The sequence below is a fragment of the Polyodon spathula genome, chromosome 18 (genome assembly GCF_017654505.1).
Source record: "Polyodon spathula isolate WHYD16114869_AA chromosome 18, ASM1765450v1, whole genome shotgun sequence".
In the NCBI taxonomy this organism is placed as follows: Eukaryota; Metazoa; Chordata; class Actinopteri; order Acipenseriformes; family Polyodontidae; genus Polyodon; species Polyodon spathula.
The window spans coordinates 35,643,004-35,703,951 of NC_054551.1; the positions used below are offsets into that span (position 1 = coordinate 35,643,004).

A 60,948-nucleotide genomic window follows, 5' to 3' on the forward strand; every position below is an offset into this window, starting at 1 on the left:
GACCAGTGTAGCCCGGCCCCTGTAAACATGACCAGTGGAGCCCGGCCCCTGTAAACATGACCAGTGGAGACCGGCCCCTGTAAACATGACCAGTGGATCCCGGCCCCTATAAACATGACCAGTGGAGCCCGGCCCCTGTAAACATGACCAGTGGAGCCAGGCCCCTGTAAACATTTACCATGGAGTGCAGATGCTGATGAAGCTGCAGTCCTGTGATGATGTGAATTACAGAGAGGCATGCCACTGCAGATAGCAATCTAGAGCCTCCTGATACAACACAGAAACAGAAGATGGGATCTAATGAGGAGTCCCAGCTCAGGCTACTGATGAGCTCCATGTAGCGGGGAGCCAAGCCCAAGCAGAGCGAGTCTGAGAGGAGATGAGAGCTGCACGCAGGGAGGGAGTGATGGGACTAGAGCGGGAACGACAGGTTCTCTGCTCACTGATAGTGTGAGGGGTGCACACCCTGCAGCCTGCAATGATGGGACTAGCCCAGGAACGACAGGCTCTCTGCACACTGATAGTGTGAGGTGTGCACACCATGCAGCCTGCAATGATGGGACTAGCCCAGGAATGACAGGCTCTCTGAGCACTGATAGTGTGAGGTGTGTACACCCTGCAGCCTGCAATGATGGGACTAGCCCAGGAATGACAGGCTCTCTGAGCACTGATAGTGTGAGGTGTGTACACCCTGCAGCCTGCAATGGAAAGGAAGATGAAAGGGAGGAAACACCAGCAGTCCAATATGTTTTTCTGACTTTGATTCAGTTTAGTATTCGGGGGGGGAAATTCAAGGGATATACAAGGTATCAGCAGCTTATAATAAGACAGCTTATTGTAAGTTAAATAAAGGCATGTTTTTCTTTTCTTTTTTTGTTGCATTTTTATAATCACGGAAAAGTAAAAGACCATTTATCTTCTCGTAACTGATAAAAATCTAAATGGATTCAAAATAATAAACATTTTTAATTAGAAATAAGGAAATCATTTGAAATAACGATGATTACAAAAGAATCAAAGGTGATTGGAGCAATGAGTTACTTTATAACCAATGCGCATCCAATCCTTGTATGCATGACATCTTGCCCTGTACACATGATGTGATGAAACCTCTACAGTATATTTACACAGCATGGTTATCGTACTCTGACATGCAAACCGCGGGTTGACAGCTGAGGTTGCCTAGCTAGCCTGCCTTTTTCTTTTTTAATTCTGTTTACAAATTGTTTTTCCAAGATAAACCTGCCAAACAAAAGAGTTTGTCCTGACTGTTGGTCCTCCTGACACCCCTGGTGGTGCTGCACATGCAAGCCATTAATAACCAGATTAACATGCAGCCCTGGCACGGAGCTCAGCTGCTGCACTTCTGTGGGGCGTTGTGGGCTTACAAGGGTCTGGGTGTCTGTCACCCTCCCCTAACCTTGTCTTTGTCAGAGGGCTACAAAAGGCTGTGCCCTGGGAGCCTCGTGATGCTGATTAGTGTGAGTGACAAAGTGGAGCAGTGAGTCCACTCAGGCTTTCAGAATAAATCTATCAGAGAGTAATAGAATTCCATCAATCCTCCTCCCTCCCAGAGGGTCGCTGTGCTGGGATGAAGAGCCTGTTCCTCTGGGACTGTACAACTGTTATTATTCAATTACGCTCTTTTCTTCCCAGTTAAAGACCATGATATCATTATCACTTAATGAATAGATATAATTGGATCTGGACTCTCAGTGTGGCTGATGAATCCTATTCACTATTCATTGAGCCTCAGCTCATCTTCTGGGCATTTATTATAGACTTTTAGCTGGAAATGATGATGACAGAGGGAATTTAGAATTAGCTCAGTGTTCATTCAATGCTTAGTTAAACACAAAGGATAATAAAAATGAAATTCTGGGAGAAGGCTCGAGGCTGTGTGTTACCTTCAGCTTGAAAAGTCTGCTGATATTTTAGGAAAACACACAGACGCACAAAAGCTCACACACACACACACACACACACAAACGCAGAGAGGCACACACACATACACACCAGACCCACACGCATACACATACAGAGAGACACACAATCACACACACGCATGCACAGAGAGAGAGAGAGATCACACACATGCAAACACACAAAGAAAGAGATTGGGGGACACACAAAGAGACACACGCACACACATTCACGCACACATACCGTGTGGCAGCTCATTTTGTAATTGAGCAATAGATTTTTTTGCTAATAAACAAGAGTGAAGATGTTAGACTCTACTGTCTTCCTGAAACAAACCCTATCCAATAGCCTTCTATGGAACCACAGGTTTTTTTCTCTTACAGGACATTAAACCTTTTGTGCTATAACTTTAAAATGACACTACTTTTATTTTTTAATTTTCCATTGAAAAGAAAAACAAAAACTTTCTTTTTTTAAACTAACATTGATTTTGTGTTCACAAGCTGACCGGTTCCCCTCAAGTTAAAGAGGTGGACAGAAGCAAAGGGAGTTGATTTTTTGCCTCTTAAATTCAAATTGTGTTGTCCCACTGGCAAGAAAAGGATAGTGACCCCCCCCCCCATCACATTGTTGGTAGTAAATGGAGCATGCCAACCTTTCGATGAGCGCTGAGCAGAGCATGTCATTAATCCTAGTTAGACGCTGCTGCTGGGCATGGTGGAAGGCCCATTCCAGATGCTACCCACAGAGACACTGCAGGCTGTGCAGGGCTCTCACACGGTAGCACCTCCAGCCCTCCATACATCACTCCAAATTAAATTTACATTAAGTGCTACTCCATCAGAGCCCTGGAGAAGCTGACATCATTAGAAAACGCAGGGCGATAATCCATTCAATCCTATTATACACATGTCTCTGGATTTTACTAAAGTTCATGCATACCTAAGTGCGAGTTTATGTTAAAAATTAAAGACTCTTTTACTAGAACAAAAGACTTTATGGACTGTTGACTTTGAGAGGGTTTCATTCCACCATGCCACCATTCAGTCAAGGCAGACAGCTTAGTCTCCCTTTTTAGTCTTGCCGTTTTGGGGAGGTTAATGTTTCTTTTTTATGTCATTGTTTTAGGGTGAGGAAAACTGATATTTGTCTAGCCACAAGTCTTTCTACTCCCTCTCTCCATCTCTCTCTCTCTCTCTCTCTCTCTCTCTCTCTCTCTCTCTCTCTCTCTCTCTCTCTCTCTCTCTCTCTCTCTCTCTCTCTCTCTCTCTCTCTCTCTCTCTCTCTCTTCGGGTTAATCAAACAGTTATCCAACAAACTGTTGTGGCACATATTGTCTCCTTTAACAATTAAGAAAATATTTACAAACAGCATCCAGAAGCTGTCTGAGTGAACAGGCTGTGTGAAATCATCAGAGTGAGCGGCTCTGGTTTAATTGCTTCATTATCAAACTCCCTGCTCCTCGCTGGACTCCCTGCTCCTCGCTGAACTCCCTGCTCCTCCTCGCTGGACTCCCTGCTCATCGCTGCACTCCCTGCTCCTCCTTGCCGGACTCCCTATTCCTCATCGTTGTACTCCCTGCTCCTCCTCGCTGGACTCCCTGCTCATCGCTGGACTCCCTGCTCCTCCTCGCTGGTCTCCCTGATCCTCCTCGCTGGACTCCCTATTCCTCATCGCTGGACTCCCTGCTCCTCCTCGCTGGACTCCCTGCTCATCGCTGGATTCCCTGCTCCTCCTTGCCGGACTCCCTATTCCTCATCGCTGTACTCCCTGCTCCTCCTCTCTGGACTCCCTGCTCATCGCTGGACTCCCTGCTCCTCCTCGCTGGACTCCCTATTCCTCATCGCTGGACTCCCTGCTCCTCCTCGCTGGACTCCCTGTTCCTCGCTGGACTCCCTGCTCATCGCTGGACTCCCTGCTCCTCCTTGCCAGACTCCCTATTCCTCATCGCTGTACTCCCTGCTTCTCCTCGCTGGACTCCCTGCTCATCACTGGGCTCCCTGCTCCTCCTCGCTGGACTCCCTATTCCTCATCGCTGGACTCCCTGCTCCTCCTCGCTGGACTCCCTGTTCCTCACTGGACTCCCTGCTCATCGCTGGACTCCCTGCTCCTCCTTGCCGGACTCTCTATTCCTCATGGCTGTACTTCCTGCTCCTCCTCGCTGGACTCCCTGCTCATCGCTGGACTCCCTGCTCCTCCTCGCTGGACTCCCTATTCCTCATTGCTGGACTCCCTGCTCCTCCTCGCTGGACTCCCTGCTCCTCGCTGGACTCCCTGCTCATCGCTGGACTCCCTGCTCCTTCTCGCTGGACTCCCTATTCCTCTTTGCTGTACTCCCTGTTCCTCGCTGGACTCCCTACTCCTCCTCACTGGATTCCCTGCTCCTTGCTAGTCTCCCTGCTCCTCGCTGGACTCCCTGCTCCTTGCTGGATTCCATGCTCATTGTTAGACATCTTGTAAACTAGAGCTATTTGACTGCTGTTCTGAATTAAGTTTTAAGAGAACTAGAATTTAAATTTCAGAGCGTTCTCCTCAATCTACTGTGAAGTCAATCTAGTACTTTGGTACAGTGCAGGTCTGCTGCCCACTGAGCTGTCTCCCCAGCAAACAAAACTGTATGAGCTCAGATCCTTAAAAGACCCATGCCAGACCCATTGATCAAGTTCCACAATGCCACCAACTGCTGGTGCCAATTGTGTGGCATTAAAAATTATGTTTTTGTTTGTTTCTTTGCACAGTGTAAGTTTGTACAAGCTTGTGGTTGTGTTGGTCCAAAGTCCTAGCATCTCTTTGGGGCTAAATCGAGTGAATTTGGGAACTGATACTTCTTGGTGGGATTATGGCTGGGGACCTTGGGGCAACCCCCCGGCTATTTGTGTCCTCAAAGCCCATGGACTTCACAGAACGGCCCCTCTCACAGCGTGCATTCCCAGGCACCATGCTGGGGTCCTGGGGGATGGAGCGCCTGCATGCTATACCCGCTCAGGGTTTAAGCTTTAAGCCTCAACCCCCCCTGTGACCTCCTGGGCTTGACTGAGGGCACTGTGTCCTGAGCTTGACAACACACTGCTGGTGTAAATACTGATCCATTTACACTGCAGCTGCTTTTATGAGGAAATTGGTTTTCATAATCATTGCGTTCTCCTTCATCAAAGTTTCCTGTGGTATTTTTGCACAGTGTCTTTACAGTTTAACCATGCTTTCCCCATGGTTATACTTTGCATTTACAAGAGATTGCCCTGGTTTTCCATGTTAATGAATCTGCTTTACCTTACCCCCCTATGCTTTCACTGTGCTTTGTTGCACTGCTGTGCTTTTACTGTGGGCACCTTTTCTAAGGGCTGCTGTCCTCACGGGTCCTGATTTGGAGTGGACTCTTAGTTTGAAGATTGACTTTATTCAAGCATTGTAGGAGTTTCATCTTCACTCTAGTAAATACTTGAATTAACAGGCTTAGATAAGGAAGTAGCCAACAGTGAACCAGCAGGACTAGTTCTTTACCTGTGTAATGAAGTGTGTAATGAAGACACATCTGTGTAGAAAATGGATTGCAGAAAGTAACGCTATATTCTGTTCAAACATGTTTATGACTAGAAAACAAAAAAAAAGGTGTATTAGATTAAAACATACATGTTATCGCAGGGGTGTCAGAATTACCTTTTTGCAGTACACGCTGCATTTAAATAAAGATATTGGTAGATCCATCTTTTTTTTTTCTCAGTAGCACAAAGTACACCTACTTTTTTATGAGTGATTCTCTGCAAGGACCTTGAATTGCATTTGAATAAACCGTTTGCCAGGACTGGGGAATACGAATCCTGACCACAGCCACAACATACTGCAAACAGTGCAAGGGAACCCATTCTGCACCAACAACCTGGCCCAGCCTTGCTCTGGGGGAAACAAAGGGGCAGGTTAGTCTTCACAAGACAGTCAGTAAAAGCACCGAGCAGACTCTGGACTCAGAGCTGACCCAGCTCACCCCCCCCCCCCCCCCCCCCCCGATCCCATCTGAGGGAGAGTCTCTACCTTTCAATCCCTACCAGGGAGAGAGCCGGAGGTGAAAGGCTTCATATCCAATTGCCATTCCATCGAGCCCCCTGTGCCCTTTGTTTTGCTTTTTCAATTTTCTGCTAATGCATTTTACTGCTTTAGCCATCATGTCTGCAATCCCCATTCAGCTTGGAAAATCTCATTGGGGTTGTATTGAAATGGCCATGCTCTGAAATCTTTATCAGACTTGATTTCAGATGGTGAATAAGAACAGGTCTGAATACAGTTGTTTAGCTCACAGCATTGTTAGAAAATAGATAGAAATATGTATATACAGTATATGTGTGTGTGTGTGTGTGTGTGTGTGTGTGTGTATATAACAGCAATACTGAGAGTGAGCATGGATGGAAACAGTGTGCCTTACCTTTGATTCTGAGTTTTAATCAAACTGTCAGACATTAGTTGCACTGTTTAAATGACAGCAGTTCTTTATGTTATCTGGTATACAGGAAACAGATAGCCTGGTATGTCACGTGCACCTTGTATGACTTGTGGTATATGTGGAATACATTTCACTGAAACAATTTGCACTTAAACTCTAAAAAGCTAGATGAGTTCTTGAAACAAGCACTTCAGCGTCTGACTCTTCCACAATTTATTTTGATCTTTTTAGGAACACTGTAAAAGCGGTTCCTTGGGACATATTGAAAGCGTGGATCAATATCTATCTGGTGACCTAACCTCTGTCCGAAGCAGCAGGTTATCTCCAGAGTGTGAGGAGCGCTCTCCCCTGCTGACCTTGCCCTTTGACTTGGTGACTGTGATCCAGCTGCTCCTCAGGGCATTGGGTTTGCGCAGCATACAGGACACTGTGAAGTTGTTCCCCACTTGTCAAAATATTGATGGCAATAGACCCTCCAGACACAGCTGTGCGAGTCTATGTTTAAACTGACTTTTTAAATCTGTCACAAACATCATCACCGACCTTGCTGCACCTATTACAGAATGTTCAGTCCTAGAAAAACAACAAACAAACTGGTTTGGTGCACTGTGGATGTTGCTGGTCAACATTCTGACATGCACAGCCTCTTCAGAGAGTGCAGCTCCACTCTGACATGCACAGCCTCTTCAGAGAGTGCAGCTCCACTCTGACATGCACAGCCTCTTCAGAGAGTGCAGCTCCACTCTGACATGCACAGCCTCTTCAGAGAGTGCAGCTCCACTCTGACATGCACAGCCTCTTCAGAGAGTGCAGCTCCACTCTGACATGCACAGCCTCTTCAGAGAGTGCAGCTCCACTCTGACATGCACAGCCTCTTCAGAGAGTGCAGCTCCACTCTGACATGCACAGCCTCTTCAGAGAGTGCAGCTCCACTCTGACATGCACAGCCTCTTCAGAGAGTGCAGCTCCACTCTGACATGACACATGCACAGCCTCTTCAGAGAGTGCAGCTCCACTCTGACATGCACAGCCTCTTCAGAGAGTGCAGCTCCACTCTGACATGCACAGCCTCTTCAGAGAGTGCAGCTCCACTCTGACATGCACAGCCTCTTCAGAGAGTGCAGCTCCACTCTGACATGCACAGCCTCTTCAGAGAGTGCAGCTCCACTCTGACATGCACAGCCTCTTCAGAGAGTGCAGCTCCACTCTGACATGCACAGCCTCTTCAGAGAGTGCAGCTCCACTCTGACATGCACAGCCTCTTCAGAGAGTGCAGCTCCACTCTGACATGCACAGCCTCTTCAGAGAGTGCAGCTCCACTCTGACATGCACAGCCTCTTCAGAGAGTGCAGCTCCACTCTGACATGCACAGCCTCTTCAGAGAGTGCAGCTCCACTCTGACATGCACAGCCTCTTCAGAGAGTGCAGCTCCACTCTGACATGCACAGCCTCTTCAGAGAGTGCAGCTCCACTCTGACATGCACAGCCTCTTCAGAGAGTGCAGCTCCACTCTGACATGCACAGCCTCTTCAGAGAGTGCAGCTCCACTCTGACATGCACAGCCTCTTCAGAGAGTGCAGCTCCATTCTGACATGCACAGCCTCTTCAGAGAGTGCAGCTCCACTCTGACATGCACAGCCTCTTCAGAGAGTGCAGCTCCACTCTGACATGCACAGCCTCTTCAGAGAGTGCAGCTCCACTCTGACATGCACAGCCTCTTCAGAGAGTGCAGCTCCACTCTGACATGCACAGCCTCTTCAGAGAGTGCAGCTCCATTCTGACATGCACAGCCTGTCAGAGAGTATAGAAACGAGTACCATGTGCAGCGTGTCCTGTGAGTGCAGAGTGTAACCAGCAGCTGACAGCGTGGAGGGCACTGTGGACGAATGTTCTGTAGCATTACCAGGGGCCACAGAATTGGAATTGCTTTACATTTTAAATACTGCTGATGTTTAAAGCACTATTCCTGCACAGCCTCGGAATGCTGGTGAATAATGTATCCCCATCCGTCTGAGCAACGAGACAATGCCCCAGTCAGCAAACATGACAGAACGTTATTCAATTACACGCATTCCCCTTCACTTAATCTAGTTCATCTTTTTCGTATATATTATTCTATTTCTGGTGCTAATTTTAGAACAATATAAAGTTATGATGTAAATTAATATCACAGATATAGCTCCAAGGACGCTCCATCTGACATGCACGGCCTCTTCAGAACAGCTCCACTCTGACAAACCGGCCTCTTCAGAGAGTGCAGCTCCACTTTGACTTCTTCAGAGAGTGCAGCTCCAAGATGACAGTGCACAGCCTCTTCAGAGAGTGCAGCTCCACTACATGAGAGAGAGTGCAGCTACACTCTGACAGGCAGAGAGATGTATTACTCTGACAGGACAGCCTCTTCAGAGAGTGCAGCTATTGACATGCACAGCCTCTTCAGAGAGTGCAGCTCCACTCTGACATGCACAGCCTCTTCAGAGAGTGCAGCTCCATTCTGACATGAGAGAGAGTGTATTCTGACATGCAGAGCCTCTTCATTAGTGCAGCTCCACATTGACATGTTTAACTTGAGGAGAGAGGAGTACTACAGGAGAGAGGTGTACAGTAAGCCTGGTAAAATGTACAGTATAGAAACGAGTACCATGTGCAGCGTGTCCTGTGAGTGCAGAGTGTAACCAGCAGCTGACAGCGTGGAGGGCACTGTGGACGAATGTTCTGTAGCATTACCAGGGGCCACAGAATTGGAATTGCTTTACATTTTAAATACTGCTGATGTTTAAAGCACTATTCCTGCACAGCCTCGGAATGCTGGTGAATAATGTATCCCCATCCGTCTGAGCAACGAGACAATGCCCCAGTCAGCAAACATGACAGAACGTTATTCAATTACACGCATTCCCCTTCACTTAATCTAGTTCATCTTTTTCGTATATATTATTCTATTTCTGGTGCTAATTTTAGAACAATATAAAGTTATGATGTAAGATTAATATCACAGATATAGCTCCAAGGACGATAAATCTGCAGATCTTAAAACAGACTGGCAAACCGGCTCTTAATTTAGTCAAACTTTACTTATTCACTGAGTGAAAACACACAGAGATAAAAGGAGAGAATAGTACTACAGGAGAGAGGGGTATTACTACAGGAGAGAGGTGTATTACTAGGAGAGAGGTGTATTACTGCAGGAGAGAGGTGTATTACTACAGGAGAGAGGTGTATTACTGCAGGAGAGAGGTGTATTACTACAGGAGAGAGGTGTATTACTACAGGAGAGAGGTGTATTACTAGGAGAGAGGTGTATTACTAGGAGAGAGGTGTACTACAGGAGAGAGGTGTATTACACAGTATTACTACAGGAGAGAGGTGTATTACTACAGGAGAGAGGTGTATTACTACAGGAGAGAGGTGTATTACAGGAGAGAGGGGTATTACTACAGGAGAGAGGTGTATTACAGGAGAGAGGTGTATTACAGGAGAGAGGTGTATTACTAGGAGAGAGGTGTATTACTACAGGAGAGAGGTGTATTACAGGAGAGAGGTGTATTACTACAGGAGAGAGGTGTATTACAGGAGAGAGGTGTATTACTACAGGAGAGAGGTGTACTACAGGAGAGAGGTGTATTACAGGAGAGAGGTGTATTACTACAGGAGAGAGGTGTATTACTACAGGAGAGAGGTGTACTACAGGAGAGAGGTGTACTACAGGAGAGAGGTGTATTACAGGAGAGAGGTGTATTACTACAGGAGAGAGGTGTACTACAGGAGAGAGGTGTATTACTACAGGAGAGAGGTGTATTACAGGAGAGAGGTGTATTACTACAGGAGAGAGGTGTATTACAGGAGAGAGGGGTATTACTACAGGAGAGAGGTGTATTACTACAGGAGAGAGGTGTACTACAGGAGAGAGGTGTATTACTACAGGAGAGAGGTGTACTACAGGAGAGAGGTGTACTACAGGAGAGAGGTGTATTACTACAGGAGAGAGGTGTACTACAGGAGAGAGGTGTACTACAGGAGAGAGGTGTATTACAGGAGAGAGGTGTATTACTACAGGAGAGAGGTGTATTACTAGGAGAGAGGTGTACTACAGGAGAGAGGTGTATTACTACAGGAGAGAGGTGTATTACTACAGGAGAGAGGTGTATTACAGGAGAGAGGTGTACTACAGGAGAGAGGTGTATTACTACAGGAGAGAGGTGTACTACAGGAGAGAGGTGTACTACAGGAGAGAGGTGTACTACAGGAGAGAGGTGTATTACTACAGGAGAGAGGTGTACTACAGGAGAGAGGTGTATTACTACAGGAGAGAGGTGTACTACAGGAGAGAGGTGTACTACAGGAGAGAGGTGTATTACTACAGGAGAGAGGTGTACTACAGGAGAGAGGGTATACTACAGGAGAGAGGTGTATTACTACAGGAGAGAGGTGTATTACAGGAGAGAGGGGTATTACTACAGGAGAGAGGTGTATTACAGGAGAGAGGGGTATTACTACAGGAGAGAGGTGTATTACTACAGGAGAGAGGTGTATTACAGGAGAGAGGTGTATTACTACAGGAGAGAGGTGTATTACTACAGGAGAGAGGTGTATTACTACAGGAGAGAGGTGTCTTATTGGGCACTTGCAATGCAGCCCACTCGATATTTACTTAATTAACCATTGTTATACCAATGTTTTCACCTCTTCAGATGTAGCATCCAGGAGTTATATTATTTAATGATGTTATTGGTGTGTTAACACAGGGGTCTTCCAGCTGTACCCTAAATTAATTAACAGGACTAATTAAGCTTCTGATTAACACTTAATTTGTCTGATTATGTAATTTAGGGTACAGTTGGAACAAAAACCAGGAGGGACACCAGCCCTCCAGGACCAGGATTGGAGACCCCTGTTTCAACACATGGCTAATTACCGCCATTATTGGCATTGATACCTTTCACAAATATATTGGCGAGCGAGGAAGCGATGAGAAAATCGACACGCATTCTCTAACGTTTTACTCACAAGTGATCTCAAACAGCTTTACCTTCACTCCCTGTTAAAGCTTCACTCCACCGCTGATTCGAGACGATCAAAGCTGTTTTGGTATCACTGGCCTAACAAACAAAAACACAACGATGTTCAGCTGCAGAGGAGCAGCATTACATCTTAAAATCACCGCACACAAGAAGGAAAGCAAACAAAATGCCTCTCGGGTAATAATGGGGATTGGTTTCAGTCACGTCCCTCCTGCGTCTCAACTACCCAAGTAGCCTCCACGCTACCTGGGCGCAGCTCGATAAAGGACTGGACAGCATCCTGTCATCCTCTCAATGTGCTGCCGTGTCCCTGGGTATCCAATCGGGCTGGACTGTCTTTTTTGCGCAGGGGTGCAGTTGTTTATTTGAAGCTAACCAGGTGTTTACTCGAGTCATTCGGGATCACGGGTAGAATACGTTTCTGGTTTGAAATGGATTGAAGGAGGATAAGATGCATCCTATTCAGATGTGTTTTGTTAATCTCATGGGTTTTCATAAAGGGTTAGCAGGCTGCTGAAGCTGCTGTAGGTCTAGTTGTTATGTTGATATAATTTATCGTGTGGCTGTCATGTCATGTGAAGCAAGCATTGTTTCCTAATTACTAAGAATACTGTGGCCTGATCTTCATGGGACTCGTTTTAATGTTTTCCATTATTGCATGTGCTCTGATGAGCACAGTGAATGGAAATGAAGTAATGCGTGTGTATGGGTCTGAGTGATTTACCATTGAATCAGCGCTCACAATGCACTCAGCCATCTGTGCCACATGTGGAGGCCAGCAGGGCCCAGATCCTCCTTTTTCAAACCTGGTGGCAGTCTGTAGATCCTTCCAAACCAATTCACAATTTGAACCTGAAATGTTTACGTTTCTTTTTAAATACATTTGTTAAATAATCAAACAATTAGATATTTACAGGACACTGTATAATAGCAGTGTTGTTACTATCAGAAACATTATTAATAGCAGTGTTGTTACTATCAGAAACATTATTAACAGCAGTGTTGTTACTATCAGAAACATTATTAACAGCAGTGTTGTTACTATCAGAAACATTATTAACAGCAGTGTTGTTACTATCAGAAACATTATTAATAGCAGTGTTGTTACTATCAGAAACATTATTAATAGCAGTGTTGTTACTATCAGAAACATTATTAATAGCAGTGTTGTTACTATCAGAAACATTATTAACAGCAGTGTTGTTACTATCAGAAACATTATTAATAGCAGTGTTGTTACAATCAGAAACATTATTAATAGCAGTGTTGTTACAATCAGAAACATTATTAACAGCAGTGTTGTTACTATCAGAAACATTATTAACAGCAGTGTTGTTACTATCAGAAACATTATTAACAGCAGTGTTGTTACTATCAGAAACATTATTAATAGCAGTGTTGTTACTATCAGAAACATTATTAATAGCAGTGTTGTTACTATCAGAAACATTATTAATAGCAGTGTTGTTACTATCAGAAACATTATTAATAGCAGTGTTGTTACTATCAGAAACATTATTAACAGCAGTGTTGTTACTATCAGAAACATTATTAATAGCAGTGTTGTTACTATCAGAAACATTATTAATAGCAGTGTTGTTACTATCAGAAACATTATTAACAGCAGTGTTGTTACTATCAGAAACATTATCAGAAACACTAGTGCCTTTAGCTTGCACGGTGTTCAATTTAATTTTATTAAATAGCGTTAATTTGTGTTTCCACAGATGGGAAATGAAGTGAGGACAGGAGTCTACTATTTTGTTTATTGTGATAAAAAGTTTAATGTAGTTTGATGTGCAACAATGCCGTGCATTAAAAAATATATATATATAGAGAGAGAGAGAGAGAGAGAGAGAGAGAGAGAGAGAGAGAGAGAGATCAAAAACAGCAAACTCTATCCAAGGAGAATCATGACCCAACAGGATACCCATAAAACACTTAATGAAGAAGAAAAGTAACAGATAAACCGAAAACTCACTATCTGACTGTAATAAACAGCTACAACGTGACAGCTTCAGATAGCACCCTACAGATAGTAGACTGATGTGATTTAAGTTTTAAAATTCAAGTAAGCAGTTGGATTTTAAGTTGATTTTGCAGTGACCTGAAGCAATCTCGATGGATGCAGCAGCAACAGCGAGACTCTGCCCCTGGCTCTTCCACACTAGGCGGCAGAGATACCATCCAGACTTTGGGTTTAATATGAAAATCATAGGGCTCGACTATTAGATCAATACGATCTTGAATTGTGGTTCCTTTCTAATGGAAGCGCACAGAAGAACGTGGAACTGCGTGATGACGAATCAAGGCGCGTTCCTGTGTCTGTACGCAGATGGGAACGCAATCTTAAGCGACGAATTGTAATAAACACATCGAAGTATTTGGCTTATTTGTTAGGGAATATACTTTAGACGCCAAAACTTCTTGTTAACAAAATAAAACAAAATGCGCATGGGATATATGGTGTGTTTTTGCGTGTGTGTTTTTTTTGTTTTGTTCATGTGTGGTTTTGTAGTGAATGTTGCTCCACACCCGCAGTCTTTAAGGGAGCCCTGGTGATAGCACACGGGAAGCCATGGGTTCAGCTCATTATGTAGGCATGTGTTATACTCATCATGTATAACTGCAGGGTAGCTAACTGTGTAATGAGACCGTGATTCAGGTCACGTTGTTTAAAGTATGTCCGTGCTTACAGGAAACGCCTCGCCTTTATTAACGGGACCCTGGTTTAATAATTCAGCGATTACACATACGCCCACTTTGACCAAGCTTTCTACACGCTGATTACATTTATCACATTAAGCACTTTGTAAACATTTGATAACTTTCAAAGAAGGGCTCCGTTGTACCAAATGAAATGACCGTGATGCAAGTCATCTGACAGCAATACTCGTAATTTCTAGAATAGATTGTTTTCATGCACAATATTTAACATGATAATTCAATTTTCTGTTCTACTCGCTGGAGTCACATGGGCCCCTTATCTCTTCAGCCAGACCTTGCATTCTGTACATATTGAAGGTGCATCCCTTTACAAGGATGGGGAGGGAGGTCTGTGTCAGACATGACTTGATGCAGAAGCATTGATGCTTTCATTTCAACCATACAGACTGCCTTTCCTGTCTGGTTTCTATAAACAAGCCCCATAGACGTGCCTGTGATTTTTCTTAGTATGATAGTAGTATAAATCTGCTTCAACATTTGCAACAGTAAAATCAAATGCATTGTACTAAACCAGAAAAGTTTATTTCTCACTATTTTAATAATTAGTTACAATAATTCGGCTTCTTCCTTTTTCGGGAGAAATAGCTACTGTAGGTGGGCTGATGTTGCTGTTTAAGTCTGAAAGTTTCAGTGTCAATAAACAGGACATTAGTCAGGCGTTTTATTAACCTGTACACTGGGGTTCAGCTTCTGAGAGCGCACAGAGATTAACCTGTACTGGGGTTCAGCTTCTGAGAGCGCACAGAGATTAACCTGTACTGGGGTTCAGCTTCTGAGAGCACACAGAGATTAACCTGTACTGGGGTTCAGCTTCTGAGAGCGCACAGAGATTAACCTGTACTGGGGTTCAGCTTCCGAGAGCACACAGAGATTAACCTGTACTGGGGTTCAGCTTCCGAGAGCACACAGAGATTAACCTGTACTGGGGTTCAGCTTCCGAGAGCACACAGAGATTAACCTGTACTGGGGTTCAGCTTCCGAGAGCACACAGAGATTAACCTGTACTGGGGTTCAGCTTCCGAGAGCACACAGAGATTAACCTGTACTGGGGTTCAGCTTCCGAGAGCACACAGAGATTAACCTGTACTGGGGTTCAGCTTCCGAGAGCACACAGAGATTAACCTGTACTGGGGTTCAGCTTCCGAGAGCACACAGAGATTAACCTGTACTGGGGTTCAGCTTCCGAGAGCACACAGAGATTAACCTGTACTGGGGTTCAGCTTCCGAGAGCACACAGAGATTAACCTGTACTGGGGTTCAGCTTCCGAGAGCACACAGAGATTAACCTGTACTGGGGTTCAGCTTCCGAGAGCACACAGAGATTAACCTGTACTGGGGTTCAGCTTCCGAGAGCACACAGAGATTAACCTGTACTGGGGTTCAGCTTCCGAGAGCGCACAGAGATTAACCTGTACTGGGGTTCAGCTTCCGAGAGCGCACAGAGATTAACCTGTACTGGGGTTCAGCTTCCGAGAGCGCACAGAGATTAACCTGTACTGGGGTTCAGCTTCCGAGAGCGCACAGAGATTAACCTGTACTGGGGTTCAGCTTCCGAGAGCGCACAGAGATTAACCTGTACTGGGGTTCAGCTTCCGAGAGCGCACAGAGATTAACCTGTACTGGGGTTCAGCTTCCGAGAGCGCACAGAGATTAACCTGTACTGGGGTTCAGCTTCCGAGAGCACACAGAGATTAACCTGTACTGGGGTTCAGCTTCCGAGAGCACACAGAGATTAACCTGTACTGGGGTTCAGCTTCCGAGAGCACACAGAGATTAACCTGTACTGGGGTTCAGCTTCCGAGAGCACACAGAGATTAACCTGTACTGGGGTTCAGCTTCCGAGAGCACACAGAGATTAACCTGTACTGGGGTTCAGCTTCCGAGAGCACACAGAGATTAACCTGTACTGGGGTTCAGCTTCCGAGAGCACACAGAGATTAACCTGTACTGGGGTTCAGCTTCCGAGAGCACACAGAGATTAACCTGTACTGGGGTTCAGCTTCCGAGAGCACACAGAGATTAACCTGTACTGGGGTTCAGCTTCCGAGAGCACACAGAGACTAACCTGTACTGGGGTTCAGCTTCCGAGAGCACACAGAGATTAACCTGTACTGGGGTTCAGCTTCTGAGAGCGCACAGAGATTAACCTGTACTGGGGTTCAGCTTCCGAGAGCGCACAGAGATTAACCTGTACTGGGGTTCAGCTTCCGAGAGCACACAGAGATTAACCTGTACTGGGGTTCAGCTTCCGAGAGCACACAGAGATTAACCTGTACTGGGGTTCAGCTTCCGAGAGCACACAGAGATTAACCTGTACTGGGGTTCAGCTTCCGAGAGCACACAGAGATTAACCTGTACTGGGGTTCAGCTTCCGAGAGCACACAGAGATTAACCTGTACTGGGGTTCAGCTTCCGAGAGCACACAGAGATTAACCTGTACTGGGGTTCAGCTTCCGAGAGCACACAGAGATTAACCTGTACTGGGGTTCAGCTTCTGAGAGCACACAGAGACTAACCTGTACTGGGGTTCAGCTTCCGAGAGCACACAGAGATTAACCTGTACTGGGGTTCAGCTTCTGAGAGCACACAGAGATTAACCTGTATACTGTAAACCTATTAATCAAAGTAAACTTCAGCAGACAAACTTAAACTATCAGAATCCCGTCCTGTCCCGTCCCATCCATCCTGTCCATCCAATCCCCCCCCACACACACACACACACACACACACCCACACACACACACCCACACACACACATCCCTTGAAACAGTTAATTTGTCATATCATCAAAACTCATCATGTTTCTCAGGTAAGCAACTTGTTTGCTCCCTTCTGCAGGACAATATAAACCACACATTGGTAAAAGTGCAATAAAATGCATGCAGTGTCAAGTGATACAGCTGTGAGTAACAGCCTAGCTGAGCATGCTATTCAGAACTGTTCTATCTCTTCAGTTTAGTGTCTCCTGCCTGGTAGAGAATTATACTAAAAGTGGTGTAGAAAAACCCTTTCTAAATCTCCGAAGTGTGGTTTCTAAATGGAAATCCTAGCATGCAAAAAAGCAGAAAAAGCCCATTAAAGACCTAAATAATCCAGTCTTTTTCCCAATCAGTTCACCGTCGGTCAGTTAAAGATGGAAATTCAAGCGATGGCACAAAAGAAGTAATAATTACATGCAAGGGGGTACTTGTGATCTTTTTAATTATTCTACACTTCATTTTAAAACCCACCGTTCAGAAAGGCAACATGAAAATGGATTGCATTAAAAGCCAATCTGACAATCGTGGAAGCCCATAAATAACCCGACTTCTGAAAGAAAACGAAATGTTAAAAGCGCAGGCGGATCCCTTTAGTTTTCAGATAAAAAGCGGCTGTCGGGTAATTGAATGGGCTGCTCTTTGGTACACTTGTTATCTTGTGAAACTCAACGTGTAAGATAGGAATCTCTTGAATGTCAGCAGCAGAAATGGAATTAACGAGAGCTCTTTTTATTGTTGCAGAAGGTCATTAGGCTGCAGATCCAGTCATTATGGAAATTGTCTGTCCAGTCTGGGGGAATGTTTGCTCCGTTCCATAAGGAATTGAAATGTTCAATCAGTTTCTCTCATGGGAAAGTCAGGTCATAACTGCAAGTGTACCAGCGAAATCAAATTAAGCAAAGACATTTCATTAGTGTTTATAGCCAGAAGGCATCTGTAAAAGTACAGGGCAAAGAAAGTTATGTGGGATTCAAGAGACGGAGAATGATATGCTCATGACAAAGGCCACATCTGAAAGACATACAAGTGCATAATGAATGAGGCCCATTGAGCGCGTGTTGAAAGGGAGAGCTGCGGAGATGTTAAATATTGAAGTCCTTGCGCACGCCGTTGGGCTCCATGTGCACTGTTTGGATACGAGGTCTTTGTTGCACAACAATATTTGTCGTTGTGGACGGGCTGTAAAGAGGCACTAGACGTAAACTTTAAAAGCGTAGTTTATGTCCAAAGGAAAAGTCTTTGTAAACTCTTACAAAAAGAGCACCTTCTATATAAAGAAACAAAACAATGAACAGCCTGTTAACAACATGCCTTCCATGCTTGATTGAAGTTCCCTAGATATACCATGCACTGCACCCAGATATACCATACACTGCACCCCAGATATACCATGCACTACACCCCAGATATACCATGCACTGCACCCCAGATATACCATGCACTGCACCCCAGATATACCATGCATTGCACCCCAGATATACCATGCATTGCACCCCAGATATGCCATTCACTGCACCCCAGATATACCATGCACTGCACCCCAGATATACCATGCACTGCACCCCAGATATACCATGCACTACACCCCAGATATACCATGCATTGCACCCCAGATATGCCATTCACTGCACCCCAGATATACCATGCACTGCACCCCAGATATACCATGCACTGCACCCCAGATATACCATGCACTGCACCCCAGATATACCATGCACTGCACCCCAGATATACCATGCACTGCACCCCAGATATACCATGCACTGCACCCCAGATATACCATGCACTGCACCCCAGATATACCATGCACTGCACCCCAGATATACCATGCACTGCACCCCAGATATACCATGCACTGCACCCCAGATATACCATGCACTGCACCCCAGATATACCATGCACTGCACCCCAGATATACCATGCACTGCACCCCAGATATACCATGCACTGCACCCCAGATATACCATGCACTGCACCCCAGATATACCATGCACTGCACCCCAGATATACCATGCACTGCACCCCAGATATACCATGCACTGCACCCCAGATATACCATGCACTGCACCCCAGATATACCATGCACTGCACCCCAGATATACCATGCACTGCACCCCAGATATACCATGCACTGCACCCCAGATATACCATGCACTGCACCCCAGATATACCATGCACTGCACCCCAGATATACCAAGCACTGCACCCCAGATATACCAAGCACTGCACCCCAGATATACCATGCACTGCACCCCAGATATACCATGCACTGCACCCCAGATATACCATGCACTGCACCCCAGATATACCATGCACTGCACCCCAGATATACCATGCACTGCACCCCAGATATACCATGCACTACACCCCAGATATACCATGCACTGCACCCCAGATATACCATGCACTGCACCCCAGATATACCATGCACTGCACCCCAGATATACCATGCACTGCACCCCAGATATACCATGCACTGCACCCCAGATATACCATGCACTGCACCCCAGATATACCATGCACTGCACCCCAGATATACCATGCACTGCACCCCAGATATACCATGCACTGCACCCCAGATATACCATGCACTGCACCCCAGATATACCATGCACTGCACCCCAGATATACCATGCACTGCACCCCAGATATGCCATGCACTGCACCCCAGATATACCATGCACTGCACCCCAGATATACCATGCACTGTACCCCAGATATACCATGCACTGTACCCCAGATATACCATGCACTGTACCCCAGATATACCATGCACTGTACCCCAGATATACCATGCACTGCACCCCAGATATACCATGCACTGCACCCCAGATATACCATGCACTGCACCCCAGATATACCATGCATTACACCCCAGATATACCATTCACTGCACCCCAGATATACCATGCACTGCACCCCAGATATACCATGCACTGCACCCAGATATACCATTCACTGCACCCCAGATATACCATGCACTGCACCCCAGATATACCATGCACTGCACCCCAGATATACCATGCACTGCACCCCAGATATACCATGCACTGCACCCCAGATATACCATGCACTGCACCCCAGATATACCATGCACTGCACCCCAGATATACCATGCACTGCACCCCAGATATACCATGCACTGCACCCCAGATATACCATGCACTGCACCCAGATATACCATGCACTGCACCCCAGGATACCGCTATTCATTTCAATAAGGGAGCTGTGCAAGTTACTCTCAGTTTAATACATTATAAGTCCCAATTTTCTTAAAGCAAGAACAATGGGCCCTTTTTTTTAAGCATTCCCTCCATTCTTTAACTGAAAAAAAATCATGTTACAAAATGAGATACAACCCCCAATGCAGAGTGAGTCAGACAGCTTGGTTTTAGTTTTGTAAATGCTTAGGAGTTAATAAAAGACTGGAGTATATGGTCGTTTCCAATGGGCTTTCACAATAGTTAACAGGTCCTTAAACCTTAAACTAAGAGACGCCGTGTTATCAGGTGTGCCGCTGCATCACAGTGAGAGACAGGGAGTGCAGTGTTATCAGGTGTGCAGCTGCATCACAGTGAGAGACAGGGAGTGCAGTGTTATCAGGTGTGTGCTGCATCACAGTGAGAGACAGGGAGTGCAGTGTTATCAGGTGTGTGCTGCATCACAGTGAGAGACAGGGAGTGCAGTGTTATCAGGTGTGCTGCTGCATCACAGTGAGAGACAGGGAGTGCAGTGTTATCAGGTGTGCTGCTGCATCACAGTGAGAGACAGGGAGTGCAGTGTTATCAGGTGTGCCGCTGCATCACAGTGAGAGACAGGGAGTGCAGTGTTATCAGGTGTGCAGCTGCATCACAGTGAGAGACAGGGAGTGCAGTGTTATCAGGTGTGCTGCTGCATCACAGTGAGAGACAGGGAGTGCAGTGTTATCAGGTGTGTGCTGCATCACAGTGAGAGACAGGGAGTGCAGTGTTATCAGGTGTGTGCTGCATCACAGTGAGAGACAGGGAGTGCAGTGTTATCAGGTGTGCAGCTGCATCACAGTGAGAGACAGGGAGTGCAGTGTTATCAGGTGTGCAGCTGCATCACAGTGAGAGACAGGGAGTGCAGTGTTATCAGGTGTGCTGCTGCATCACAGTGAGAGACAGGGAGTGCAGTGTTATCAGGTGTGTGCTGCATCACAGTGAGAGACAGGGAGTGCAGTGTTATCAGGTGTGTGCTGCATCACAGTGAGAGACAGGGAGTGCAGTGTTATCAGGTGTGCTGCTGCATCACAGTGAGAGACAGGGAGTGCAGTGTTATCAGGTGTGTGCTGCATCACAGTGAGAGACAGGGAGTGCAGTGTTATCAGGTGTGTGCTGCATCACAGTGAGAGACAGGGAGTGCAGTGTTATCAGGTGTGCAGCTGCATCACAGTGAGAGACAGGGAGTGCAGTGTTATCAGGTGTGCAGCTGCATCACAGTGAGAGACAGGGAGTGCAGTGTTATCAGGTGTGTGCTGCATCACAGTGAGAGACAGGGAGTGCAGTGTTATCAGGTGTGTGCTGCATCACAGTGAGAGACAGGGAGTGCAGTGTTATCAGGTGTGTGCTGCATCACAGTGAGAGACAGGGAGTGCAGTGTTATCAGGTGTGCTGCTGCATCACAGTGAGAGACAGGGAGTGCAGTGTTATCAGGTGTGTGCTGCATCACAGTGAGAGACAGGGAGTGCAGTGTTATCAGGTGTGCAGCTGCATCACAGTGAGAGACAGGGAGTGCAGTGTTATCAGGTGTGCAGCTGCATCACAGTGAGAGACAGGGAGTGCAGTGTTATCAGGTGTGCTGCTGCATCACAGTGAGAGACAGGGAGTGCAGTGTTATCAGGTGTGTGCTGCATCACAGTGAGAGACAGGGAGTGCAGTGTTATCAGGTGTGTGCTGCATCACAGTGAGAGACAGGGAGTGCAGTGTTATCAGGTGTGCTGCTGCATCACAGTGAGAGACAGGGAGTGCAGTGTTATCAGGTGTGTGCTGCATCACAGTGAGAGACAGGGAGTGCAGTGTTATCAGGTGTGTGCTGCATCACAGTGAGAGACAGGGAGTGCAGTGTTATCAGGTGTGTGCTGCATCACAGTGAGAGACAGGGAGTGCAGTGTTATCAGGTGTGCAGCTGCATCACAGTGAGAGACAGGGAGTGCAGTGTTATCAGGTGTGTGCTGCATCACAGTGAGAGACAGGGAGTGCAGTGTTATCAGGTGTGCAGCTGCATCACAGTGAGAGACAGGGAGTGCAGTGTTATCAGGTGTGTGCTGCATCACAGTGAGAGACAGGGAGTGCAGTGTTATCAGGTGTGTGCTGCATCACAGTGAGAGACAGGGAGTGCAGTGTTATCAGGTGTGTGCTGCATCACAGTGAGAGACAGGGAGTGCAGTGTTATCAGGTGTGCAGCTGCATCACAGTGAGAGACAGGGAGTGCAGTGTTATCAGGTGTGCAGCTGCATCACAGTGAGAGACAGGGAGTGCAGTGTTATCAGGTGTGTGCTGCATCACAGTGAGAGACAGGGAGTGCAGTGTTATCAGGTGTGCAGCTGCATCACAGTGAGAGACAGGGAGTGCAGTGTTATCAGGTGTGTGCTGCATCACAGTGAGAGACAGGGAGTGCAGTGTTATCAGGTGTGCAGCTGCATCACAGTGAGAGACAGGGAGTGCAGTGTTATCAGGTGTGTGCTGCATCACAGTGAGAGACAGGGAGTGCAGTGTTATCAGGTGTGCAGCTGCATCACAGTGAGAGACAGGGAGTGCAGTGTTATCAGGTGTGTGCTGCATCACAGTGAGAGACAGGGAGTGCAGTGTTATCAGGTGTGTGCTGCATCACAGTGAGAGACAGGGAGTGCAGTGTTATCAGGTGTGTGCTGCATCACAGTGAGAGACAGGGAGTGCAGTGTTATCAGGTGTGTGCTGCATCACAGTGAGAGACAGGGAGTGCAGTGTTATCAGGTGTGCTGCTGCATCACAGTGAGAGACAGGGAGTGCAGTGTTATCAGGTGTGCTGCTGCATCACAGTGAGAGACAGGGAGTGCAGTGTTATCAGGTGTGCTGCTGCATCACAGTGAGAGACAGGGAGTGCAGTGTTATCAGGTGTGCAGCTGCATCACAGTGAGAGACAGGGAGTGCAGTGTTATCAGGTGTGCTGCTGCATCACAGTGAGAGACAGGGAGTGCAGTGTTATCAGGTGTGTGCTGCATCACAGTGAGAGACAGGGAGTGCAGTGTTATCAGGTGTGCAGCTGCATCACAGTGAGAGACAGGGAGTGCAGTGTTATCAGGTGTGTGCTGCATCACAGTGAGAGACAGGGAGTGCAGTGTTATCAGGTGTGCAGCTGCATCACAGTGAGAGACAGGGAGTGCAGTGTTATCAGGTGTGTGCTGCATCACAGTGAGAGACAGGGAGTGCAGTGTTATCAGGTGTGCTGCTGCATCACAGTGAGAGACAGGGAGTGCAGTGTTATCAGGTGTGTGCTGCATCACAGTGAGAGACAGGGAGTGCAGTGTTATCAGGTGTGCTGCTGCATCACAGTGAGAGACAGGGAGTGCAGTGTTATCAGGTGTGTGCTGCATCACAGTGAGAGACAGGGAGTGCAGTGTTATCAGGTGTGTGCTGCATCACAGTGAGAGACAGGGAGTGCAGTGTTATCAGGTGTGCAGCTGCATCACAGTGAGAGACAGGGAGTGCAGTGTTATCAGGTGTGTGCTGCATCACAGTGAGAGACAGGGAGTGCAGTGTTATCAGGTGTGCTGCTGCATCACAGTGAGAGACAGGGAGTGCAGTGTTATCAGGTGTGCTGCTGCATCACAGTGAGAGACAGGGAGTGCAGTGTTATCAGGTGTGCTGCTGCATCACAGTGAGAGACAGGGAGTGCAGTGTTATCAGGTGTGCTGCTGCATCACAGTGAGAGACAGGGAGTGCAGTGTTATCAGGTGTGTGCTGCATCACAGTGAGAGACAGGGACTGCAGTGTTATCAGGTGTGCAGCTGCATCACAGTGAGAGACAGGGAGTGCAGTGTTATCAGGTGTGCAGCTGCATCACAGTGAGAGACAGGGAGTGCAGTGTTATCAGGTGTGTGCTGCATCACAGTGAGAGACAGGGAGTGCAGTGTTATCAGGTGTGCAGCTGCATCACAGTGAGAGACAGGGAGTGCAGTGTTATCAGGTGTGCAGCTGCATCACAGTGAGAGACAGGGAGTGCAGTGTTATCAGGTGTGCAGCTGCATCACAGTGAGAGACAGGGAGTGCAGTGTTATCAGGTGTGTGCTGCATCACAGTGAGAGACAGGGAGTGCAGTGTTATCAGGTGTGCAGCTGCATCACAGTGAGAGACAGGGAGTGCAGTGTTATCAGGTGTGCTGCTGCATCACAGTGAGAGACAGGGAGTGCAGTGTTATCAGGTGTGCAGCTGCATCACAGTGAGAGACAGGGAGTGCAGTGTTATCAGGTGTGTGCTGCATCACAGTGAGAGACAGGGAGTGCAGTGTTATCAGGTGTGTGCTGCATCACAGTGAGAGACAGGGAGTGCAGTGTTATCAGGTGTGTGCTGCATCACAGTGAGAGACAGGGAGTGCAGTGTTATCAGGTGTGCTGCTGCATCACAGTGAGAGACAGGGAGTGCAGTGTTATCAGGTGTGTGCTGCATCACAGTGAGAGACAGGGAGTGCAGTGTTATCAGGTGTGTGCTGCATCACAGTGAGAGACAGGGAGTGCAGTGTTATCAGGTGTGTGCTGCATCACAGTGAGAGACAGGGAGTGCAGTGTTATCAGGTGTGTGCTGCATCACAGTGAGAGACAGGGAGTGCAGTGTTATCAGGTGTGCAGCTGCATCACAGTGAGAGACAGGGAGTGCAGTGTTATCAGGTGTGTGCTGCATCACAGTGAGAGACAGGGAGTGCAGTGTTATCAGGTGTGTGCTGCATCACAGTGAGAGACAGGGAGTGCAGTGTTATCAGGTGTGCAGCTGCATCACAGTGAGAGACAGGGAGTGCAGTGTTATCAGGTGTGTGCTGCATCACAGTGAGAGACAGGGAGTGCAGTGTTATCAGGTGTGCAGCTGCATCACAGTGAGAGACAGGGAGTGCAGTGTTATCAGGTGTGCTGCTGCATCACAGTGAGAGACAGGGAGTGCAGTGTTATCAGGTGTGTGCTGCATCACAGTGAGAGACAGGGAGTGCAGTGTTATCAGGTGTGTGCTGCATCACAGTGAGAGACAGGGAGTGCAGTGTTATCAGGTGTGTGCTGCATCACAGTGAGAGACAGGGAGTGCAGTGTTATCAGGTGTGCAGCTGCATCACAGTGAGAGACAGGGAGTGCAGTGTTATCAGGTGTGCAGCTGCATCACAGTGAGAGACAGGGAGTGCAGTGTTATCAGGTGTGTGCTGCATCACAGTGAGAGACAGGGAGTGCAGTGTTATCAGGTGTGCTGCTGCATCACAGTGAGAGACAGGGAGTGCAGTGTTATCAGGTGTGCAGCTGCATCACAGTGAGAGACAGGGAGTGCAGTGTTATCAGGTGTGCTGCTGCATCACAGTGAGAGACAGGGACTGCAGTGTTATCAGGTGTGCCACTGCTATCAGGTTTTCATTCATCAAGTTGTTTTGGGTTCATTGGGTTTAGAGGGTGAAGGATGTTTGGGGTAAAACATGGTGCTGGGAAACCCTGACAGGTTATTAAAAGGAGCCCTTCCCAATTGAGTGTAATTTCATGTGATATTATAGATATTTATGCCTTGATAGGCAGCAGCAGATTGTGTTGAGAGGTGGTCTCCCGTGCTTGTTGAAATCTGCCACGTTGTGAGATTACAAGATGCACTGATATAATTTTAACTCTGTTGCACATGGAGGAGCGAGTCCAAATAGGCAAGCTTCTCAAAATGAATCAAAATCCAGTTCAATAAATGTAATGTCATTTTCATTGGAGCATCCATTGAGATGATTGAATTTTCCAAAGAAAGCACTTTTTTTTTGTTTGTTTGTTTGTTTGTTTTTGATGCTCACTGATTTGTTTGAAAAATGGAAATGCATCAGTGTTTCAACAGAAGCCAGTGGAATGCATTCGCTTCATTAGGAGTTCATTAGAGAGACATGGTAAGTATCAGGTGTCACTGTTCTATCTAGCGAGTCGCTATCGTTTTACCCCTTCAGTGTCTTCGTGCAGCTTGTGAAGTTCTTACTGATCTGACACAGTAATGGCCATTGATCCAGGTCATGTCTTACCCAGGACCCAGGACCCAGGAACAAGCAAAGTGGATACAAGGCTCCAGTCAAGACAGAGGAGAGAGTGAGAAGATCCGCTTGTGCTTCACATGCCCCTGCCGTGTCAGCGGCCTCACGTTTGGGGTCAAAGTGAGTGACTGGGGTATTCCAAGAGAACAAGAAGCACAACAGCAGTGAGTACTGGACATTCATTCAGTGCAACAATGCTGAGCGAACTGAAAGCACAAAGCTAAGCCTTACATTGCTCGGAACGGCCTGTTCATGAGTATACAGACAAGCTATTTATAAGAAGGGCTCTTGTTTAAAACACATGCGTTACAATTGGGACCCAATAGGTATTGGGACTTTAACACCGTACAGTATATAACTAACACATAATAGACTGGTAAAGATTGCTGCTGATAATAATCTGACCCCACGCTGGATTGTGTCTAACACACTGGACACACTGGACACGCTGGACACCCTGGACACACTGGACACCCTGGACACACTGGACACACTGGACATGCTGGACACCCTGGACACACTGGACACCCTGGACACACTGGACACGTTGGACCACTGGACACCCAGGACACACTGGACACACTGGACACGCTGGACCACTGGACACCCTGGACACCCTGGACACACTGGACACACTGGACATGCTGGACACCCTGGACTCACTGGACACCCTGGACACGCTGGACATGCTGGACACCCTGGACACACTGGACACACGGACACCCTGGACACACTGGACGCGCTGGACCACTGGAAACCCAGGACACACTGGACACACTGGACACCCTGGACATGCTGGACACACTGGACACCCTGGACACACCGGATGCACTCAATTTTTTATATTATTATTATTATTATTATTATTATTGATTTCATTATCCAGGGTGACCTACAATTGTTACAAAATACCACAGTACAAAGTATTACGTTACAAAATATCACATTGTAAAATACAACACTGTAAAATATCACATAGTAAAATATCACATAGTAAAATATCACATTGTAAAATATCACATAGTAAAATATCACATAGTAAAATATCACATTGTAAAATATCACATAGTAAAATATCACATAGTAAAATATCATATAGTAAAATATCACATAGTAAAATATCACATTGTAAAATATCACATTGTAAAATATCACATTGTAAAATATCACATAGTAAAATACAACATTGTAAAATATCACATAGTAAAATATCACATAGTAAAATATCACATTGTAAAATATCACATTGTAAAATATCACATTGTATAATATCACATTGTAAAATATCACATTGTAAAATATCACATTGTAAAATACAACATTGTTAAATATCACATAGTAAAATATCACATTGTAAAATACAACACTGTTAAATATCACATAGTAAAATATCACATAGTAAAATATCACATTGTAAAATATCACATTGTAAAATATCACATTGTAAAATATCACATTGTAAAATATCACATAGTAAAATACCACATTGTAAAATACAACACTGTTAAATATCACATAGTAAAATATCACATTGTAAAATATCACATTGTAAAATATCACATAGTAAAATATCACATTGTAAAATCACATTGTAAAATATCACATTGTAAAATATCACATAGTAAAATATCACATTGTAAAATACAACACTGTAAATATCACATAGTAAAATATCACATAGTAAAATATCACATTGTAAAATATCACATAGTAAAATATCACATTGTAAAATACAACACTGTTAAATATCACATAGTAAAATATCACATTGTAAAATACAACACTGTTAAATATCACATAGTAAAATATCACATTGTAAAATACAACACTGTTAAATATCACATAGTAAAATATCACATTGTAAAATATCACATAGTATAATATCGCATTGTATAATATCGCATTGTATAATACCACATTTCAGACTCTCACATTAAAATAAGAGCAATTGTAAAGAACAATAAAATCAGTAGCAAAAGATCAAATTCAAAGAAGAGCAAACCAAATAAATAATTACCTGTAAGAATGGGTTCGACTAACAGCAGATAACTTCTATTGAACATATTTGCTTATATGAGTACAGTCCAGTAAGAGCAGTTCAATGATGCAAGTACTGGTACAATTGGGTGTCATGTAGTCCAGTATAGTGGAGAGCTGTGAGGTTTACAGATGCTGTCTGAACAGGTGTGTCTTGAGGAGGCATCGAAAGGTGGTCAGGGACTGGGAAGTTCTGATATCTGTGGGCAGGTCGTTGCACCAGTGAGGGGCCAGGGTGGAGAAGGAGCGGGCTCTGGAAGGGGGGGGGGGGGGGGGGGGGGGGTTGCGCCTAGTCTGCTGTAGCAGAGGAGCGGAGGAGACGAGAGGGGCTACAGGAAGCAATGATAGTCTAGAGACAGGGGGGAGCAGAAAGGTGAAGACAGCGATAGGAGAGTACAGGAGTTTTGAATTGAGTGCGAGCAGCGATATGGAGCCAGTGCAGAGAATTCTATAGTCATCACAAGGAACTGAAGGACAACAGAGATTGCCTTGATGAGAAGTGGTGGCTTCTGGTTTCATTAGATGATGAACCGAGATATCTCCCAATAAAAGCTTAACGTAAAAAAGAGGCAGTGTCGTCACATTGCGAAGTAGTTCCTGACGTCATAGGACTCCCTGGGTGGATGTTACTGTCAATGCGTGTAAACACTGCAATTCCAGTGCTCCCCTCGAACAAAGCAGCATTTGACTTGTCGTGTTGTATAGACCATAATTTATGCCATGTAAATCCGAAACTTTAACCGCATCTTTCAACAGATGCGATCTTCAATACTGTGACGCTTGGGATTATTGGGGTGCAAGTAAACTAACTGTTCAAGGAACAAAAAATATACAAGTATATGAAAAAAAACTATATACATTTAACATAGATATATAAAAATAGTGAAATACTCAAATTCATGAATTTCATTTGAGATTATATAAGTGGACTTTTTTTTCGTTTTTGTGCTAATGTCCACATTACTGCGAGAGAGAAAGAGAGAGAGAGAGAGAGAGAGAGAGAGAGAGAGAGATAATTTTTTTATGTATACAAAATGTTTAAATAATTTTAAAAATAATGTATTTGTCATTCTATACAGCTGAATGGGCTTTTAACCGCATTAAATAAATGCATTTATTAATCATTTAACCCGTTTGTGTACATACCAAAAAAAACATGTTTCCATTTCATATATATATATATATATATCTCAAAGACGAAAGTGATTTAATAATAAGCTACGTTCCGGCTTCTCATTATATATATATATAGTTCATTGTTATGGCGCTAATGCTGTCAGGAAGAAAGAATGTGAACTTTGGAGCCATTTGGAATGAACATTCTCTTCTGAGATCATCAACATTCTGGAATTTTCTTTAACAGATTACTTGTTTGTTTTTTTTTATCAAATTGTTAAAGTTTTGTTTATTTGTATTCAGCAGATGAAGGATTTATAGTCCGAAACGTCCTGATAATTGATTTGTAATCAATTATTCAACCTTTTTAAGTTGTACGTTTGAACTTTTTCTCAAACGTATATATATATTTAAAATATCATAATGATTTTTTTTTTTTTTTAATCAAATTGTTTTTTCAAACAAATCAAACATGTATCCGCGAATGATTGTAATCACGTTCAACGCTGGCGTCATTGTACGTTTGAACTTTTCTATATATATATATATATATATAGATATATATATATATATGTAGCGTCGCGTAACCACAATTAAACTACACTATGCGTGTATGGATTGTAATGAATAAATAACACGATAACGATATTGTATCATTTGAAAAGACCTGTCGATTGCACACACGCTTCATTAACTCTGTAAAATGATAACGAATATGTTTAAATGCAGCCATTGTTGCCAATAGTTTAGAGTGGAAAATGGCTTTGCTCTGTTGGGTACAGACGCGCCTGTGCTCGGCTGCACAGCACACGGCAAGAGGGCTCGGGGGCTGAAAGGGTATGCTGGCTCTTTAAAAACACAGTTTACAACAGGGCGAGGATCAAGCTATTTTATTATGGGTGGGTGGAGAGGACTTATTTAAAATTGTTTCAAATTGTTCATCCCTGGAATATACAGTAGTGTAGAGCTTTCCTTATCATCCCTGGAATATACAGTAGTGTATAGAGCTTTCCTTATCATCCCTGGAATATACAGTAGTGTATAGAGCTTTCCTTATCATCCCTGGAATATACAGTAGTGTAGAGCTTTCCTTATCATCCCTGGAATATACAGTAGTGTAGAGCTTTCCTTATCATCCCTGGAATATACAGTAGTGTAGAGCTTTCCTTATCATCCCTGGAATATACAGTAGTGTAGAGCTTTCCTTATCATCCCTGGAATATACAGTAGTGTATAGAGCTTTCCTTATCATCCCTGGAATATACAGTAGTGTATAGAGCTTTCCTTATCATCCCTGGAATATACAGTAGTGTAGAGCTTTCCTTATCATCCCTGGAATATACAGTAGTGTAGAGCTTTCCTTATCATCCCTGGAATATACAGTAGTGTAGAGCTTTCCTTATCATCCCTGGAATATACAGTAGTGTAGAGCTTTCCTTATCATCCCTGGAATATACAGTAGTGTAGAGCTTTCCTTATCATCCCTGGAATATACAGTAGTGTATAGAGCTTTCCTTATCATCCCTGGAATATACAGTAGTGTATAGAGCTTTCCTTATCATCCCTGGAATATACAGTAGTGTAGAGCTTTCCTTATCATCCCTGGAATATACAGTAGTGTAGAGCTTTCCTTATCATCCCTGGAATATACAGTAGTGTAGAGCTTTCCTTATCATTCCTGGAATATACAGTAGTGTATAGAGCTTTCCTTATCATCCCTGGAATATACAGTAGTGTAGAGCTTTCCTTATCATCCCTGGAATATACAGTAGTGTAGAGCTTTCCTTATCATCCCTGGAATATACAGTAGTGTATAGAGCTTTCCTTATCATTCCCGGGAATATACAGTAGTGTAGAGCTTTCCTTATCATTCCTGGAATATACAGTAGGTCTGTAGCTCTATCCTACATGCATACCTGTTACTTACTCATGCACACCTGACCAACTAAGATAGCTTTGTCCAACGTGAGGATACATTCTTTACGTTTGTTTTGGCAGCATCGCTTTTATGTATAGGAAGGTTATTATAAAATGTACCCATGTAGCATTCGTTTAGCGTGACATGATATGTTTCACAACATAAATGTATAGTGAATGAAAACCACACAGTGTGCAGCACGGCATCAGAATTCAATGACCCGTCAACAGGACAGTGAGAGAAACAAAATGGGAAAGGCTGAGCGCCAGACCTGCACTCAATTACAAACAATGATCACTGTGATACTGCAAAGCGCTGGAATACTGCGTCTTTATTATTATTATTATTATTATTATTATTATTATTATATTATTATTATTATTATTATTATTATTATTATTAATGTATGTGTTATTATTGTTATTATTATTATCATTACTATTATTATTATCATTATCATAAAGTCATACTATTATTAAATTTGCATATAACGATGAAATGTTTAGTCAAGTGAAACAAGTTTACATATGTATGACAAAGACTTAACTTCTTAGTAAAATCATTTAGCAGTCGATATAATGTATCTTGCCAGTACTGCTGTTAATAATAATATTATTATTAATAATATTATATAATTATTATTTATTATACAATTTACGTAATTATAATAGGGATAATGATGTTGTTGTAGTTTATATTATTATTATAGTATTATTATTATTATATGTTTCTTATATTATTTCTATGTAGCCTATTATTATATTGTTGTCGAATATTTCGAATATACAACAGCTTGTACGATTAAGACACATGCTAATTTACGATGTATGGATTTAAACGATACATGTATTAGAACGCTATAATTTTGCATAAAACTTACTTGATGAAAGTATAATTTTCATGATGTGTTTTATTTATTTATTTATTTTTTAAAGAATTAATTCAATGCACCAAATGAATTATTTGCAGACGAGGTATATATATATATATATATATATATATATATATATATAAACATACATACACACACACTCCATGACTTGTTCGTGTTCAGTTCACATCCTGTTCTTATTTATTCATATGGGGGTACCATATTAATGACGCTGTATTCAGGTATAGGCTGGGTGTCATTCATTCCCGATTGTATAAATGCGGTCAGTGATGTTGTTATTGAAACATACAGAATTGCGCGCCGCGTGTCCATCTGCGCTTAGCTCCGCGGCGGATCTGGTGCTGAGTCGCCTGCGTACAGGCCGTGCCGGACGGGTAAAAACGAGCAGTGTCGTCTTGTTTGACAGAAAGTTGCTGGGTGACAGAATGGCTTCTTCAGGGGGTGAAAGTGGCTAAAATAAAAAGAGCCGGAGCTGAGATCCTGAATTCTGGAGATCATTTAGATAGCCTGGAGGAACCGCGGAGACAAGATCACACAACATCGCATCAAACAGCTCTTTTTAAAAGCCGAATACTGTATGACGGGATCTTCCCATCAGCGATGAAAAGAACGACTTTCCAGAGAAAGGCACGTTTTGATTAAATCTGACATGCTGATAATTCCGCGCTGATGGAAAATAATTAACATAATAGCCGTAATTAAAAGCGCGCTAACAATGCCATTCATTTATCACACCATTTTACTAGCTTTCTGCCCCCAACTGCTCTCTCGTCGTTAATTAAATGAGCGACTTCTCATAAAGATGCTTGATTTCTCTAAACTGTGCATGCTGTCCTCATCGTTATTATAGTGCCTCTAAAAATATTATTCTCTGTGCAATGCCGAAAATGCATCTCGATCAGTAAAATTAGAATTGCGTTCATTTGGACATTTCGAAACGAGTCTATAATGGCCAGATTATCGGGAAGTAAAATAGAAGCAGTTTATTATAACCCGGTGGATAGGAAATGCATATTGAATATTGGAGAGAATGGAATACTGTCTCTGTGTATTAACACACGCGCTCTGTCTTATTAACGTGATCGATCTGCTTCCACACGGACAATATCATGGGACGGCCCATAATTCGAAAGAAGTTGATTGAAAAGAAAACTGACACAGCACAATTAAAACCAGTTGACCGCTGATATACATTGCAAACACAGTATATGAATATAAAGACATGCTTCTGTAACGGTACGGGGTTATTTATAAATTCTAAATGAAACGAAGACTACGTGTTTGCCCTAGATTTCCTCTCCTATCAGCTCTCCTCATCGATTCAAAGCAGCATTACACAGTCACTATAAATACAACAGAAAGTGATCCTGACACAGCCCGCTGATTCAAACAGCATTCTGCCTAATGACAAAAGGCTTTCTTAATCCAAGGGAGGTCACTTATTTACTGAAAGCAGGGAAGGGTTTAAAAAGATGAGACTGTCTGTCTCCGATTCCAGCTTCGCTCCTCTAAAGCGATTATATAAACGCGATTGTGGGTTTGCGGGTTCACATGCACAGCAACACCGCGTCCCTGCTTTCTGTATAAATATATTTCTACATGTGCTTTATTTTTTTGGTTTGCTGACGCTTGACCCGCCGCCGGCTTTGCTATGCGCTTGCTATTCTTTCCGACCTCGCTCGCGGCCCTGCACGGTCCTCTCCTGCACCGCCGTCACCTGCTCCTGTATTAAAGGTTCAATCTGGAAAGAGTGAATTTATTATTCTAAAAGGTTCTGTCGGACTAAGCCGTGCATGTGTGCTTACATTTCATTACCAGCCCGCATGCAGGCTATGAAACGCGATTATATATGAAGCTCCCCAAGATCAATAAGAAGACAGATTTTGTCTTCATTTTTTTTTTGTAACCACGTGCCGATCGGCTTGCGATCATCTTTTCATTTCAAACAGAATTTAGCTCTTCAATGGATACAACACGCCGAGCACCTATACACAGGACCTAAATATCCCGTGACACCTTGTTAATGTTTTACACATTCAAAGACTCATGGGACCTCATGAGATTTGTCCTGTATAACTAAAACTGGAACTAACCAACTAACGATAGATAGATAGATAGATAGATAGATAGATAGATAGATAGATAGATAGATAGATAGATAGATAGATAGATAGATAGATAGCGGTAGAGTTGCGGTTTGTTCAGGTCTGAACTCATCTGCTAAGTAGCCGCTATTGATATAAAGACAGACTTGCAGGTCAGATGGGGGTCTGCCTGAGCAAGAGATTAGCACAATACACCCCTAATCGGGGAACACGTTTCTTTTCACGCTAAGTACCATCATTAATGATATGATTTAATTAATCTGACTTTTATTGTGTCGGGGGAAAGGCGCATGAAAGCGGCCCGCGGCTTGCTTGCTTGCAGTTGTTCCCCCCCCCCCCTCCTCCTCCTTAGAGTGTGAAACGATCACTATAGAGAGGAGTGGGGAGAGGAGGGGTGTCGTTCAGGGTGCTGTCAAAATATTATCTGAACCACGCTCTGTTATATGCGTACTACTACTACTACTACTACTAATAATAATAATAATAATAATAATAATAATAATAATAATAATAATAATAATAATAATAAACTGAACGGTTTCAGAGGGGATTTTGTTTTTAAATCTAAAACTGAAAAATATAATTGCTGACATCTATTAGCATAAACATGGTACAAACACATTTTTATACAATAACATGTAAACACAAGGCGAGGAATGAGAGGAGTCCTCACACGATATTAAAATACACACTCATTATACAATATTATCATTGATAACATGTAACCCTGAAACACACGGCGAGGAATGAGAGGAATCCTCACACGATATTAAAATACACACTCATTATACAATATTATCATTGATAACATGTAACCCTGAAACACACGGCGAGGAATGAGAGGAATCCTCACACGATATTAAAATACACACTCATTATACAATATTATCATTGATAACATGTAACCCTGAAACACACGGCGAGGAATGAGAGGAATCCTCACACGATATTAAAATACACACTCATTATACAATATTATCATTGATAACATGTAACCCTGAAACACACGGCGAGGAATGAGAGGAATCCTCACACGATATTAAAATACACACTCATTATACAATATTATCATTGATAACATGTAACCCTGAAACACACGGCGAGGAATGAGAGGAATCCTCACACGATATTAAAATACACACTCATTATACAATATTATCATTGATAACATGTAACCCTGAAACACACGGCGAGGAATGAGAGGAATCCTCACACGATATTAAAACACAATCAGCATCCAGGACACAGGTCTGAAGCAGGAGCTATTGAACGGCTACATTACAATGACTCGTCGTGTATGTTCATTGTAGATTATTGGCTGGCAATTAGGAACTTCCTTTGTATGTTATAGTTACAGTATCCTTATTGTATTTACTTGCGCTAACAGGGACTGAGTGTTTTTGCATTAATAAAGTCTTGCTTTCTAAACCACGTTACTTTTTCTTTGATTTTTGTAGGAAATAAAATATTGCGTAATCCAGATTACACATTTTTTGTAATCTGATCACTTCTGGACACGTAGAGACGCTGCTTTGCTTTTCAAAGCTGCCCTGAAGTTTATTGGAAAGATGTGCGGGATAAAGCTCGTCGCGGTTAACTGCATTCCCAGCTCCTATCGCAAAGGCATCCACACGTTGTGTTAGTGCTAATAGAGGGGTGGAAAGAATAATTGATTCTGTTGTCAATTAAATATATTTTCATTACCGCGGGAGATCACTCGGCGCCCCGAATCAATAGGGAATTTGAAGTACTTGCTTTATAGTGGCACACACATATAAACGAATTGAGCAATTGTCTTTCTTTTCATAATAGAAATTGCATTTATGAGTGGCTTATATTCCCACATAATTAGAAAGAAAGAAAGAATGAAAGAAAGAAAGAATGATCTATGCAATCTCTACACAGCACTAAAAATAACACCCGCGTTACCCCGATAATATCAAAATAACGAATTCATTCATTTTAAACCCGTTATCGATTTATTAAAATACTCGATATGCCTGCCATATTATTATTATTATTATTATTATTATTATTATTATTATTATTATTATTATTATTGCGTGTCTCATAAATGGATAGCTATTTTCTGTGCTCAGTATTATTATTATTATTATTGTTATTATTATTATTATTATTATTATTATTATTATTGCGTGTCTCATAAATGGATAGCTATTTTCTGTGCTCAGTATTATTATTATTATTATTATTATGATGATGATGATGATGATGATGATGATGATGATGATGATGATGAAAATGAAAAGGGAAACAGCAGACCGTGTTGTGTTGTGCTCTCTTGATATTTGTTTCTCTGGATACCTCGCACAGAAGTGTTATTCATTTTAAACACAGTTCCCATACAACGCGCAGGAAATAGGAAGCGCTCAATATAGAGCTTTGACATCCTTTTCAATGAAACATCCTCGGACAGGACTTACCTTCAGTGCTGTGAATGGGCGCTTTGCATTCGCCCACATGCTCGCATTTCCTACTTTTTCATATGCTAACGTGTGCAATCATTAGGTCGTTAACACCTCTGCAAATCCAGCGAGCACTTCTTTATGCACGGCCCCGCTGTTTCTTCTTCTCCAGTAAATCGAACACATTTATCAATAGCTGGGTTTCCCTGTGTGTCAAAGTTCCCATGCAACTGATTCAACTGTAATACTCGTTTCCAGTCTCGAAGTCGTCATATTTACACGTCGCACCGTTTCAGTATTTCTGCAGCACTAACCCGTTCCAATAAGAAGTAATTTCCATTTGCGCATCGTGTAATAATTGCAGGACACGTTAAAGCGTCAATATTACATGACTCTATATATCTCTATCATTTTATTTACTCTTGTATTGTTTGAAAAGATCGTTGTTGGCATGACACATGGTACATAATTGAAGGCTACCGGTTTAATCAACTTGACTGTAGAGGTTTTCATTCGGCAGCTTTCATCAGTTTGTTTAAGCAAAGTTATAATAACGGATAAGACTGCTTTGTAGAATACTATTCACAGGATCGATTCCAGTGTGCTAAAGCGAGCAGCCCGCTTGTCTTTTTGCCCTGCTCTCGGGTGAATAATGCCGGGGTGCACTGGCAAGCCGCGTTACTGCTGTCCCTTTGTTGACAAATCCAGGAGACACCTCCGCTGTGCATGGGTAACAGTGGGGCGCCTGACGTCAGGTCCGCACGTGACGCCACTGATAGTATATCTTTAACTGAAAAGTAATCTATCAGGCATTCTTTAAACCGGCTTTAAAAAGCAGTGTCATCTTTGTTCCTCGTTCCGAATACAGTTTTTTGACACTTGGAAATACTGTTTGCAGGGGGAGCTTCGTGAGAGAGAGGCAGACCGAATCACACAGCGCGCTGCTGGGCTCCTTCAACTTCAGACTCCCTGCAACTAACTTTATCAGTGCGTTTATTATTTTCTGAAGTTTAAGTTTCATTGGCTGGCCGTCCTGAACTGCATTTAGAATTCGTTGTCATCTGATCTGTCGGGATACGAGCAGGACGGGCCACGCACTTACCTTTGGTTGAGTAAAGCAAGCTGTGATGACCCTGTCTGGGAGCTGCACTGCCAACGGCATGTCTGGTCAGACGGTCCTCATAGCCGAAGATGTGGATATCGATGTGGTGGGAGAAGGTGATGACGGAGTGGAAAGGGACAGCGACTGCGAGAGCCAAGGGCTCCACGACCGCGGGGAAGAGGTGGAGGAGATCGGCGTGAAAGGGATGACCGGGAGCCCCTGCGAGAGCACCGCCGAGGCGCAGGACACCAAAGGGGACGGGCAGGATGGCGGGTCCGGCCCCATGCAAAACAAGCCCAAAAACAGCCTGGTGAAGCCCCCTTACTCTTATATCGCGCTCATAACCATGTCTATCCTCCAGAGCCCGCAGAAGAAGTTAACCCTCAGCGGCATCTGCGAGTTCATCAGCAACCGCTTCCCTTACTACAGAGAGAAGTTCCCCGCCTGGCAGAACTCCATCCGCCACAACCTGTCCCTCAACGACTGTTTCGTGAAGATCCCTCGGGAGCCCGGGAACCCTGGCAAGGGCAACTACTGGACCCTGGACCCGCAGTCTGAAGACATGTTCGACAACGGCAGCTTCCTCAGGAGGAGAAAACGCTTCAAGAGGCACCAGAGCGAGATTCTGAGAGAACAAACCGCGCTCATGATGCAAAGTTTTGGGGCGTACAGTCTCGGGGGTCCCTACGGCAGGCACTACGGAATTCACCCGGCCGCCTACACCCACCCCGCGGCTTTGCAGTACCCCTACATGCCCCCCATGGGTCCCATGCTTCCCCCGGCGGTCCCTCTCTTGCCCTCCACTGAACTCAACAGGAAAGCCTTCCACTCCCAGCTCAGCCCCAGCCTTCAGCTGCAACTGAGCAGCCTGAGTGCAGCAACCATAATCAAATCGGAGCCGTCTAGCAGACCCTCGTTTAGCATAGAGAACATTATTGGGGTCTCCAGCACGTCACCCAGTGCTCAGACTTTCCTGAGGCCCCCCGTCACCGTCCAGTCTGCCTTACTGAGCGCACAGCCGCTGTCCTTAACCCGGACCTCAGCTGCCGTAGCGCCCATATTCAGCGTTCCTACAAATTTAATTTCTGGACAATTCCTCCCCTCAGCGTCTGCAGCAGTATCCAAGTGGCCCGCTCCATGAGAGCGCCCGGGTTTACTGTGTAAAATAAACTGTACAGCCTGCTGTTCGGTACGCAGCACTGGACCGTGACTGCATACCTGTAGCCACTGTCATTAAAGCTTGAGCAGAAAAACACACAAGGAATGCGTTTGGACAGGTAAACATGTGTAAATATCTGTACAAAGAAACGGATCTACTTTTTGAAGTGTTCTGTTGTTGTTGTTGTTGTTGTTGTTGTTGTTGTTTTATTGTTTGAACGGTATAGCAGTTATTTCACTTCATTTGTTGTTGCTGAAGGTTCACTGCTGGTAATAAATGAAATGATAAAGAATGTTTTCTAACAAAAGAAAGAAACAAAGAAACAAAGAAATGCAAAAAAAAGCTGTCAGTGTTCTATTACAGCAGTGTGTTTATATGAATTGAAATCTATGTATTCTATGATATTGTGTTGTACACTGGATAACTTTGTTAATAAATCTGAACCCTCGCTCGCCCTGTGTGTGTGTGTGTGTGTGTGTGTGTGTGTGTGTGTGTGTGTGTGTGAGTGTGTGTGTGTGAGTGTGTGTGTGTGTGTGAGCGTGTGTGTGTGTGTGTGTGTGTGTGTGTGTGTGTGTGTGTGTGTGTGTGTGTGTGTGTGTGTGTGTGTGAGTGTGTGTGTGTGTGTGTGTGTGTGTGTGTGTGTGTGTGTGTGTGTGTGTGTGTGTGTGTGTGTGTGTGTGTGTGTGTGTGAGTGTGTGTGTGTGTGTGTGTGTGTGTGTGTGTGTGTGTGTGTGTGTGTGTGTGTGTGTTGTGTGTGTGTGTGTGTGTGTGTGTGTGTGTGTGTGTGTGTGTGTGTGTGTGTGTGTGTGTGTGTGTGTGTGTGTGTGTGTGAGTGTGTGTGTGTGTGTGAGTGTGTGTGTGTGTGTGTGTGTGTGTGTGTGTGTGTGTGTGTGTGTGTGTGTGTGTGTGTGTGTGTGTGTGTGTGTGTGTGTGTGTGTGTGTGTGTGTGTGAGTGTGTGTGTGTGTGTGTGTGTGTGTGTGTGTGTGTGAGTGTGTGTGTGTGTGTGTGTGTGTGTGTGTTGTTCGAAGCAGAGGACTCCTCCGGTATATTAATACAGGCCGGTGTTTCGCATTTAACATCCAGATGGTTACTTACATTATTAAATATTACTTACATTATTAAATATGTTATTTTGTTTTATGCAAAATGAAAAAAGAAATATGATTTTACTCCATACGTGTATCTATATATCTAAGCAATAATCGTTGGTTTATTATAAATATATGTATATAATGCAGCTCCAACGGAGAGTCATTTGTACAGAATAGGCCTATAAAACGATATTATTATTATTATTATTATTATTATTATTATTATTATTATTATTATTATTATTATGTGCCAGGTCATTTTAATAAAATACTATTCCTATCATGTTGTGCCCTTTGCTGAAACGAGCCCGAAATAGCATCCAGGAAGGGTAACAGCTGCACGCACCTGGACTAACTGATAGTCCGTCTAATCGGGGACTCGACAATCAAACACAGTGGGTTGCGTGGTATTCTTATTAGGTCAATATTAACAAAATAAAACTAAATAAATACAGTATTCTTGTAGTCGAGTTAAACATAAAATGATTCCTTTACCCACAGGCCTGCATGGACCTGAATTCAAATAAGAAAATATATCCAAATTAAAATCGTTAGTTCGCGTTTTAATAATGTAAATATGAAGCGAAAAAAAAATCTAATAAAACTTTTACATTCCGGTTTGATTAAAAAAATATTTAATTTATTAAATTACTCTTTGAATGTTTATTAAAAGCCCATCAATACAGATGGAATATACAATATAATACAATACAATACAATCATTATTTATACAGCGTCATTCATCAAAGGACCTGAAAGAGCTACACAGAGCACAATGAAGCAGCAGTGCAGATAAATACACATGAAAACAATATTATAATCTTGGGTTTAAAAAAGCCCATTTATAAAAACGAGTGCTTCATCTAGATTTAAATATACAATTAAAATACCCCGTATGAACAATGTCTTCTGAGATGTGAAATATCATTTTCTAATTAACTGAAGACGATGACTATAAGAAGGGTGTAAGAATAAAACCAGCTTGTTTTTACAAATCATTGATCGCTTACTGATTTATAAATGAGCATTTACAACAGAAACATATCAGACGAATAACTCTGAGCGATTATAAATGCTTCTTTCTGTTTTGTTGGTACCGAGATTCTCCGGTTCTGAACGGTCTGTCCATCTGGATAATTGGGGTGACTTGCATTACGCGTTGATATAATAAATAATTATTCTTATTGCGCTGCTGTAATTAATTATCGCAAATTAATAATAGCTATGCATGTTTTAAATCACGACTTGTATACATCCGTGTGTTATGCAGTGTTTGTTCATCTACTGCAATGGGCTGAAATTACTCTTGACAGTGTGGTAAATATTATCATGTGTCGGTAAACATTTATAACAAATAGCTTCAAATATAATATATAATGCATGATATTGGGGGGGGGGGGGGTTCTATAATGATGACATTTAAGAAGAGGAACTAAACATGAAGCAAGAAGAACAACGCGCTTTCTAATGAGAGCGCGTATCGAATATCACAAGCGACGGGCCCCAAGTTAGAGGTCCCTAAATGGCGAACCCATCCGATGCCCTTTTAACAAGGAAACCCAGAAAAGGCATGTGAACATGTTTATACTCTGGAGCTATAAAAGTAACACGTCGTTTCACAGTTGTGTCTGCTTAATCACTTTTACACAAACAGCAAATGGTAGACGAGGCTGCGCTCAGGGGTTACTGCTATATTTACCCGATACCCCTGGGAACACAGAAGCGGACTCTTCTGCAATTCAGTGTGAGGCTTAAGAAGCTGCTGAGCGCGGAGTTCTCAATGACACTGCATAACGGGGCGAGCCTTTACTCCTTCACAAATCCGGCTTGCGTTTCTCTGTGCATTGCTGCAATGCTGCTGTCAATGTAGCTAGACTGCACTGTCCACTAATGATTTACTACACGCAGCAGCATGGGCCGCTCTCTTTATTTATTTCAGTTTTAATTTAACAGGAAAGTTAATAAAGAAAAGCGTCGAAGATTATTTAAAATTACCAACAACAGACCAACATCATGGGAAAGATAAGGCTGCTGTAACCTTGCGTGAAAGCTATTTTTGAACTCAACTTGGTATATATATATATACATATATAATGAAAATATCAGTTTTACTGCCCCGTGTTTAGTTTTCCTTCTACACAGCTGAAGGACTTTGAAACGCCCTTTATTTGCTTAAAATTTTAATCATTTAAAACGCATTGTGTAATATACACGGATATATATATATATGTGTATGTGTATATATATAATATATCTATATATATATATACTATATATATATATATATATATATATATACACACACACACACACACACACACACACACACAGACACAGACACACAGATATATAATATATGCACAGAAATATGTTACAAGCGTTATTTGCTATTTTTACAAAATGTATTATATTTAAATCATGCAAGTATACCGCCCCTGTGTTACAAAGTATTTGTCACGAGATGGCGATTATAATATTACATTTTATACACATGTCATACACAGCAAGCACCGTGCAATATCAAATTGTACTCTAACGATATCTGCCAGTCCGTAAATGCATCTATAAGATAAAGCTTGTCAGAGAGAGGCGGTATCGTTATTGCATTATCCTACCGATTATGTGTGAATGGAAGACACTGAAATCGGTTGCATATAACCAGCTATATACTACACACTTTACGGGCGATGCTTATCTCTTGAATCTTATGTCTTGCAACTGCAGCTCCTGAAGATCGTCACTAGATGGCGTTTCGTAACACACACTCTTCCTGGTGAGCCACACTTCAAACAAGAAGACCCTTTAATAGGCTGCGCACACACGGTACATTGAGACGGGTTCGAGGGTATGGGATTGGGAACATATATAACGGCTTCCTGCGATGCCGCGTATTTGTTTTAGAGAAGGGAGAATGTGAAATTGTTTACATGCAAGTTGTTGTTTTTTTTCTTCTCCTCTGCAGGGTCTATTTTAAGGTCGGGCGGTGGGAAAGAGTTGACTCAGAGCAAGTGGCAAGGTTATAAGAGATCCCAGCTCTTTATATAACTGACGTCAAGTGCTAACCCTCCAGGGCTGGATGAGCAGTACAGCTGTATAGAAGAACCCCTGGGATAAGAATCCGATATCAAGTGCTGTATCGCCATTCCAACGTTACAGCACAGCGGGAAGGCGAAAGGGTGCGGTGACCGTGTGCCAAGTAGCGTTTAAAAAAAATACGGTTCCGAAAATAATTTAGACAAGCCCATTGGAAACAAAACTATTCGAATATGGAAATGCAATACAGGCAGTAGTAGTGGAGCGTTTGAATGCAATAGCACAGTACTGCGTGTTATCATTACGGGTATTGGTAATATTGTACAGTTTATTGTACAAGTGTGCAATAGTAACGGGGCATACACATTTCAGACTGTATTACTAATCGTTTTAGAAAATATTCCACACAGACGCCTAAATACACTGCATGTGTAAGCAGTGGTGTTTATACTAAGATTACCCATCAGAGTCAAGATTTAGCCAAATAAATATCCACTCCTGGTGGCGGATACATATAGTTTCAACCGATATGAACAGGAATAAGGGAGCGGACAAAAGACTGAATCAATGAAACATGGTCTTACATTACTGTGAGAAGACAGCTGTCTCAAAAAATGCAACATGTCAAAATGTATACAACATGTCAATTGATTTTGTGTAATATAATGAAATAATGGTTTTACTTTCCGACCAAACTTTCATTTTCAAAAACAATACAATATTGTATTCACAAAAAGGAAACAGTAAAGTGAGTTACATCTGTTTATTTCTGAACCACGGAGAGCACTATTGAGCTATAGGGCATTACACTGAATTTGCATTCAGAACTGGGCAGCATTCAGAACTGGGCAGAAACATGGCAAATGCCATTTAATAGAGAAAAGTGTAAGGTACTGCACGCAGGAAATAAAAATCTGCAATGTCTTCATCTAGACAATGTGGGGAAGCTATAAAAAAGGCCAACAAGATGCTCGGATACATTGTGAAAAGTGTTGAATTTAAATCAAGGGAAGTAATGTTAAAACTGTACAATGCATTCGCAAGACCTCATCTAGAATATTGTGTGCAGTTCTGGTCACCTCGCTACAAAAAGGATGTTGCTGCTCTAGAGAGAGCGACCAGAATTATTCTGGGTTTAAAAGGCATGTCATATGCAGACAGGCTAAAAGAATTGAATCTGTTCAGTCTTGAATAAAGAAGACTACGTGGCGACCTAATTCAAGCATTCAAAATTCTAAAAGGTATTGACAGTGTCGACCCAAGGGACTTTTTCAACCTGAAAAAAGAAACAAGGACCAGGGGTCACAAATGGAAATTAGACAAAGGGGCATTCAGAACAGAAAATAGGAGGCACTTTTTTACACAGAAAATTGTAGGAGTCTGGAACCAACTCCCCAGTAATGTTGTTGAAGCTGAAACTCTGGGATCCTTCAAGAAGCTGCTTGATGAGATTCTGGGATCAATAAGCTACTAACAACCAAACGAGCAAGATGGGTCGAATGGCCTCCTCTCGTTTGTAAACTTTCTCATGTTCTAAGTGATACAGGCCCGGAGCGCGTTGTTTGTGTTTTTTTTTTTGTTTTGTTTTGTTTTTTATTTATTATATAGCTACTGTTTTATTCAGCTGCTCTTGACCTCTTCATGCTTCCCCAATCGTCCCTAATAGCGTACATAGACAGGGACCGGACCAAACTGAGATTAACATTTTTGTCATACTACAAAAAAAAACAAAAGAAGTGATATTAGCTCATGCAGTAACAAGATAAACGCTGAGCGATATTTACTGTATCTTGTTATCCCATGCTTGATTTGATAGCAGTTATCCAATGACTCACAGCTTGCTAATAATAATAATAATAATAATAATAATAATAATAATAATAATAATACATAATTGAATTTTCAATCACAGACCTAAAGGAAAATACAAATACCCCACATAATCCCCAGTGTGCAATATCTTGACTATAATAAGCTCCGTTAGGCGCTGTAGTTTTCGCGGGATACACATGTCGCTTAGTATTTTGAATTGGCTCTGTTAGGAGCTGTAGTTTTCTCTCGCGGGATTCTGCTCATTCTGTTGTTAGGGTTAGAACAGGATTTCTCTTTTGCAGATCCGCTCTCGACATGTGGGACTGTTTCCAGTATGAAAATAGAATTGGATAACCTTTCTTTTTCTGCTTTTAAAGATCGCATTTGGAAATTGCTTAGACCCTCCTGCCAATGATTCTCCTTGGGTCTACATTAATAAATAATATGGGTCTTATTTATACTTAGTTCTAATCGCAACACGCTGCAGGCTGCTGTGAGGGCGCAGGGCAGCTTCAGCGGGTTCAAGAATATGCTGCCGATTCAGTTTGAACCACGCGTTTCAGCGGGTTACTGAAGTGCCAGTGAAGTGTTCATACATTGCTATTGTCTTTTTTTTTAATTGTTTTCCAGGACCCCCTTGTAAATGTGACCTCGGTCTCAGTGGGTAAATCTCCTGGTTAAAACACGCTGCAGGCTGCATTCCCGCAACTGGAAATAAAGAAAACAGAAGTGCCAGTGAAGTTCTAATGGATAAGTCAGGGAGAGTAGCAGATACTTCAGCGGGTTCAGCAGCAGCCAGCTTCAGCGGGTTCAAGAATAACACTGAATATTTAAAACCGGCAGAGATGAAGCAATAAAGTGACAAAGTGAAGCTGGCGCACTGTGCATTAATAACTAATCGGCACCTCTGGGTGAGTAATAGGCTTCTTGTTATAATGAAAGCGTGACGGCAAATCAGCGGTTGTCCAAGGTTATTATTATTCATAAATATTTGATGTACGGACTATACAGACTCACGTGTAATACCATGACTTCGTTTCGACCTGTGAAAACTACTGAACTAAACAGGGCGGAGGAAACACCAAGATCTTCTGTGCCAGTGAAGTGCGTAACACGCTGCAGGCTGCATTCCCGCACACTGGAGCAGTGAGGGCGCAGGGCAGCTTCAGCGGGTTCAAGAATAACAGAAGTGCCAGTGAAGTTCTAATGCGTAACACGCTGCAGGCTGCATTCCCGCACACTGGAGCAGTGAGGGCGCAGGGCAGCTTCAGCGGGTTCAAGAATAACAGAAGTGCCAGTGAAGTTCTAATGCGTAACACGCTGCAGGCTGCATTCCCGCACACTGGAGCAGTGAGGGCGCAGGGCAGCTTCAGCGGGTTCAAGAATAACAGAAGTGCCAGTGAAGTTCTAATGCGTAACACGCTGCAGGCTGCATTCCCGCACACTGGAGCAGTGAGGGCGCAGGGCAGCTTCAGCGGGTTCAAGAATAACAGAAGTGCCAGTGAAGTTCTAATGCGTAACACGCTGCAGGCTGCATTCCCGCACACTGGAGCAGTGAGGGCGCAGGGCAGCTTCAGCGGGTTCAAGAATAACAGAAGTGCCAGTGAAGTTCTAATGCGTAACACGCTGCAGGCTGCATTCCCGCACACTGGAGCAGTGAGGGCGCAGGGCAGCTTCAGCGGGTTCAAGAATAACAGAAGTGCCAGTGAAGTTCTAATGCGTAACACGCTGCAGGCTGCATTCCCGCACACTGGAGCAGTGAGGGCGCAGGGCAGCTTCAGCGGGTTCAAGAATAACAGAAGTGCCAGTGAAGTTCTAATGCGTAACACGCTGCAGGCTGCATTCCCGCACACTGGAGCAGTGAGGGCGCAGGGCAGCTTCAGCGGGTTCAAGAATAACAGAAGTGCCAGTGAAGTTCTAATGCGTAACACGCTGCAGGCTGCATTCCCGCACACTGGAGCAGTGAGGGCGCAGGGCAGCTTCAGCGGGTTCAAGAATAACAGAAGTGCCAGTGAAGTTCTAATGCGTAACACGCTGCAGGCTGCATTCCCGCACACTGGAGCAGTGAGGGCGCAGGGCAGCTTCAGCGGGTTCAAGAATAACAGAAGTGCCAGTGAAGTTCTAATGCGTAACACGCTGCAGGCTGCATTCCCGCACACTGGAGCAGTGAGGGCGCAGGGCAGCTTCAGCGGGTTCAAGAATAACAGAAGTGCCAGTGAAGTTCTAATGCGTAACACGCTGCAGGCTGCATTCCCGCACACTGGAGCAGTGAGGGCGCAGGGCAGCTTCAGCGGGTTCAAGAATAACAGAAGTGCCAGTGAAGTTCTAATGCGTAACACGCTGCAGGCTGCATTCCCGCACACTGGAGCAGTGAGGGCGCAGGGCAGCTTCAGCGGGTTCGGGAATGCCGCGATTGGAATGTGCTTTAGTTGAGTACAATTCGCTGTAATATTTATTTATGCATGTATTTATTATTTTTACAGGTACCGGTAATATAGAGATGGAAACACGACTCCCATTGCAGAGCAGTTTACTCCATTCCTGTTTTTACTACGAGTTTATTAAGTCACACCTGTGCTTGTTTTATACACTGGGGCTAATCAAGAATTCAAAGCCAGAATGGGTGAAACGGGTATGCAATAGGAGCCTTATTTCCACCCTGAAGAACCAACGCTATGTACTGAACGCGAGACATCCCAGTATAAAACAGCTCCCTTTGTTTTTATACACAGTGTATGGGACCCTCTGCTGTGAAGCAAACGAGAAGTGTTCTGTGCAGAACCTCAAGAGAACACTGTGTGGGTTCTAGAGCCAGCACAAAGGAACCGCGAGCTTTTACACAGCAGCCAATGAAAGCAGGAGAATGAATAGCAATATTAGGCGCAATGGGGCCTGTTCTCAAAACGCTCTCGTCCAATTACACATGAGTAAATACATAAAGCCACACAGCTGTGTGTAAACAATCTGCGCACGCACGCCGCGTTATTCATTTGGTGACGTCATTGTAGGGCTCAAAATATATAAAAGCGAGGCAGTATGGGGAGGGGCTGCAGTTCAATTCTAGTCCCAAACCTCATTTTAAACCAATACCATGTGTTATGCATGCACACGCCGGGTAAGACATAACCAGCGCAGTTAAAGCTATGCCAGTGCTTGTATTAATAAGAGGATCCTCTATACACCTGTTCAGGTAAAGCGAGGCTGTGCAAGTGGACACGTCACAGTGCAGCGCCGGAGGAGGAGGCGGGATCTTCGCAGGCTCAGCGCTGACGTGTTGAACGAGGAAGCGGAACGGGAGCCTGCAAGGTGCATGAAGTCTGCCTGCAGTCCGGGAGGAGTGCGGACACGGCATTGCTGAAATTATAAACTGTTTTCAAACACGAGAGACCAAAAGACAAAAAACCATGGGAGACTGGAGCCTCGTATCGATATCGCTTTTGTTTGGGCTGACGGCGAGATGGGCAGTGTCGTTGAATTCTTATTCTGGTCGGAGTTTTTCAAATGTTCTTTGTAATAATTGATATATATTTTGTAATAATTGATATATATCTATATATCTATATATATATATATATCAAAAGACAGGCTCTCGACTCTGTCCTGGAGAAATGGCCTGCGTTATATTTGCGGCTGTGTCTTGTGTACTGTACAAATTTCAAACAATGCATTCTGAATCAGGGCCACTGTTAAGAAATACATAATCATAATAATTTAAATATGCGAATATGAAAAACGGAGAGCTTCACAGCCAAGCAGCTGTGTTGTGTTTGTCATTTGAAAGTGCATTTCCAGTTGTATGTATACTGTTTGATTGCCCCCTCCTCTCCGCCTCATTCATTGTGACAACATGCGGTTTATTTCAATGCTGTCTTACTCATGTTTAGGTGCTGGAAAAGCCCCCATGTTTGGGGACTACGAAGCCCAGCGGCACTGGCAGGAGGTGACCTACAATCTACCGGTTGGAGAATGGTGCGTCATCTATCGCTTTACAGGGGTTTGCACTAAAATAATTTCAAGGGTGGTGTGGTGTGTGCATCTCTGAAGTAGTGAAGTGGAAATGAAACTGTGTTTGTCCGTACGCTAATGTTTAAATGATAAATGTGAAGATTATTCTCATTCAGTTTTGTATTGGTAGCTGCAAGGAGCGGAATGAATGACTTGCCCTGTGCAAATGGCCCCACACGAGAGTTTGAGGAGGTTTTGCTGCTGTATTGATAGAAGACCTAACAGATCAGCAAGAGCCATCAGGAGAGCGTTTCCTTCCTCCTTCTGCTAGTTGCATTGTGAGACATTGAAGCAGACCAGTTACTAACACATCATAGTGTGTTAAAGTAGATTGCATATTTTCACGTAAACATTGGTATTCAGATTAAAAACAAAACAAAAAAAAAGAAACCGCACTTGAGCCAGGGACCTTGAAAAGTGAGCCCCTGAATTATGAGGGTTAAAATAAGGACATGTGTGTTAAATGAACTGCAATGTGTTTTGCAGTATTCGACTACTGCTCTTAATTAGAACTGCTTCCTTCATCTGGTACTTGATTTTCCTCCTGTATGTGTCCGTGTTCACGGTTTTTATAATTGCTGTAATTGAAATCATTCTCATCCATTCATCGTACTCGCTACGTGCTCTTACTGGACTTGTATAAGGAAGTATCTTTACTATAAGTGAGCTGCTGTCAGTGGAACTCGCTCTTAAAGGTCATATTTACTGTGTGCTTTACGTTGCTCTGATTTGAATTTGAGCTTATTTTCTACTGATTTTACTGGACTTGTTCTTATCTGTAATGTGATACTTTGTAACAACTGTTAGTTGCCCTGGATAAGGGTGTCTGCTAAGAAATATTATTATTAATTAATAATAATAAACCGTCTTAGTGAACTAAGTCTTGTATTCAGATGGTATAGCTTGAATCTGATTTTGAATGTATTCTCTGTTTGTATTCAGGTATTTCAATACCAGTGATAACAATCTACTGTACTGGGGTCTTGATTATCCACCCCTGACTGCCTATCATAGCCTTCTGTGTGCTCACATGTAAGTCTGCCTGTCTCATTCTCTATAGGACAGTATTTTACCTGCAGCAGGATAGGTAGCTGGACTGATTTTTATAAGAGATTGTACTTGTCCTTTCACCATTCCCTGATTTACTAAAGGAGTTCATTCTGTGTTAGGCTGGCATGTTGACAGCACATTAGAAGTCCTTATAGTTAACCATATTCACACATTCCCTGTTCTCAGTGTATCACCCCCTCTGGTGTGTCAGTCAGCTAGTGCAGTAGAGAGTGAGCACTATGTTATTGTTTGTGTTTTCTTGCTGGGAGAAAGGTATTATAGACTGAGTGATTGTGTCTTTGGGGAAGCAGTATGCCTTATGTGGCTGAGCTGGTATAACCTCTACTAAACTTAAGATGAGTATTTGCATGTGGTGGGTGATGTCACAGTGTTCGCTTGTGGTGGATGATGTCATAGCTTGGTTTTGCTTGTTGCTGAATGACACTTATTATTTTTTCCTGTAGAGCCCAGCTGATTAATCCAGACTGGATTTCACTCCACACCTCTCGGGGATATGAAAGCATCTCTCACAAGCTGTACATGAGAGCCACAGGTAGGATTCTCAGCAGGGATGGGAATAAGACTGCTATTGCACAGCAGTTTCACCCATTCCAGGTTTTAAGAGCTTGATCAGCCGCAGTATGTAGGTAACAAGCTCAGGGGTGTCTTATTAAACTCATAGTAAAACCAGGAATGGATCACACTGCTATGCAACGGGAGTCTTGTTCCCACACCTGCACGGGTGGGACTGTGAAGCTGCTTTAATGTACTTTTATTTGCAGAATGGTTATCCAAGGCGTTCACGATTTCCCCTGAAACAGCAAAATAAACCAAGTAATGCAATTTGTTTAAATGAAATACATTCACAAAGTTTAATCCTTATTAAACTGTAGAGAAAAGCTTTTCTAGTTTGAGAGAGAACTCTAGATGAAAGATTGTGCCTCCCTTTGTAAAGCTTGCGTAACCCTTATGATTTGAAATCTGTTTAGACGCATTTCATTTCTTTTAGTCGTGGCTGCAGATCTGATTATGTACATCCCAGCGGTTCTTCTCTACAGCTTGTATTTATGCGAGGGGTCTTCAAAAAAGAAGGTAAAGCATTTTGATTTCAATAAGATTAAAAGTATGCAGTACATTTTTTCTTGACGCTCTGTTCCTGCGTTGCACGTGTTCTTAAGAACACCAGAGTAGAAGTTTGCGTCTGCATAACTGTCCATGAAAGAAGAGTTTTGACATGCTAACTGAATATTTTGTTTTTACCCGAGGTCTCGACAATGCTGTGCATGTTGCTGTATCCAGGACTCATTCTAATTGACTATGGTCATTTTCAGTATCCTTCACATTTCGTGATGCTCACAGTGCAGTAAAGTGGCGCTGCTTTGCCAGTGTGTCGTTTCTGCTGCCTTCGCTTGTTATTGTTTCGTAATGAATGGCCTCTCCCCTTGCATGCCCAGGCGTGTTGGATGAGCCCCATTCACAGACACTGCTCCGATTTCAGTGCCCCAGCTCTGATAGTGTCATAGTCCTAAGAAAGACATTTTCATTATCAAATGAACTTCATTGTAAAGTCATTGGGATGTGATATGCATGCAAAATAAATGCCTGTCTGCGGCTGTCTCAAATAACCGTTCCCAGCAGTTTGGTGAAACTACATATGATGCATGTGTACAGCAGACAGCACGTTTTTATTTTGATAGTCTGTTTTTTTTTGATAGTGCCATTGCATATGTTTACACTGCACAGAGATGGCAATAAGACTGATTGCATAGCAGTTTGATCCATTCCTGCTTTGACTATGAGTTTAATAGGATACCCCTGAGTTTGTTCCCTATACACTGGGGCTAATCAAGGTTATATCAAAACCTGGTCTGGGTGAAACTGCTATGCAAAAGGAGTCTTATTTCAGTCCCTGCCTGCTGTGTCATTGGGACACATGGAATATGCTTGTACTTTATACTGAAGTTTTGGATAATCGACTGTTTTCCTCAACACTGGAACACATATAACTGTGTGAGTCTGGGTTCCGCTCTGTGGGGCGTTCTGGGGCTGGCTCTGGGGTGGGACCTCTGCGGCTCCCTGGCTTTCTGCCTGGCTCTGAACTACAAGCAGATGGAGCTGTACCACGCACTGCCCTTCTTCTGCTACCTCCTGGGGAAATGCACGAGGATGGGGCTGACAGGCAAAGGGTAAGCTGCTCATCTCAGGGCTGTATTACACAGCGAGCCTCTGCACTGCTTTCTGTATACAAAACAGTGAACGAGACCGCTCCCCTTCTTGCATTTCAGGGCTGCTGTGACATCAGTAAATAACGTATTTTTTTAACATTTATTATGACTGTTATATTTTTATACAATAATTGTACACTGCTTGCTGGGTGTAATTTCTCCAAGGGCATTATTGGAAGCAGTAAAGTATCTGCTGTTATTAATGTCTTCACATTTGTTGATTTAGTAACGAAGTACCAAGGGCGTTCTGGTGGCAGATGTACTAGTGGATTAGATTGCTCTCTGCAGAAATGTGCAGATGACACACCAGCTATGCACTGCTCCTTCATCTAGTCCTGTTTGTGCAGCTCTTACAAAATGAGAACAGAACTTCACAGCCCCTTCGAACCAGGGAGCCCCCTCATTTCTGAACATTGTTATTTATCAGTGTCAATAAGGATATGAACGCAGCTGCATACCACAGCTGCTCGCTTTCCACGTGTAATCCCCATAAGACTTCAGCATTTGAGCATTCAGGAAAGTTCCTCCAAACTTAATACATTGTTTTTCATATCTTTACTATTAATGACAATTTTTGGTGAGGGCGGCACTTTCACCAAGGGTGTGGTGACTGAAACAGAAAACTATTCAAAGTAACTGAACTACAAGAAGAATAGATTAGTTAAGTTGGCACTGTAAGGGGTTAAAACAATGTCATTACATTATAAAAAATATAACAATATTATCAAATTTAGTTTTAAATTGTGTGCTTGGATTGGAAATAAAAAATGCATAGTGAATATTGAAAGAAAACAAAGCGGGACAATTCTAACTGACCCAACAGGAGGACAGCAGTGTCGTAATGAAGCAGTTTTCCTAATGATGTGTTTGTGTGCTCCAGGCTGACCCACTTGCTGAAGATCGCTGGGACGGTCACAGCCTCCTTTGCACTGTGCTGGCTGCCTTTCCTTGCAGACCCTGAGCAGGCCCTACAGGTCCTCCGGAGGCTCTTCCCAGTTGACCGGGGTTTGTTTGAGGTGTGTTCAAGACGGCGACAATAACTGACAGCGAGCGAATAACAGGAATACCAGTCTGTGCTGGACAGGTTGTCTTTAAAATGCACAATTGAACAAAGACAGTGCAAATGATTCATGTTGCAAATGCAGGTTTTGAAAAACTTAAGACGAAGAGTTGGGGGGGGCGGGGGGGGGGAGGAGGAGAAATGGGGGGTGGGGTAGACACTCAAAAGAAAACGTAAACGAGATGGGTTTCAAGTTCACTTCTTGGTACAGTGGATATAAATCTTCCTAATTTATGCTCAGATGTTTCAGCACTTTGTTGGCAACTGTGGCGTTTGTTGACAGTGTGAGGGTCTGTTTAACATGGATTTAAAAACTTTGGCAGCGACACGTGTCCTTGAATAGCACTTACATAGGTCACTAAATCAGAGGAAAAGAAAAAGCAATGATGTACTTGCACAGTGTATGTAATCATTAAAAACAATGATATACTTGCACAGTGTATACAACCATTTCATTGCACTTGGTGGAGATGACCTCGGTGCACAGTGTATACAACCATTTCAGAGCACTTGGTGAAGATGACCTCAGTGCACAGCATATACAATCATTTCAGAGCACTTGGTGGAGATGACCTCAGTGCACAGCATATACAACCATTTCAGACCACTTGGTCAGAGTGAAGCTGCTCTCTGGATTGATATGATTGAAATGGTGCTGTACATAGCAGATCAAGAGTTTTAATAATCAAGGGAGGGACTAATGGCAAACTGCAGACCCAGGGTGATATTATGTGTCTCTCTTTATTTATGAAAAGATCAAAATGCAAAGGGCGCGAGTGACTTGTTTGGATGTCGAACTGAACTAATTGTGAAATTGCGCACGTAAGCAGGGCACAGTAAGTTTATCCTGGCACACCTGACCCACATTCTCTGTCTCTGGTTCCCGTTTATGAAAATGGAAACAAGTGCGGATGGTGTAGAATCCTGCGCTACAGTAGGTGAAGCGGCCAAACCCTGCCTTCATGTGTTGCTCTCAGCAAACTGAAGGAGCATTCTTAGTGTTTTTTCTTCTAGTTGGCTTGTAGAAAAGATGGCTAAGCTGCTGGTTAGTGTAGTCTGCGTGCAGCAATGTCCACACAGCTGTGTTTGAGCAGCTGTGTTTGAGATGAGTGTACGGTGTCATGACCACCATGGCCAGTTTAATATCAAATTTGATCCGAGCACAACTGCTGAAGTCTTGGAGCCTTTTATAAATTGAACCGTTCCATTGATCGCAACCAAAAAAGGGCTGCGAGGCTGCACGAAGTGACTGTCCTCCCTTTTAATACTGTTTTGACAAGCGATTTGTTTCATCTGCATGTTTCCTGGGTGCTGAAATGCGGCTAATGGGATTAGTTTGGGTAACCCAGTGTCCTTTCTCGGTGCACCGACAAGTGCGTGCCTTGGCTGTCTTGCCAGGGTGAATAGCTGCTACATGCAGCTCATGTAAAGGGTACTGATATTTTAGTTAGGTGGTTTCTCTGCAGATATATAATAAGTTAGTTTCCTTTTCAAAAATAAACTGGCTTGTTTTACACTATATTCTATCAGCTTATTGCTTTGTCGAAGCAGAATTAAAGGTTTCAAGGAATACTTTTTTTGTGTTGCTTTTCTCCACATTAAATAAAACGGCAGCGTTGACTGTCGTATGCATGTGCAAATAACCGGTGTATTTGTTTTTTCTGTAGGATAAAGTCGCCAACACCTGGTGCAGTTTGAATGTTCTGGTGAAAGTAAAGAACTTGCTGCTCCCTCAGACCCAGCTCAGACTGAGGTGAGTCTCCCTGTTACTGCTTCTCCCTCAGACCCAGCTCACTCAGGGGAGCCTCCCTGTTACTGCTTCTCCCTCAGACCCAGCTCGGACTCGGGTGAGCCTCCCTCAGACCCAGCTCGGACTCGGGTGAGCCTCCCTCAGACCCAGCTCGGACTCGGGTGAGCCTCCCTCATACTCGGGTCTCACAGGGGAGCCTCCCTGTTACTGCTTCTCGCTCAGACCCGGGTGAGCCTCGCTCAGACCCAGCTCAGACTCTGATGAGCCTCGTTCAGACTCAGGTCTCACAGGGGAGCCTCCCTGTTGCTGCTGCTCCCTCAGACCCAGCTCAGACTGAGATGAGCCTCCTTCAGACCCAGCTGAGACTCGGGTGAGCCTCCCTGTTGCTGCTCCCTCAGACCCAGCTCAGACTGAGATGAGCCTCCTTCAGACCCAGCTGAGACTCGGGTGAGCCTCCCTGTTGCTGCTCCCTCAGACCCAGCTCAGACTGAGATGAGCCTCCTTCAGACCCAGCTCAGACTCGGGTGAGCCTCCCTGTTGCTGCTGCTCCCTCAGACCCAGCTTGGAAATTATAAGGCAGTAACATTTGAGTCACAGCTGATCAGGACTCCTGGTTCCAGGTTTCAGCTGTTCTTATTAACGTCAGTACAGGGCCTGCTTGTTTCACATATATGTGCGTGTGCGCTGAGGCTGGAACGACCTGTGATCTGGGGGCGGAGCTGTGGCAGATTCAAGCCTGCATTAAGCACTTGGCTTTGTGTGGGGCTGATGCATGAGGGGATAAAACTGAACGATTACCACCTGGGTTTCTTGCTTCATGTTTTTAAATAGACCAGTGATCTAAATTTGGATATCCCCTGAGTCTATAATGGAGCTGTTTAAGTCCAGTAATGCTCAGGATTTACAGGGCTCAGTATACTTGCTCATATTAAAACTAGACACAGAAAAAACATTTAGCTTTTTCTCAGTAGGGATACGAGGGTACTTTTGGGTAAGGTGTCATATCGAACAGCTTCATTTGAAATGATTAAAATCACAGACTGCCCGCTGCGGCTGTTTGAAGTTACTGCTGCATGTCAGAAAGCTCTGGGCAGCTTAATTACTTGAAGTCCAGCCTGGTAAAGAGAGGGGACCAGTCTGCACTGCGTCTCCACACTGGCTGTGTGCCGTGACCTGCACTGCGTCTCCACACTGGCTGTGTGCCGGGACCTGCACTGCGTCTCCACACTGGCTATGCTGTTTGGTTGTGTCTGCAGGATAGCCAGGGTACTACAATGAGAGTGTTTGACATGCTCTTTGTTTTCTCCTATTAGTTTTGCAGCAACACTTCTGGCTGTTTTACCTTCATGCATAAAACTGTTAGTGCACCCCACAGTCAGAGGATTCAAGCTTGCCTTGGTAAGTGTCCCACCATCTGTTAACTGGATCACTGTTAGTATTATTGAGTAGCACAACCTGCTCATGCAGTTTCACGTTAATATGTTTGATCTGTACTGGATATTGTTCAAATTACAGTTTGTTTAGAGTGTTAGTAAATATTCTAATGAAATAATTGCTTAGTTAGTAGATTTTCTTTAAATGGTTAAAAAAAGGGGGGTGATTATCCCCAACCCTCCACACGATGGTTTACCTGCATTTTCTTTTATTCATTTCAGGTGAACTGTTCATTAGGGTTCTTTCTGTTCTCCTTTCAAGTCCATGAAAAGTCTATTCTTCTGGCTGCATTGTAAGTTTTAAAGATGATTTTGTCTTTCTGTAGGCTAGGAATAAAACACAAGTTTATGAATATTCGTGTCTTGAAGAAAAAAAATATATGTGTGTGTGTAATAAAGCAAACTAGAACAGTATTCAAAGAGCTACAATACCCTGTGTGCGATGACCGCTCAGATCTGCAGAGGTACGGACGTTGCCAGATACTGGAAGCTGTTCTGTGCTCTTCTGCAAAGCATCAGACAGGGTGCAGAAGATAGGGCTCAGCTGGGTTTGATTCAGTAATCGGGCTTCACCTGAGTACTGTGGATTGAAGGTACCAAGTGAATTATTTCTTAAGTGATGGGGCACCTTCAATAGTGGATTTGTAACACAGTGGGACAGGATGGAGATGGAGGGCTGGGTAGCGCATTCTCTATGACAACAGGCCTGTTTGGATAACAGAGGTGTTCTGATAATCAAGAGTGCAGATACCTGAGGTTTTACAGTGCAAAGAAAATCCAAAATAACAAAAACAGCTGTTCACCCATCTTCCATCTCCAATGTGTGATTCCTTGTCATTTAAATGGCATATTTTATATATATATAATATATATACACACACACACTGTATAGATATCATTTAAGAGCAGCAGCTGCATAGTAGCAGGTTTAAGACTTTACAGTAAAGATTCAGTTACCAATCTCGCTGCATACTAATCTAGTTTATCCAGATGGTTACTTTTATTCATGATTGAGTTATGTCCTGCACCTGTTTGAAAAGGGAGTCCGTTATATATGTTCCTGGATTAGGAAAGCATGCAATCCAAGAGTAAACTATGCAGTTTAAAAAGGAATCCATTCCCATGGATGCTTGGAATGAGTGCACCCAGATCAGGGAAATACAAAACCTGGATCAATAAAAAAGATGTCATTTAATATTGATTTATGATCTTCCAAATTGCTCAATGTGATTATCACTCAAATGAAATCTCTATTTGTGTTTGATAGATGGGATGGGCACACGAGAGATTTCCAGTGTAATTCACCTCTCTGTAATTCTCATTGCAGGCCAGTTTGCTTGCTGATCAGTGAAATCCCATTCATATCTACGTGGTTCTTACAGGTGACAACATTCAGGTAAGCAAATAACTGCTTTTCTGAACTGAGAAACAAATAGAGAGAGTGAGTGAGAGACTGAGAACACAATATAGAATTCAGCTTTTTTTTCCTGGCTGCATTTCTACTAACACTTTTGATAGGATTTCTGGCTTCGCTATTTAAAACAGCCTCTTCGCTTCCATTTCTTTTGCATATTTCTCCCAATTGCTTGCTCAGATCAAATGGGCTGTTGTCAGCTGTTTGTACATTCTTTCTGTACTTTTAATTGCTCAGTGCGTGGTTAGTGCAGGGATCATTGTGGGATAATATGCCATAGTTAGCATAACTCGCAGCAGGGCCCAAAGCGCTGCAGCAGATTCAAGCAGAGTAACCCTTCACTGGTTTTCAGAGAGCAGCGAACATGTATTTGAAATGCAGCACAGCAGCAGGCACTCCAAGAGCTGGTTAGTGTCACTCGAACAGCAGAGCTGTGAAATGCCTTTGTAGAGTTTGAATTGCAGGAATAATACTACAAGAAGGTTTTCTGGTTATGATTTACTGTCTCAAGACTCAGCAGAGAGGCAGGGCTTGTTGTTTGGGGAGGGGGGGGTTTGGTTTGCTTTTTCCTTTTCAAAGTGCTTTATATTTTCTGTGCATTCCCAGTATGCTGCCGCTCCTGCTGAAAGATGGGCTGCTGCTGCCCTATATCATTACATCCCTGGCATTCCTTCTGATAAGCATCACTCTGCTATCTGCGCTGGAACGGACCTCTGAAGAGGACCTGGACCTGAAGCAACTCTTCACTCGCATAAGGAAACGCATTCCACGGTTTAATGCCCCTTTGCTTGCTAAATGTGGAGTAAGTAACCATTCTACTATTGAATTACTAAACGAGGGACAAATGCAGTCCTTGTATTTCTTACTGTTCAGGGAAGTGCATCAGACGAGGTATATAGTAATATAAAGAGTGCTGAGATTCACTGAACCACGCAGAGCCCCTGACCTGGCTTTTGCTACAAACGCGGTTCACAGTGTGAAGGTTGAGTCACTTCAGAAGTTGTGGGATTAGTTTTTTTTCTTCCCTTTCTTGTACCATGTCTATGATATTTACAGACGGGCCGAGGGGTTCAGTCATGTTCTATTATGCGCTTTGATCGTTTGGAATTATTAAATAAATATACCCCCCCTTTCATTTTCTTGTTTGATCTGTACATGTTATGAAATTTTGAATGAGAGTTTGCATTTTTTTTTTTTTTAACACACAAGTAACATTGGAGAAAGTTATTTTTAAAATATCACATGACCGATGTTCTGTTCGGACTGATGTTTCACGCATTGATCTTACACGTGACTCCATTTTCCTTTAAGATTAGTGTTGGCAGTGGTGAATATTCAAGCCAGACAGTAATGCTGCGAATGCAGTCGAATGCTGTTAAAACGCTGTTGCAGTTGTAAAGCACACTCTCTCCCTTCTCTGTTTTGCAGTACGTTCTGTCTCTTCTCTGCATGGCTGTGCTGAGCTTCCTGAGCGCGGCCCTGAGCCCTCCAGCCGGACTGCCAGACCTGTTTCCCGTTGCGGTCTCTCTCTTCTCCTACATGCACTTTGTGGGATTTCTGATCTATTTCAATACCATTCACCTGACTGAGCTTGCGAGTAGAAAGACCCAGAAGAAAGCAAACTAGCTGCCCCTACAAGAACTGGGCTGCTGTCAGCCAAACAGCACCACTCGATCCTGCTCGGGTGAACCGTTCTGGGACAATAAAACATTGTGCTTTTGTCAAGATCTGCAGGTGGACTTGAGACTATACAGTCAGTGTAGAGTATTGCAGGGTACATTGTATATCTCTGTATTTGTATTACGCCATTGCAACAACATCATGGTTACATCTTTAATTACAAACACTGTTGGCACACTGTTTTCATTCCACACAAAGTTCACAAAGATTACTCAAGTATGCCTTGCTTCTAAAGGGTTCCCTTTATTAAAACGATACAGGTTTTTTTGTTTGTTTTTTTTATGGGGGGGGTTGTTATCAGAATGATAATGATATATTATTGTTCTAGTATACATTGTCTGACTTGTTTCGTGTGTTTTTATTTTTTATCTTTTTTACAAAATTTCTCATTCAGTTTGTGTCAATTATAAAAAAGGGCCTGGATTTATAGTAAAAGAGAACACATTTCTGCCCTTCCAATCAGTCCAACGGTCAGAGGTGGAAAATACAAGAACTTCAACCATCACTTTGTACCCTCTCCACACCGCTTGTGCTGCGTGAACACTCAAGCCCAAGGTATTGTTTTAAACCCCAAACAGACTAGGTTCCCACTTCACTTTAAAGGAAATGTTATGACTTTTTTTCTAACATGGGGTTGTGAACCTATACCCACAGAGAGAGTATCTTACACCTGCCATGTTCAGAACCTTATTCAGCATATTAGAAGGGTGAAGAGGAGTCATTATACTGTGGCTAGCAGCTGCTTACACTATGATATAATATATATCTGAAAAAAACATGTCAAATGAAAGAAATAACAAAACCACTAGAAATTGATACTTACCTTAAAACGCACACAAATAAAAGAATACATTCCACCCAGGGTCGGCTGGGAGGAGGCTGTGCATGCCTCGGACCTCCCCATTCCACCCAGGGTCGGCTGGGAGGAGGAGGCTGTGCACGCCTCGGACCTCCCCATTCCACCCAGGGTCGGCTAGGAGGAGGAGGCTGTGCACGCCTCGGACCTCCCCATTCCACCCAGGGTCGGCTAGGAGGAGGAGGCTGTGCACGCCTCGGACCTCCCCATTCCACCCAGGGTCGGCTAGGAGGAGGAGGAGGAGGAGGCTAGGAGGAGGAGGAGGAGGCTGTGCACGCCTCGGACCTCCCCATTCCACCCAGGGTCGGCTAGGAGGAGGAGGAGGCTGTGCACGCCTCGGACCTCCCCATTCCACCCAGGGTCGGCTAGGAGGAGGAGGAGGCTGTGCACGCCTCGGACCTCCCCATTCCACCCAGGGTCGGCTAGGAGGAGGAGGAGGCTGTGCACGCCTCGGACCTCCCCATTCCACCCAGGGTCGGCTAGGAGGAGGAGGAGGAGGCTGTGCACGCCTCAGACCTCCCCATTCCACCCAGGGTTGGCTAGGAGGAGGAGGAGGCTGTGCACGCCTCGGACGTCCCCATTCCACCCAGGGTCGACTCGGAGGAGGAGGAGGAGGCTGTGCACGCCTCGGACCTCCCCATTCCACCCAGGGTCGGCTAGGAGGAGGAGGAG

General features: G+C 43.8%; 2 protein-coding genes across 2 annotated transcripts; both read left to right on the plus strand.

The window, feature by feature from the left end:
• The first annotated feature begins 37,409 nt into the window (after window positions 1–37,409).
• Window positions 37,410–39,341, plus strand: LOC121330610 (forkhead box protein D3-like). Its single transcript, XM_041277247.1, has one exon. It carries the CDS (start codon window positions 37,733–37,735, stop codon window positions 38,846–38,848), a length of 1,116 nt encoding a protein of 371 aa, XP_041133181.1. The 5' UTR covers window positions 37,410–37,732; the 3' UTR covers window positions 38,849–39,341.
• Window positions 39,342–48,005: 8,664 nt separating this feature from the next.
• LOC121294154 (dolichyl pyrophosphate Man9GlcNAc2 alpha-1,3-glucosyltransferase-like) lies at window positions 48,006–59,736 on the plus strand. The gene is made up of 14 exons (XM_041217748.1): window positions 48,006–48,289; window positions 48,688–48,772; window positions 49,751–49,840; window positions 50,323–50,411; window positions 50,868–50,950; window positions 51,124–51,188; window positions 51,859–52,044; window positions 52,964–53,099; window positions 54,811–54,896; window positions 56,207–56,291; window positions 56,549–56,619; window positions 57,654–57,722; window positions 58,347–58,542; window positions 59,169–59,736. The coding sequence occupies exons 1-14, from the start codon at window positions 48,208–48,210 to the stop codon at window positions 59,364–59,366; spliced, it is 1,521 nt and encodes a 506-aa protein (XP_041073682.1). The 5' UTR covers window positions 48,006–48,207; the 3' UTR covers window positions 59,367–59,736.
• Window positions 59,737–60,948: the final 1,212 nt, after the last annotated feature.

Bases quoted from the DNA above. Each gene is read 5' to 3' on its own strand.
- LOC121330610 (XM_041277247.1), top strand. From the start codon at position 37,733: ATGACCCTGTCTGGGAGCTGCACTGCCAACGGCATGTCTGGTCAGACG.
- LOC121294154 (XM_041217748.1), top strand. From the start codon at position 48,208: ATGGGAGACTGGAGCCTCGTATCGATATCGCTTTTGTTTGGGCTGACG. The intron at 48,290-48,687 runs GTCGGAGTTTTT...ACTCATGTTTAG, and splicing joins GTCGTTGAATTCTTATTCTG to GTGCTGGAAAAGCCCCCATG. The intron at 56,620-57,653 runs GTAAGTTTTAAA...TTCTCATTGCAG, and splicing joins TCTATTCTTCTGGCTGCATT to GCCAGTTTGCTTGCTGATCA.